Source organism: Natator depressus, chromosome 3 (assembly GCF_965152275.1).
Source record: "Natator depressus isolate rNatDep1 chromosome 3, rNatDep2.hap1, whole genome shotgun sequence".
In the NCBI taxonomy this organism is placed as follows: Eukaryota; Metazoa; Chordata; order Testudines; family Cheloniidae; genus Natator; species Natator depressus.
In genome coordinates, this window is record NC_134236.1 from 161802294 (window position 1) to 161874382 (window position 72089).

The 72089-nt window shown below is 42.6% G+C and overlaps 1 protein-coding gene across 1 annotated transcript; it reads left to right on the forward strand.

Moving 5' to 3' along the window:
* The first annotated feature begins 18519 nt into the window (after positions 1–18519).
* Positions 18520–55505, forward strand: DUSP10 (dual specificity phosphatase 10). The gene is made up of 4 exons (XM_074947110.1): positions 18520–18624; positions 20530–21378; positions 49782–50153; positions 55182–55505. The coding sequence occupies exons 2-4, from the start codon at positions 20574–20576 to the stop codon at positions 55445–55447; spliced, it is 1443 nt and encodes a 480-aa protein (XP_074803211.1). The 5' UTR covers positions 18520–18624; positions 20530–20573; the 3' UTR covers positions 55448–55505.
* Positions 55506–72089: the final 16584 nt, after the last annotated feature.

Sequence of the window (72089 nt, forward strand, 5' to 3'; positions counted from 1 at the left end):
CATCAAAAGAAGTAGGAGGAGAATACTGCTTTTCCCCCACAGAGAAGAGCAGTAGCCTGAGTTTTAGCTGGCAATGAAAATTATTTTCCTGTTTTAAATTACCGTATAAGTGCAGAGATGGACCAAGGTCTAGCATAATGAGCATAGGTCTGAGCACTAGGCATCTAGGAGCTCTAATCCAACCTTTGACTCACAAGGTTGCCTATGTAATGTAGTGGACCTCTTTTCCTCAGTTTCCCCATCTGGAGAATGGAGATCATGCAGTATTTGCCTGCCCCACAGGAGTGTTGTGAGCATTCGTTAATTAGAGTTCGTAAAGAGAGAAACTTTCACTTCATTTAAAAAAAAAATCCCTTGTTAATTTTATCCTCATTTGGTCAAAAACCCTGTATAATAATTCAGTCACTGGCTAGAGAAAAGAGGCCTATCTTTCTGACTGAAAGACAAGAAAAAGAGCTGAGAGAAGACCCTTTAATCATAGCAATACTGGGCAATAAGGTGTTCTATGGGGAAAGTCATTCATTTTTTTTTTTTTTTTTTTGTAAATGGCCAGATCAGATTTACTGTATTTGGAAGCAATATTTTAATCAGCAAATTTTACATGTAAATAGAAAATCTACTATTTGTTTTTTATATTCACCTCCTGCAGCAGGAATGATTGGCACCACAAGTGTCAGAAGCATCTGCACAATGGTCTGTCATGGTTTATAACTGATTGTTCTACTTGACTTTTCTATAGGAGCCTTTCTTCTCTGTTAAGTTAGTTACTTATACTGGCGCTTGCAACAGTTTAAGGCTGAGTCATGCCTTTATTAATAAGATAAAAAGACCCAGCAAATTTACTGTATTTTTATTATTAGGTCTTAGTAATGAAAAGCTTTTTTTCAAGAGGAGAAGGGGAAGCAGCATTCCTTGGCCATATACCATCAAAATTTGGACTGCATAGTTCACCGCTGTTCAGAGCGGGGTTTGCTAACATGGTGGCAGATATGACCAAGTCCTGTTTCTACTGTCATTCTCGATCTGTCTTAGAGTTTTGCTTCTAGTGGTGGAACTACCTGGGTACTGAACGATGGGTCTAATGTTTGCTAGCGTGGACATGCCCTTACTGGTCTGAGGTTGGGGCTAGGAAGTGAGAAGCCCTGGGTTGTAATCCTACCTCTACCCCTGATTTCACTATGTGGCCTGGTGTAAATCACTGAAATGCTCTAGGCCAGATTCTGATACCCTTCTCCAAGGTGACTAGGTGCCATTGAAGTGGCCCCATTAAAACCCATGGGACCACTTGTGGAGTGAGGTGCTACCTCAACCGGTTTGCTGCATCTCAGTTTCTCCACTGTATATGCACATCATGAGAGTGTTTGGAGGACTGACTAGTTAATCTTTTGACAGTGCTTTGAAGATGTACAGTGCTATACAAGACTATTCTGAAATTACTCTTCTGTGATGAGGAAACAGGGGTGATCCTGGTTGTCTAGTGTCAGTGTTCCCATATGGGGAAACTGGGCCCACAGGGTTTGGCCGCATTGACTCAGCCATTGAGAAGGAGGAGGGCCACAACTTGATCTGCAGCAACTCCCTCGGGCCAGTGCTTGGCAGTCCCTGGAGGTCATCCTTTGTCTTCCATCTGCAGGAAGGAAGGTTGCCATGATTTGTGATGGGAATGACAGGCGAATACATTCCTTTCCCGTGCTGAGTTTTCACCAAACGGTATATAGTCTTTGATATGTAGAAATGCCATTTCTCGCATCCCTGAATACACAGGACACCCCCTCTCCCCACCACCCCCCGGTTCATATTCAGCTTTGCAGAAAGAAAGTAGAACTACAACTAGAACCCAGATCTCCAGTTTCCCACCAGTGTGGTTTGCCTCTTAACTTAGGAAGCAATGATGGTAGATAACCAAAGCCACCAGCAGAGATACTTTGTGCTAGAGCTGCAATTCTGTTCCTTGCAATGAGCATTACAAATTAAAGAAAACAATGGGTTTCAGGGCCCTGAGACCCTGAAATGAACACTTCAAGTATATAATTAAATGTCTTCCTGGTACCACATCTTTGTAATAGGGCGGTCTGCCCCTTTAAGGTCCAATAGGCCAGCCAGCCCTGTTCTGATGCTCAGACCCTTTAAGAACAGGATTTTGGGCCTAGTAGAGGGGATGATCTGACCCAGCTGAGAAGGGATCAGCACCCGAAGAGCACCTGATTCCTATAAGGGCTAAAAGAGCTCAGCTAGGTCACACCTTGAGAAAGTGGGTTGGTTTTTATGGCCAGCCCTGGAACAGGGGCATCCTAGGCAGATGGTCTGTAGGACAGGGGAAGAGCTGCTAGAAGCAGGGAAGCTCTCTCAAGGAACCCTCTGGGTCAAGGGAGAGGTAGCTGTTGGATTTATGTTGAGCTGCATTATTCTGGGGGTTCCTGAAAGCTATTCGTGTAACCAATAGATAGTTCTGTGATGTTGTACTCTATATGATTTTATGAAAATATACTAATGAGTGTGAATATAATGTGAGTGGAATATGCTTCATGCAAAAGGTCTCTTGTAAGGTATCATTACAAAGCTTATAATCTACTGAGTGTGGTCATCCAATTTGTATAAATGTATCATTCTTGTATCTGAAACTAGAAATCTGAAATATAACTCTGAGGTCCTATTGCAATTATGCAAAGTGTGGGCCATTAATGGTGGCTTGGAATCTTGATGGCTCCCATTAACCAGGACAATTGGTTGTAAATGGCTCTGTTTACTTGTAAGTCTTCCTGTATACCTGTGTGCTGGCAAGTGGGTAATGAAGCCTTACAGTGACTTGTGATTATGTCACCTGAACTGGAATTATCTTTAACCTGGTGCTTTTCCATTTAGAAGGAGGGGTGGGAACCCAGAGAGGAAAAAAGGATTCCCACCTTGATCAAAAGATATATAAGAGGGTGGAATAGAACAAAGGGGGCTGCAGTCATGAGAAATCCCCTGATTTACCACCTGAGCTGGAATAAGGACTGTACCCGGGGAAAGGATTGGGCACAGACTAGAAAGGAGTCTAGTCTTTTTGAAAGAAGCTTATTGGAACATCTCTGAGGGTGAGATTTACCTACATTTAGTTTCCTACTGTATTAGGCTTAGACTTGTGTGTGTTTTTGTTTTATTTTGCTTGGTAACTTACTTTGTTCTGTCTTTTATTACTTGGAACCACTTAAATCCTATTTTTTATGTTTAATAAAATCACTGTTTGCTTATTAATTAATCCAGAGCAAGTATTAATACCTGGGGGAGCAAACAGCTGTGCATATCTCTCTATCAGTGTTATACAGGGTGAATAATTTAGGAGTTTACCCTGTATAAGCATTATACAGAGTAAAACAGATTTATTTGGGGTTTGGACCCCATTAGGAACTGGGTATCTGGGTGCTGGAGACAAAAGCACTTCTTAAGCTGTTTTCAGTTAAGCCTGCAGCTTTTGGGGGACGTGGATCAGGCCTGGGTTTGCAGCAGGCTAGCGTGTCTGGCTTCACAAGACAGTGTACTGAAGACCCAAGCTGCCAGGGAAAATGGGCTCAGAGGTAGTCTCAGCGTGTCAGGTGGCAGTCCCAAGGGGGCCTCTGTGACTGAACCCGTCACAAGTTCCCTGAAGAAAGGGCCTGAATAGATTCTGGGTGTGGTGTCTGTTACTCCTTCCTGAACCAAGGAGTTAAGCTAGTAGCTTCCAATCAATGTTCCTGAGATCAGCTGCGAGTCCTTCTGCTTGGACTTCTACAGTCAATCATAGAATTATTACCTTGAGAGAGCAGAAGTAATAAGAAGCAATTAATGTGGTGTCCATGCTAACCATAAAACTTAAGCTAGTTTTTTACTAATACACGATTAAAAGAAGGAAAGCTTCTGCTTTTGTTGTACAGTGAAAACCACCACTATGATCAGTGGGTGGGGAATTGTGTAAAAACTCAGCTGAGATGTATCAAGAATAAGTATTTTATAATCAGAAGGGTTACCAAACCCTGCTCACATAAATATAACTGTTTGACCCTGATTCTCTTCTCACCTAGGTTAGCTTTGCTGTAGTGTCGGTTTCATTGAAGTTACCACCGAGTAGCGTAAGTGACAGGCAAATGAAGCCCATGGGACTAATGGTGAGAAGGATTGGCATACGCCCCCAAATGCTGGATTAATTAGCCTGCCTATCTCTAGAAAGGAGCCATCACAGTTGAAAATTCCATCAGCACTATATTTTTAAGGAGATTTTGCACCAACACACACACGGCCAGATTTTGTTCTCATGGAAATCAATAGGGGTGCGTGGGTGTAATTGAGAGTTTAATTTGGCCCATACATCTATCAGTTACTGTGCATTGCTTTCTCCGTTCATGTTTATTAGTGGTAGCCATAACTATACATTCACTTATTTTCTTAGAGTTGATATAGCGATTCAGCTATAAAGCCTGGGAAAATATAGTCTTTATGAAACCAAAGTGTTAAGTGAAGACATAAAGATAACTCTCTAATTGGACTTGTTCCTTTCTACTTGTGTTCTGTTTCTATTCTCCATTACATCACAATCTGCTTCCGCTCCAGCTACACCAAAAAGTGAGAGAGAGCACTCACCCCCTCGCTAATAAAACAGAATAGAGACAATATAAATGGCTAGAACTTGGGTTATAAAGCTCTTTTGAAGAGCAGTTTCCTCTTTCTTCTGACTTTCCATTGTATCCCCTCCTCTCCTGTCTATAATGGTCTGTTGTTTGTTGTTCCCTTTATAACTTAGATTGTAACACTCGCTGAAGTGAGGACCTTGGGTCCAAAACATTTTTGCTCCGTAGCCCCTTTGTCCTGGCTATTCCCAGTCATGATGAAACCTAGTATCTGCTGAGTCTCCGGAGGTCAAGTTAAGGCCCTCTGGACCCCCTTTTCTCTCTCCAGGCTCTATAGACCAGTTTGCAGAGTGGATAAAAATAGATATGTGCCCATCCTCCACAGCAGTTGCTTAAAAGAAGAAATTTCAAGCGCCTGAAAGAAAAAAAAAACTACATTGTTACTGCTGTGGTTATTGGACAAGAAAGTTTGGCCTTCTTTAAAAAGAGAAGTTGCTCTAATTTAACTTAAATAACTTTAAAAACAAGCTTAATTAAACTGGAGCAAACCCCTACATGGACATTCTTGTGGATCTTTATTTTTTTAATTGGCTTATACTGTACTAAGCTCCACTGTTATAAGCCAGTATTAAACCAATACAGGAGTGTCTATACAGAGATTTAAAGTGGGAAGTGTCAACACACAGTTGCCTCAGTTTAACAAAATAGGTTTAAAACTGTAGTTAACTTATAGATAAATTGGTGCAAGCAGGCATGTAAACAAATCCTTTATCTGTGCACCTATGGTATTTAAATTGTGCCATTCACCATAATATTTAGAGAGTTTATTCTGACATGAAAAGGGACCATAATACAATAGGAAAGAATGGATATGAAGTGTCTTCCATAGCACTGAAAAGTTCCCCAGTTCAGGCTTTGAAGTTAACACCACACTGAGGTGAATTGGGTCAGCTACATCCCTTTGTTACTATTGTTTGGTTGGGGAGAGGTTTCTAAAAGGCAGACAGAACCCTGTCCATTGTATGGTGTGACTGAGGTCCCAGGGGAGCCAACTGAGGTCACTCAATTAGGGTGAACTGCAAAGAATGGGGCAAGCAATCCCCAAAGCTGGTGGTTATTCCAATACTTAGATTTACCAAGCCAGCACAATACAGCTTCTATAATAACTCACTGGTTACCCAAAAGCCAACAACAGTGTTCCCTTGAAGTAACCCAGCCTTAGGCATCCACCCAGATACCCAAGTCAACTATGATGAAGATTACTGAAAATCTTATTCATCATATAAAAAAATTCTACCAATCCCAAAGGATTGGACACATTGCCTCCCAGGTTAATGAATATTCCAGATCTTGCCCAAATACACACTTATAGCCAATTCTTATGAACTAAACTTAAAATTTATTTAAAAACAAAAGATAGAGAGCGTTGGTTAAAAGATCAGTATACATACAGACAAGTACAATTCTTGAGATTCAGATTCATAGCAGAGATGGTGAGCTTTGCAGTTACAAAGAGTTCTTTCAGAAATACTTCATAGGTTATAGTCCAATGTTTATATTCAGGGTGATCCAGTTAGGACTGGGATCTCAGTCCTTACATTTTAGGCTTCCCCTGCATGAAGCCTCAAGCAGATCTGAGATAAAAAAATGATTGGGACCCTTTTATACAGTTTCAGGCCCTCTTGTGACAGCTCAGAGTCCTTCAGCGAACAATAGGCACTCATGGGGACTTTGAAGTGGATCCATTTCCTAAGCATAACCAGTAGTTATCCACACAGATTAACATAAGGCAATTGCCTGTTTTTCTGCCATTCACAGATGATTTGCTATACATTTTAAAGAGAGATGAATTCAGCGATATCCTATGTTTACAGTTCATCTAAATGTTAAGATGTCCTTTTGATCTCTGAATTAATAGCTATAGTGACAGACAGGAACTGTTTGTTCACGTGGCTAATCATTAAACAAGATATAAGTAAATCATACAATTAGTATCACTTTTAATTTCTAACAATATAGGTTTGCATTTCAAAGTTTTAGCCTATCTAACATGTCTCTAAAGGTTGACTCTGGGTCAACTAGCCTACAAGCTGCTTAACCCTTTCTGGTCAGGCATCATATGGGCTGGGACTAGCCTTTCATTGTAAAGTAAGTTTTAGATACTGTTAGGATATAGATATTCAGGCCTGTCTGTAAAGGCCTGTACTTTAAGAATTTAGGGGTATTCTTATCACTTCGCTAGTTCTAGAAGTATAAAAGAGAGAATCAAAATCACTCTCTGCTGGTGTAAGGGCCTTCTCTTACTGTGACAGTCTGAGGCCCTGTGCTTAGGCTAAGGCCTTTGGCTAAGCAGCAGAGGCAGCCATAAGCTAGGAAGCGACCGGTCACATCCTCACATTCCAAACTAGTCACATTGAAAGAAGGTGCTATTGGGCTGTTAGGAATACAATCCTGTCCTGATAATGCCTATCACCTCCAGAGAAAGGGAAGTGCCTAGAAAATGTAAAAGGAAACAGCATCCTGTCTGGCAAGAACTCACTTATCAATACTGGGATGTGAAATCCTCACTTCTGTATTGTTTTGTCATTATAGTTCCCACTTTGTTATTGTTTGTCTGTATAATCTCTGTCTGGTTCTGTGATTGTTCCTGTCTGCTGTATAATTAATTTTGCTGGGTGTAAACTAATTAAGGTGGTGGGATATAATTGGTTACGTAATCATGTTACAATATGTTAGGATTGGTTAGTTAAATTTCAGGAAAATGATTGGTTAAGGTATAGCTAAGCCGAACTCAAGTTTTACTATATAATCTGTAGTCAATGAGGAAGTGGGGGGGCCTTGGTGTGAGTGTGTGTGTGTGTGTGTGAGGGAGAGATGGGAACAGGGTATGGGGGTGAAGAAATTGGAACCATGTTTTGCTAAAGGGGGAAATGGGAACAGGGAATGGGAGTAAGGAAACTGGAATCCTGTTTGGTTAAAGGGAGAAATGGGAACAGGGACACAGGTGTAAGGCTCTGTGGTGTCAGAGCTGGGAAGGAGGATACTAAGGAAGGAAACTGGAATCATGCTTGCTGGAAGTTCACCCCAATAAACATCGAATTGTTTGCACCTTTGGACTTCGGGTATTGTTGCTCTCTGTTCATGCGAGAAGAACCAGGGAAGTAAGTGGGTGAAGGAATAAGCCCCCTAACAGATACTATTTTAAGATCCAACTTCTGGGTGAACTTGTCACATTTGCTCTCTTACTAGGGGAGTATTTAAGGAGGAGGTTTGGGGGATAACTGATCAAGGTATCTTGTTTTTTTTTTTAAAAGAATGGTATTCTACTTTTGCAAAAGTCTAACTGAAATGTGTAGATGAAGAGATTTCTCAGATTAGTTTTATTCATTTGACCTCACTGAACACCATTTCCTTCATGAATTTGGTGGGACTGTAGATGGCTTTTGAACCTATGAGAGCTCTGTTACTAGCAGATGGAGTTCAAAAACATTGTCCTCTCAACTCCAGGCAAATTTAAAAGGTGCTTGGCTTTCTGCAGGGGGTGACTTTCACACATACACAGAGGTGCCTATTATTTAATCCACCCACTTCCTGACCTGGTACTCAGCTCACTGCAAAATTTAAACATCATTTTGGACTGAGGATTGCGATCTGTCTTCTGACTCCTCAGTCTCCTATTGCCTGCTCTGCCATGGACTTGTCAACCAACTTCTGTGCCTTGCTTTCCTGGTCTGTACAACTGGGATAATTACTTGCTTTGTAAAGTGCTTTGAGCCCCTTGGAAGAAAGGTGCTACATAAAGGCATTATCTGCTCCATGCAGAGCCCTACACAGGAACCCCTTCACTTCCAGGTGTAGGTGTACAATATAAACCATACGAATGTTAATGGTCTCAGAAAGGCAGAAGACTCCTTAAGAGGAAGGAAGGTCTTGTGGTTAAGGCACAGGAGATTGGAATTGAATTCCTGGCTCTTCTACAACTTCCTGTGTATTGGTCTCAGTCAAAGCCAAGCCCTCCTGCCTCAGTTGACCATCTGTAAAAAGGGGACAACGCTTCCTTTCTCCATCTGGTCTGTTTAGATTGTGAGTTCTCTCAGGCAGGAGCTGTGTCTTACTATGTCTATACATTACCTAGCACAATGGAGGCCTAATCTTGGCTGTGGCCTTCAAGTTCTATTGTAATATAAACCATGATCATTGAGGCAAATGTATCTGAGCCCAAGTTTCAGACATTGAAACCTAAGGACCTGACCTTGCAAACATTACTGAGGAGAGCGCTTACTATTGTTTTTACCATGGTGGAAAGCACTTTTCATACTGTTTGCCAGACCAGGCCCAATCAGGCTGCTAATCTTCCTTTACATGTTCCTTGGAAGTAGTTTTGAAAGCTAAGGCCTGCCAACTCTGCAGACTTTAATCTTTCTTTACACACAGGTCAGGTACTGCACATAGCCATTGGCAGACTGGTACTAAAAATATGAACATCCAGGGCAATATTTTAGATAAAATTTCTGTTTCTTTCCAAACAAGGGACAAAGTCACCTATTGTTCAACAGAAGATTAGAATGAGACACACAGAACAAACCCTTCAACAACGAGGGACTTTTCTTAGGGGCCACTTTAAAATGGTATCTACTGGTAAGTTTGACATGGTTATTACTGTGTAAATTGATTATTAGTAAAAACATGTATTGGTGTTTAACTGTTTAATTATGTGTTAACTTTAATGGATGAAATATTTTGCTCAGTTAGTGTGGTGTGAGATGCAAAAATTTTGTGAATGTTTCACTTAAAAAAAAAAAAAAATCATTTGGGCCTCATTCTCCACCCTTCTGTTTTTGCTTTCCAGCAAACATCTAAATAACCACACTTTAATAGTAAACATTTTTTGCCAAAAACAGACTTCAAAATCATGCCCACAGCTACCTGTGGAAACAGAAATTTAAATAAACACATGCAGGTACTTATGCCAGCAGTGCTTATATTCCAGTAGCACACTCATCCACTCGTGATACAGAAACAATACTATGACCTACTTGTCATATCACAATTAAGCAACACAGGTTGAATTTTGAATAAAAGTGGAGTCAGACAGTAAAACATTCGGAAAAGATATTCGTTAAATACATGTGAGGAAATCCCAATTGGGTCATGCATATTCTGTGAGCAGGAAGAAAGGGCTAGCTTTACAGAAGAATCCAATGAAATGTAACAAAGATGAAGTCAATAAGGTTCTGTAGTAAATCCTCTTAAGGCTATATAATGTGACTGAATACAAAGGATATTCTTTGTTTTTCTGTTGTACAAGGACAGAAAGCAATAACAATTACAGTGGAATAAGGAAAAAACACAAAGCTAAGTTCAATAGAAAGTGTACATGTTATAAAACAGTGTGGTACATTTATGCCCTCTTTATCTGGCAAGACTACTCAGCAGAGATACATTCCTGAATTAAATATTATTGGATGGTTCAAAATCTATAGAAAACTTATTTTCCATTTAATTCTATAGAACTTTCCCACAAGGTAAGTTCATCAAAAAATAATTCATAGTGAATCATTTTGCTCAGTTTATGTTAATGTAGAATAGTCTGGTGAGAAAGTAATAAGACAAATGCCTTATTCAATCAGTATCCAAAACATTTATTTTTTAATAAGTGTTTGCTTTGGATACATGTCAGATTTGACCACCGCACAGCAAAGCAGTTCAATGAATCAGTCATTTTTCAGGCGGATGCCCACAATTATATATATATGTTAGAACCCTTATGGTTGAGAGGACAACCTTTTACATGTGAAGGTGTAAACCAATGCAGTGCTGTCTTCCAGAGTTTGCAGACAACCTGAAATAATAGCTTTGGGGGAAGTGTAAACTGACTATCTTTGCCTCAGCAACATCAACATTAACTCTACACTGCTGATTGGAGCAAGCAAGAACAAAGAAGGAAGATCATATTAGGAAAATCTGAGTGGAGTCTCACTTTGGCATTTTCAAGGGGATCAAGCCATATCTGTGCTCAAAATCTGGGAGAACACCACCACTCCCTCTCCACTCCATTCTAGCCTCTTGTTTGGAAAAGGCATTAATAATCAATTTCATATCTGTAAAAATCTTTTATTTGTATTCACTATTGCAAATAACCTATAACTCATAAGGCATCAATAAGTAATCTATCTCCAAATAGGATTGTTGTGTTTTCTGATATAAGAATGAAGCTGTTCTGTTTCCTGGCTTGCTTAATCAAAATATTCACCAGAACATAGAAGCAATTGCTCTCAGTGGAAAGTTGACAGTTCAAGGGGAAGAGACTTCGGGAAGCCAAGTTCTTGTATCTGTGATATATCCACTGGCTTCCCCTACCTCACCGTCAGTGGTCTGGAGTTGCTGCTGCAGAGCTGCAAACAAAAATCTGAGACTGAGTTGAGCTGAGCACAGGCTTGTGTTGAATGGCTCTGTGACTTTCTGGGGAATCTGTCTATGTGCAATTGGTGAGTTCTGGTTGATATTATGAATTCTCTGTGTTTAGGCCCTTACGATTATTTTTACTGTATTCTTATTGCGTACTCCTTGTGACAGGCGTTAAGGACTATCAAGTGAAAGAGCCATGCCTGAACAGAACAATGGGGTGGCTGAAGGTAGGAAAACCAGATCTCCAGAGGAGAAGGTGTGGAATTTCCCAGAAAGGGGATATGTTTCTGGAGTGAAGGGGAACCTTTCTGACCGTCAGACCAGCCACAACCTGAAGCACACTAACTGCAGGAGTAAGATGGAGGGTCTCCATGTCCTGGAGGAAAAGCCACGTGCAGGAGGAAAGCTGGAGAGGAAGGACACTGCACTCATTAGAATGCTTTGACCAGCTCCCAATGAATACTTAAGGGTAGTGAAGAAACAGGCAGACAATGGTATAGAGGTGTCTCTTTGTTTTGCCTACCTCTGTATCTCTCTTGTTTTGTGAAAGTGAAGAGTAATGGTGTTAGAATCCCAAAGCAAAATCAGTGTCTATTTGCTTCAACTATCACATGTTCCTGTGATACCAGAGAAATCCCCAGACTCCATTTTGTATTCCTGGCCTCCATTTTGAATAAACAAGAGTCACTCCACCACTAGATAGAAGCTGCAGGTCACATAGCACTTCAAAGTAGGGGTAAAGTCAGCTAAATTACCAAAGTAGGGGAAAATACAGATGAGGTGATCATAACTCTGAGGTAAACAACGGCAGTGAGCACGCATGGAATGTTGACATGCATTCAAGAATGAGGTAATGTTTGGAAAGTTGGTACTGAGCACATGCGAGCATGTGCAGTAAAGATCTGATGGTGTCATGTCTAAAAATAGAATTGAAAAAACAGTATAAAAGGCAGTGTGCCTATGGGCAGCAGAGAGAGAGAGTTCGAGGAGCAGAAGGACGAGAGAGACTATTGGGAATGGACGGATAGCAAAGGAGGAGCAAGCAGATAGCTGACCTGACTCGGGGGAGCCAATGTGATGTTGAGCTGTGGAGCAGATCAGAGCAAAGCAGATGGTAGAAGAAAGCATGAAGAAGCAGCAGCTGCAGAAATCAGGAGACAGAATAAGCCTGTCAGTTACGATTGTAGTATAGTGCTAGTGTTAGCTTGTGTGTGGATTAATAAAGATGTGTATGCATATTTATGTTAATTGTACAGGGAATCTATATATGTAACACTTAATGATTGTTACCGGTAGCTGTCAGTGACCTGTGATGATGATATTGTATCAGGGATTGTTATTTGCACCAAAAAAGGATGCTTTGTTTTGGAAAGAATACTGCTTGTGTCAATTATTTATTGGAAGACTGTATCCATGTCCTCTGGAGGTAACAGATTCAAGCTGTTCTAGGGAGTTTCTAAAACAGGGAACCTCTGGCAAGCCCAAGATATTCCTTAGCTATTCTGAAGACCCATACCCAATGAGAACAGCTTGATTATAACAGGAGAACACGTGGGCTGTTTTGAGGGAACCCTTGGTAAGCCCAAAAAGGGACAATAGGTGAGCTATTCTGAGGATACTCTGAATCTGTTTTTGGGGTAACACCTGAAGGGACAAACTATACCAGAGTACCCACAATGTTGGAGCTCTGGGAATGGTGTGCTTATGGTATTGCGGAGTCTGGGGGAGCTAGCATAGTCTCAGGGCCTACGCAGCTGGACTGTAAGGTCCCGCTCTGAGAAGGGAGGGATAGATGGAGATTTGTACACTGAGAGTCTGCCTAGAGACCCAAAACCATAGACTATGCCTTGGCTCTGCTCAGACTCTGCAAGTGAAAAGCACACAAGTCCAGTGTTGGGATCCAAACACAGCAGCCTGATGAGTGCCCAGCAGGGGAGCTTGACCAGAGCTGTGACAGAATCCACTAACTTGATAGGCATTCAGGGGGTAGAAGATTTTCTGCAGAGATGGGCCGAAGAGATGGTGCCTGGATCTGGATCTTGATTAGGTTTAGACCAGGTTTGGGTTTGTTGACAGAATCAAGGGATTTGTGTTCAATGCTATTTAAGTCTTGCAACCTGTCCGTTGAGATTTTGGCTCTAAAATGCAGACCTTTGACTTTACTGTCTGTAAAGTTTCCACCATCTTGGAAATGGATCTGGAAAATGGGCCCTTTCCAGCTTTGGATTCAACCAAAGCCCGGGTGCTTTAATTTGGATTCAGTATTTCAAATTCACATAACCCCTTTCCTGTCCAAACCCAGGAAAATCAAAGGGATTTAGATTCAAGTTTGTAGATTAAATTTTACAGACACTTTATTAATCAGTGAAGATACCTTAAGTGACATCATTCTGTCACCTCACCAGATTGCTTGGATTGCAATGAGAGCTGAAGCATTTCTGATGTGACATACTGATGCATTATGAGATATTGTCAGTGATCCAGCAAATACTAAGAGGATTTCACAAAGATCAGGATGGGGGGAAAAAGAATTTTAAAATTTTGTAGCGCTGCTGAATGCCTGCCCACAAGTTGATTAGTGGGCCCCTGCAGCTCAGAAGCCAATTTTCATTTTTGCCTTGCAGTTCACTTGGAAAAAGGGAAGGAACTAAATATTTTATATAATTTTCTGTGTCTAAATATATTGCCAGAAAGTCTGATTCCCTTTCATCTGCGTTCCCCTGGTAATTTGTCTGTGAAACTTTGTGTGTCTCTCTCTTCCCTCCCCACGTCCCCATCCCTACTTTGCTTTCCTTTTCCTTAGGATATTTTACTTTAGGCCAGAAGAACCCAAAGTTTGCCAATCTGAGTATTGCACTGGTTACCTACCAGGAGTCTGGGGGTGGATCCTAATTTGTATAACACGGATCAGGTTGCAGCTGGCCTCATAGTTAATAGGAAGTACAGCATGCAGAGACTTAACAGACTTACCTTGTTAGGCTCTGTGCTCCAGTGGGACCTTATGCTGCATTCTGAGTGATTTACAGCTTCCATTCACAGAAGCTATTGTGTTTTTTCACTTGATGCTGCTCTCACTAGCACATGATTATTTTTGAGGGAACAGGATTATTAGGAAACTTATATCTAAAAATGGAAATTCCAGAGGTTAGTCATCACTGTACCACGGGAATTATTTTTCAATTGAATGTTGATTCTTTTTGGTGCTGGAGCCTCCGCAGGTGACCTCCTCCCTCTGTCAGTACTGACAGAGTGCCTTGGCATGAAATTTGGGAGTCCTGGGTTGATGAATGTGTGGTCTGTTGCATGAGATGCACGACCAATTCTCTGACAACTTGTGGGGCATTAAATGGTCTCGTAGCACCTTTTCCAATGCACACTGTGTCTTATCCATCCCCTGCACTATTGCAATGCATAGTAGTGTGGATATCTGTCTCACAGTTAACAGCATTGACCTCACCCACTGTATTGTCTCATTTTCTATGTGTAAAATTATAAGTAGAGCTGAGCGGAAGCTTAACTAAATAGTTTTTCATTGGAAAATGCTGTTTGGTAGAAATCAAATTTTTTCCCTGAATCATATAATTTTTTCACTAAACTTTCTCAAGGCCAATATATGAGTGAGAGAGAGAGAGACAGACCCCCAGACCCAGCTTGGAATAGCCAATAGTCCGGTAATTAGGGCATTTACTTGGGATGTCAGAGAGACAGTTTTAAGTCACTGCTCTTCCTGATTCAAAGGAGGGACTTGACCCTTGTTCTAACCACTAGGGTACTGAGTGTTCTAGGGTGGGATCTCTCTTTGTGGGTTTTTTCCCCCAAAACTGAAAGGTCCTGGTTTTGTGCTGCCTTGGGCTGGAAACAAATGATATCTTCATTGTTGGAAATGGAATTCTTGTTTTCCTGACAGCCCTATACATAAGCGCTTGGCTCTTATGGGTAGATGATCCCGATCGTCTCTTCTGGCCTTAAAGTCTGAGTCTAAATATAATCTGGACCATACAAATTATCCCTATAACATTTTATACGGATGGAAAATATACTCCTAACACTTGTAAATAGAATGGTTGTGCCATTTCTAGGTACAGAAATGAAACATGCAATCGTTTATAAGCATGTACATTATTTGCTGGCTGTATCCAAAGCAGGAAAATTCAGACTTATTCCCCACCAGTTAGCTCCAATGGTGACAGCAGAAGTGGTGACTGTATTTCAGAGATAACTTACGCATTTTCATCACCCTCTTGCCTAAAACTACTCAGTGTCGAGTAATATGACACCATGATAAAGGGACCTGAGTCTTGTCTAAATGATAACTTCCATGGGTGGAGCTGCACTAGTGATTGAATTATGGGGTTTAATGCTTCCTAAATAAGTTCACTCACAGCAAGTGCAATTGGAGAGATGCTGGTGGGGCTGACGTTAGTTTGTAACCTACATAGGCAACCTTTAAGGCACCTAATATTTGGGAGTAGCTCCTGCCCAGGTGTTCCTTTAAGCATTCCCACACCACTGGCTGACAGTGGCCTAGGGCACTAAAGTGTCTAGTGCTGCCTGGTTCTGTTTGTATGCTGTGGCAAATGTTTTTTGTGTCAGGCAATAGGGTGTGTTGCAAGCATTGCTGATGCTCTCAATGGTAGAATTCTCTGCTATGGGGAATTCTCTCTCGTGTCCTAGTCAAATTCCAGTCCTGCTCATTACTTTCCAGTTACCTGAATTCCCCCTGGTTTCAGAGGGGTAGCCATGTTAGTCTGTATCAGCAAAAATAACGAGGAGTCCTTGTGGCACCTTAGACTAACAAATTTATCTGGGCATAAGCTTTCATGGGCTATAACCCACTTCATCAGGTGCATGGAGTGAAAAATACAGTAGGCAGCTATAAATATACAACACATGAAAAGATGGGAGTTGCCTTACCAAGTGTGTGTGTGGGTGGGGTGGGGTGGGGTGGGGGGTCAGTGCTAACGAGACCAATTCAATCAGGGTGGATGTGGCCCATTCCCAACTATTGACAAGAAGGTGTGAGTATCAACAGAGGGAAAATTACTTTTTGTAGTGACCCAGCCACTCCCAGTCTTTATTCAGGCCTAATTTGATGGTATCAAGTTTGCAAATTAATTCCAGTTCGCAGTTGCTCATTGAAGTCTGTTTTTGAAGTTTTTTTTGTTGAAGAATGGCCACTTTTATTGAGTGTTCAGGAAGATTGAAGTGCTCTCCTACTAGTTTTTGAATGTCACAGTTCTTGATATCTGATTTGTGTCCATTTATTCCTTTGTGTAGAGATTGTATGGTTTGGCCAATGTACATGGCAGAGGGGCATTGCTGGCACATGATGGCATATATCACATTGGTAGATGTGCAGGTGAACGAGCCCCTGATGGTGTGGCTGATGTGGTTAGGTCCTATGGTGGTGTCCCTTAAATGGATATGCAGACAGAGCTGGCAACAGGGTTTGTTGCAGGGATTGGTTCCTGTGTTAGTGCTTCTGTTGTGTGGTGTGTAGTTGCTGGTGAGTATTTGGTAAGGCAACTCCCATCTTTTGATGTGCTGTATATTTATACCTACCTACTGTATTTTTCACTCCATGCATCTGATGAAGTGGGTTATAGCCCATGAAAGCTTATGCCCAGATAAATTTGTTAGTCTCTAAGGTGCCACAAGGACTCTTTGTTGTTTTTGCTGAATTCCTCCTGTATCTTCAGTTAGATACAGCATCTAAAACGATTGTGTAGTGTTGCTGAGCACTGTTAAACATTTACCACGCTTTTGCTCTAGCAGTGGCTGCTTTCCCGTGGTGGGAGAAGTGATTCCTTGTATATATGTAATGTTTATAAAATAGTTTTGGATCAGACTGACTGAAAATCAGAACAGCTGTGACAGTCCCATCATGTCTGTATCAAACTCTATAACAAATAATGGGACTTATATAACCAAGGAGAGGGAAAATGGCAAAAGCAAGGCACATGAAATCATAGCTTTTTACAAGTAATTGACACAGACAAGTTTTGAAAAAAGAGGCTCATTGACACAGCATTTTACAAAGATTTATTAAATGGGAAGTCCTCCCTCCTCCTCATGTTACAGTCTCGCCGCAGGCACACTAGTTTACCGTTCTGAGCCCCTGCTGGAAGGCGGCTATGGTAGTAGGCAGAACTGCTGCAATCCATGATCCCTTCACTCCTTATTATCCTTTTAACAACACAATAACAGCAGAGACTGTGGGTCCTGGTTCATACCCAAGGTCACGGTGCTCCCTGCCTCTCAAAGAGAGGTAGGTGAGTGTGAGGGAGAGAGATACTCTGTGAGACCCTGCACCTCCTAATCGCGCGGCCAGAGCTCTGCTCTTGCTCCAGCTATCTGATTCCGCACTGGGAAGGGCTCCAGAGTTGCATGGGGGCTGAACGGCGGCAGCACGAGGTGCTGAAGCCTGGTACTGAGCTGGGATTGTCTCTCCCCAACATGCAGCCGTTTGGCAGCAGACGCCAACAGCGCTCTTTAAAAGGCAGCTTCCAGCCTTAAAGGGCAGGGCTGACTCGCGCTGTGACAATTACAATGAGGGAGATTTAAAAAAAAATTAAGCGAGAGTGTGATTTTTTTTTTTTTTTTTGGCCCATGCCTCTTGCATCCCAGGAGGGGCGTGCTGGGGGGAATAATACTTTCGCCCTTCCCGGAAACGGGGGGGCTGCAGCCAGGGAAGCGGCGGAGGGGAGAAGGCAGCCAGCCAGCAGAGCAGCACCTGCGAACGTGGCTGGTGGTGACTCTGCCGCACCTTGGCGCTCGTTCTCCGCTGCCTTGGGCTTATCACCCTCCGCTCCGCCCCTGCCTCTCACAGCGTCCCTCCTGCGGCCGGAGAGCCCCCCGGGGCTGGGGGGAGCAGCTCGGGCTGCGGCTGGATCGGCTCCTTCACCAAGTCTTCTTGCCAAGTGCCGCCTGCGTTGTCAGCCCCTTGCTGGGGGGGAGGGGGGGGTTAACATGAACAAATCCATCTCGCGGCGCGGCGCCCGTGGCTGCTGCGGGAGGGTTCATTCACAGAAAGCGAGCCCGTGTGGCGCGGGGCGGGGAGAAGGACTCCAGAGACGGGGGAGTGAGGGGGACAGGCAGGAGACAGAAGCGGGAGAGACGCGAAAGCGGGAGGGAAGGGGCGAGCGAGCGCCCCATTGACAACCCAGCCCCGGAACGGGTGAAGCACATGCCCGCTGGGCCAGTTGACATGTAAATACAGAGCAGCTGCTCCTCTCCGGCTCCGGCCGGCTCTTCCCAGCTTCTGATTGGCTGCCAATGACATCACCCCCTGCCCCCCTGTGTTATACCACAACGGACTCAAAGCTACGTCGGATAAACTATCCCCAAGCGGCTGGGAGCCCAGCCCCCGGCTCCTCCCACTCCCTCACCTCCAGCCATTGGCACCCCGGCCCTCGGAGCCCGCCCGCTTGCAGGGGAGAGCCCCCATTGGGCGGGGGCGCCGTCCGTCCCCGCCCGCTCCGCCCCTTTCGAACCTTACATTTACAGTGTAGCAAAAGAGAAAGTAACTCTGTTGCAGCGGGAGATCAATGAAGCCCAGTGAATGGGGGTTTAACGTGTAACTCCGTAGCCGCAGACGAGCGCCGGATGCTGAAGGGATCTACTTATTTATGAAGTAAGTGGAAGGCTCTGATCATAATGTTAGGGGAGGGCAGCGTTTATATAGTTACACAGAGGTACAGCACCTATAACATGCATAGTATGAGAGAAGGGCATAGTTTCATCTGTATGCAATGCTACTTTTGGAGGGGTGGTGTAGAAAGCTCGGCCAACAGCGTTGGGCTTGTACTGCTTCTGATTACTGACCTCTGCTCTTTCTAGTGAGTGTTGGTGGGATGGGAGAAGCGGCTTTTCTTGTTTGGGATTGCTGCAGTGTGGTTGGTGGGTGGGTGAGAGACTAGAGTGCTCCCAGGGCTCTCCTTGCATCTTCTCCCTTGGCTTTATCTTCCCCCACCCCAGACACACACACGAGAGGGTGGTGGTTCGTGGTGCTAAATAGGGCTGCGTTAGCTCGGTTCCCTGACTTCGTGGTTTTGCTGGAAATATACGACCCTCTGCTGCAGAGATGCAGCTCTTCCAAAACTGCATATATATCCTTGGGAAAACAGCCCTCTGTACCTGGGATCAAATCCTGTGAAGTGTTTTTGTAATCTTACTGATTTTTATGTATACTTTAAAATAAAATTAGTTGCATTTTATTTTTAATTGTGCTGCTGTTTTTTTCCCTCTTTACTAGCTGGAGGAGATTGCTTTTTAGTTTTCCCTTATGTTTGACTGTCAGGCTCTTTTTTTTTTTTTTTTTTTTTTTTTTTTTTTTAAGAGGAAAGGAGGAGGGATAGGCTAGACAATTTACTGGGGTCATTTTGTAAAGGTTGATGATTGGTCTCTACCCTGAGATTTCATTTTCTGTCATGTTAGAGCTGACGTTCATCTGTAAATGATAAATATTTTCCCCATTGTAAAAATGTTTTCAAATTCATCTCGCAAAGAGATTTTTAGAGAAAAGAAGGAAGTGGAGGGACTTGTTATCCCAAGGCAGGCCAGAGAATACAACTCACTGATATAAAAAGGGGATGTTATAGGTATTGGAGACATGGACAGTATAATGTTGGAAGCATGAGGGGAAACTGATATTAGAAGTGCTCAGTCACTTTTATTTTGTTAGATTTATTTAATTTGTTAGCTGGTTGATGGAATGAATGTATTTTGAGGAGGGGAGTACCAGATGCTCTGAAAGTTGTTGGATATCTTTTTGGGGTGTGTGTGTGTGTAAATAACTTTCTGGTGTCTCTTAGTAGATGAGACAATAAAGCTTGTAAAGATCATGACCTAGGGGCTGCAGAGGGACCCTTATTCCTGGAGTCTCTAAAACTGTTCTGTGGGGTGAGGGTGCTTCTGCCTCTAGGATTGCTCGAGGTGCTAGAATTTCCAGGCTGATACATTTTTATTAGAATTGTACTAGGATCTAAAAAGGAGAGATGGAATGCAGGCTTGTCCCTTTCAATTACATAATGATCTCTGGCATCTTCTGTTTCTTGTTATGCCTTTGTTTCTGTATGGGTTCAAGCTTTCAAATGGCTTTCTCAAGAGTTTATTCCAAGGCTAGTTTTATTCAAGCTTGCTAGAAAAGTTGCACATCTGCCTCTGATGTATTTAGCTGCTGTGCATTCCAATGAGTTGTCGAGCCACGCCAGTAGTTCTGTCCCTTGCTGTGAGCAGAGGAAATGAGAGAACATGCCTTTTTATTATCTCTCCGTTGCATGCTTTGCAGCCTTAAGGCTTCAGGGTAGCTCAGCATCTGCATGTAAATGAATGTCGACTAGTTGCATGGTAGGCCAATTGCATGTTCTGCATTCTCTTTGGGTAAAGATTTGAAGTTTTTGCTGCAGGAGTGGGAGAGGTTCCTTCATTAACTGCACTGAGCTGATCACTCTTAGTCAGCGATGAGTATCAGAAACAGCTTTTAGAAATCTCTGACCCTGTATGTTTCATGTGATCCTTTTTCTTTTTCCCTTTGCAGACAGATCTTGAGTTCTTCTTGACTTGCCAATTCTCAGCCTCCTCATGCCTCCATCTCCTTTAGACGACAGGGTAGTAGTGGCACTTTCAAGGCCAGTAAGACCTCAGGATCTCAACCTTTGTTTAGACTCTAGCTACCTTGAATCTGCTTCTTCTGCCAGTGAGAGTCACACAAGTCTCCTTGGCACAGCTGTTGTGTCCCTAAAGGCTGCTAATCTCACGTATATGCCCTCATCCAACAGCTCTGCACGCTCTCTGAGTTGTGGATGCAGCAGCGCCAGTTGCTGCACTGTGGCAACTTACGACAAGGACAATCAGGCCCAAACTCAAGCAAGCACCAGCAGCACTACCAACGTAGGAACCTCTACCGCCTGCCCTGCTAACCAAATGGTCAACAACAATGAGAACACGGGCACATTGAGTCCATCGGGTGGAGTGGGGAGCCCGGCCTCAGGCACAACCAAGCAACTAGCTAGCATAAAAGTAATCTACCCTAATGACCTGGCTAAAAAGATGACCAAATGCAACAAGAGCCACCAACAGAACCAAGGGCCTGTCATCATTGACTGCAGGCCATTCATGGAGTACAATAAGAGTCACATTCAAGGGGCTGTTCACATTAACTGTTCTGACAAGATCAGCAGGAGAAGGCTCCAGCAGGGCAAGATCACGGTCTTGGACTTGATCTCCTGCCGGGAAGGCAAGGACTCCTTCAAGAGGATCTTTTCCAAAGAAATTATAGTTTATGATGAGAATACCAATGAGCCAAGCCGAGTAATGCCTTCCCAGCCACTCCACATAGTGCTGGAGTCACTCAAGCGAGAAGGCAAGGAACCTCTAGTTCTGAAAGGTACTTCTACCCACTACCCCCAAAATAATCTGCTGGTTTCTTGTGTCTTTTCTCTATAAATATCCAGGTTTTTTTGCTTGGTTGAAAGATGTACACTTAAAATCTATTTGGGAATCCTATATGTATAGAGTCCTCAATAGCAAAAGGAACATTCGATGACATTACTATAACCAGGGTGCACAGCTGTTGAAGGACCATCGTCAGAGTAGTTCTCAATGGTTTGCTATCAAACTTGGTGGGGGAGGGAGGGATGTAGCTGGTGGGATCCCACAGGGGTTGTCCTGGTTCTGGTACTAGTCAATGTTTTCATTAATGACTTGGATAATGGATCTGGAGAGCATTCTTATAAAATTCACAGGTGACACCAAGCTGGGAAGGGTTGCAAGCAGTATGGAGAACAAGATTAGAATTAAAATCAACCTTGAAAAATTGGAGAACTTGTCTGAAATCAACACTATGAAATTCAATAAAGACAAGTGCAAAGTACTACACTTAAGAAAGAGAAAAATTAAATGCACAGCTGCAAAAAGAGGGGAATAAGTGGCTAGGCAGTAGTACTGGTGAAAAGTACCTGGAGGGTACAGTGGATCAGAAACCAAATGAGGCAACAACATGATGCAGCTGCTAAAAAGGCTAATATCGTTCTGGGTTTTTTTTAACAGGAGTGTCGTATGTAAGACATGGGAGGTAATTGTCCTGCTCTACTTGGCACTGATGAGGCCTCAGCTGGAGTGCTGTCTCTAGTGTTGGACGCCACTCTTCAGAAAGATGTAGACAAACTGGAGAGAATCCAGAGGAGAACAACAGAAATGATAAAAGGATTAGACAACCTGACCTATGAGGAAAGGCTTTAAAAAAAAAAACAAACCTGGGCATGTTTAGACTTGAGAGAAGAGGACTTGGGGAACCTGAACACATTTGAAGACTGTTAGGTGCTCTTATTGAAAGGATGGTGATCAATTGTTTTTCATGTCCACTGAAGGTAGGGCAAGAAGTCATGGGCTCAATCTGCAGCAAGGGAGATTTAGGTTAGATATTTGGAAAAACTTTCTACCTATAAGGGTAATTAAGCTCTGGAATAGGCTTCTAAAGAAGGTTGTGGAATCCCCATAAATGGAGGTTTTTAAAAACAGGTTGTTAGACATAACACCTGTCAGGGATGGTCTAGGTATACTTAGTCCCATAGGGGGCTGTAGGAGATGACCTCTGAAAGTCCCTCCACCTCTCCATTTATTATGAGTCTATGATTAAGAGAGGGGAGGAAGATCTTAGCATGTGTCTTACATATAAAGCATGGAGCTGATAGACCTTGGTGTTTAGGTTTTTTTTGTTTGTTTTTAAATGAATATTGCTGTCTGAGGGTGAAGATAGGTGGGAAGAGAGGGAGGAAACAGACTTCCTAGATTCCTAATGTCTGTGCAGAGTTTTAATTTTTCCTAACTATAAGCATTTGGACTAGAAATACTTATAGTAAAGGGCAAAGACCCAAGAAGATGCAATACTCTACCCAAATATTTTAGATCAAATTGATTTTTGGGGACCTTGGATTTCTAGTAGTCTTGCTGTCTGTTATTTTAGTCTTCATAAAACTTAGCTCATAGAAGTTGGAGATGGGCAATAGGGGTTGGGTAAAAGAAGAGGAAGAGGTATTAACCTAACTAGTCTGAGTTCTCAGATTAGTCTGTGGACTACCATGGTATACTACCTGTTCTGGTGGCTGATCATTTGGATCTCAGTATATTTTACACTGTGCAGGGCTGGAATGTTGAGGGTCCAGAAAACAATTTCTCTGCTCTGAAGTTGTCTGCAGGAAAACACTTTTTTGAAGAACTACTGTTTTAATGCTTTGTCCAGTCTAATTTTCAGTGTTTCAAGTGATGTTGTCCACCACTTTGAAAAGCTTTCCACAGTCTAATACTGTCTGAAGATATTTACCTTTTTCTTCATTTCATTCTGGTACTTCTGTTGCCATCCAAATTGTCTTCCCTTTCCTTGTTATTTAGACCCTTCAAATACTTGGTTGACAGTTTGACCCTTCCCTCTCCCTTTAGCCATGGTTTACCCAAACTGTACATATTGAACTCCCTTAATCTTCCTCAGAGGTAATTTCTTCTAGCCTTGCAATCATATCCCAAAGAATATGGCAGTTAACCTTGCTGTTCTGAGAGTTGCTAGAGGACTCTGTGGAAGTAGATGGGTCAAAGAATGGAGCTGAGTTAAAGGTTTTGTGGCAACCTTCACAATTTTGTTTAAACCTTAAAATCATGTTTTGGCTTTCTTGTGCATTAACTGCAACTCACAGTGACACTGATTTGATTTTGACAATTGCAACTGGTTCCCAATGGACTTTCACTGAAATCATTAGGCCATCATGATTCTTATGCATGCAAAAGGAACAGAGAGACACATTGTGCAGTGAAGCTTCCTTTTAAATTCAGTGCTACTATTGACCATAGTTCTGTCTTAACAAAGCTTTCCTTCCCTCGTCCCTGTCTTGACGTTCATACCTTTTTCAGCAAAGAAAATGTTTATAGAAAAAGATCTTTTTCTGTATTTCTTTGTAAGAAAGATATGGGTAAATGACATCGCATCATGACAATTCCAGGATACTGATATACTGTGTGGTAGCTATGCTTTATCTGCATAGATATTTGGTATCAGTGAGATGTTCGGCAATTGTAACAGTAGCGAGCAAGTCCACCCAGGTGTCATGCTTGAAACATGGCTTTTATACCCTCCTTTACTGATGCTAACTGCTGGGTGCTCTGCTGAGATTTCGTAAAATGCTTGCAAAATCACCCAGTACACACTACTTTGGTCCTGCTCTGAAGCAGACCATTTTAAAATTGGTGAGAAGCATTTAGTGGTTGGCTCAGAAGATTCTCTTAGAGTTTGGATCTCTTTCTCCCCCTCCCTCTCCACCCCCCTCGGCAATCAGATGTTCCCTCTGAACTATTTTTTGCCAAGGTGTGTGTGTGGGGGGCGGGGAGGATGAAACAGGTAAAGGACAAGGGAAGAAAAACCTCTGTGTTAACTGTGGTTTAAAGGGAATGGAACTAGCTTGGGAAAGCGCATCAAGCGGAGGAGGGCCAAGAGCTCTCCCATTTTAAACAGGTTATCTTGCATTTTTAAACCCGCTTCTTCCCCCCCCCCCTCCCAAATTTGAAATGGGGTCTGAGTAGGGGCCTCTTGGAGTTGGGATTATTATAGAGTAACTAATAAGGCTCTGCTTAGGCTTCCATGCCTGGAAAGTAGCAGTAGAAGTGCTTGTTATTTAGTTCCAGTTGTCAGATAGGATTTTTCCATCATGCTTCAATAGCGCGCGCGCGCGTGTGTGTGTGTGTGTGTTTAGGGATTGAACTAAAATTGAAGAGAGGATATAAAGCCTCATTGCTTTTTATTTTAGAAGATTTCTCTTGCTCACCACAATCCAGTCATAATTTATTGCTGGCCCATCTGATCCTCTGTTTTATGTTTGTAAACATTGGTTGCTAACCTTGCCGTCCAAATTTATGTCCCCCTGATCTGGTGCCATGTTCTCCATGTATGGTGCTGCCTGTCAACCAAGCAGCCTTGTTGCCGTTTTAGTGTTGCAGTGTCACATTGAGGAGAAATTGATCAGAGAACCTCCGGGCCCTTGGCCTTGGGGATTAAATTACTGCTTTAATTTACAATTCTTCTGGTTGGTGACTTCAGTCCAAGATGTATCTTGTTCTAGATGTCTGAATCTTTATTTAATTATTTTTTAAAGCAGTGAGGGACGTATTGTGTGCTTTCCTAAAACCAGACTGATCTATTGGTTAAAATACACTTTAAATTTCTCCATTGGCATGAACACTTAAGCAATCTGGTTTAATTTAACACTAAAAATAAGTTATTAATTTCAGCAGGACCACGTGTTGTACTGGGGCTGCAACAAGAAGACACATCTGGGCAGTGTTGAATGTGATTGGGCTTGCCTTTGTTTTATGAAGGGATTTTTAATCTCTCTAATGTTCCTCCCCCTCCCCTGCCTTCTCTGCACTATTTCTTTGCCACTTCCTCTAGTTATGGGGTACATTTTTTTTTTCTTTAAAAATTAAGGTAAGATTTGCATTTGATTTAAGCACTTCAAAAGCCAAGTTTGAAATGCTGCTATGCTTTTTGAATAACAAATACAAGAACTTCTATATCTACAGAAGTATATATCAGATTATATTTTTAGCAGTATTGTCAAATTGTGTATAAACTTAAACTGCTTTTTATTTTATCCTGACGAAATCCAAAGCTTTGGTTTGGTTGCATACAGTATGTCACATAGCTTTCTCCCCCCACTCCCTCCTCCCAACTTCCCCTTTTTTCTTCCCTTTAACAGTAGATGCTAGTGTCAAGTAGTTATCAGAAAGTAAAGGCACTTTCTTTAGTGGCTGGATTTCTTTGCATATCATCATCTCTTTCTCTTAGTGTACCACATACAGAACTGATCGCAGTGGTGTCTTTCACCAGTTCTGCTAAATGACTAGAGGCACTTACACAATTTGCTTTGCCTTTCATTGTTCTTGGGGAGGGAGGGAGTCAATTTTCCCCAGTCAGTGGGTGGGTAAAGTCAGTGATGTGGGCCTACTTCTGCTCTCCTTGAAGCTGATGGAAAAATAGTCACTGCATTCAGTGGAAGTAGACTTGGGAGCCCTGATGGCTTGGTCCTTAGCCTCATCGACCCATGGAACAGGGTGAGAGGGAGAGACCTGGGGTGAAATCCTGGCCCCATTGAAGTTAATAGCAACACTTCCAGGACTTCACCCATGGTGTGGAGGGGCCTCAGTGCCTTATAGGGGGAATTCTTCTCCTATTAGTGACTAATCCATAGGTGAAGCAATATTGCCAACCCTTGCAATTTTATCACAAGTCTTGTGGTACTTGGTGTTTGCTTTTTATGTTTTTGTTTTCCCCCTTAAATCCCCAGCTCTTGGAGTCAGGTAATTACATAAATATCTCTGCTTTAATTATAAATGAAGTGGTGTTGGTTTTGTTTTTCCCCCCTCTGGGATTGAAGGGAAAAATCTGGGGCAGGAAATGAATTGTCCAGGCTCAGAAACCAGAAGATACGTTGCGGGGTGAAGGGAGATCATTTAAAACAAAACATGATTTTTCAAGCCAATCACTTTTTTTTGTTTTTTGATTTTTAAAGGGGACAGGCTGATTTGAGATTTTGAATGTGTGAGATTGGCAGATTGTCAATCCTGCAGATTGTCAAGGGGGGGCTTCCTTCTAAAGAAAGTCTTGATGCTTTTCACAGTATTGTGCACAATTAAGTTCTATGAACCCAAAGAAGTGTGGCTAAAGCTCAGTTAGTTCCTTGTAACTCCTTTTGTTTTCCTCTTGGCGTGAGGAGCTTATTTCTGTTCTGCTGTTCTATCTTTGCACTGTTCATCTAACGGGGGAATAAATGAAGTGAAGTGTTTTAGGTCTTGTTATAGTGATGAGTGTAAAACCTGCCACCAAGCTGTTTGGTGTGTGTTGTCATGATCTAAGAATAATTTCCAGACTCCTAACTTCAACAGGTATCAAGAAAGTTAAAATAATTCCTAAAGAATGCAGAGCTTTGTAGATCTTTAAATAAATGTCCATCTAATGTCATACACTAAGCTCACTGTGAAATACAGTTATCTGCTTGCTTCTCTGTACCTGATGTTAGTTTTCTTTTCAGAAATAAACATGGTTATGTTTTGTTGTAATTCTAGAGTAACTCTGATGTCAGAGTTACTCTAAATTTGCAGATGTGTAATTATGGATCAAATTCTGCTTTGAGTGACTGACCAAAACTACTGGCCAATAGAATATATGAAAATTTAGCATATATTTCTGCCAGGGATCTCAACGCACTGAAGTCAATTAGACCAGTGGCTCTCAACCTTTCCCGACTACTGTACCTCTTTCAGGGGTATGATTTTTCTTCCATGCCCTCCAAATTTCACCTCACTTAAAAACTACTTGCTTAAAAAATGAGACCTAAAAATACAAAAGTGACAGAGCACACTAGTACTGAAAATTTGCTTACTTTCTCATTTTTACCATGTAATTATATTCCAATCAATTTATTTTATAAACATTGTACTTAAATTTCAGTGTATATATAGAGCAGTAAAAACAGGTCCTAGTCTATATGAAATTTTAGTTTGTATTGACTTCATGAGTGCTTTTTAGGTAGCCTGTTGTCAAAGTAGGCAAATATCTGGATGAGTTGAGGTACCCCCTGGGAGATCTCTGTGTACTCCCAATGAATAAGACCATAACTACACTTGGAAAAAGTTGTAATTTTAAATCCTAGTGTGATTCAAAATAAAACTTGCCTTGTAAAATTCTGGCCCCACTGAGATCAATGACCACTCCCAATGACTTTGCTAGGGCCAAGATTTCACCCTAAGATTTTAATATATACTACCTAATGTGTTAAAACTACCACTCTTTTTTTTTTTTTTTTTTTCTGTGATTGACAACACTAAGGCCTTGTCTACATTCTCTCTCCACTCCAGTTATGTACATGGGTTTATACAAGGTAAACTGAAGCACAAATATTATTGAAAAATTTAACATTCTCAATCCCTTAAACCGCATTAAAGGGACATTGCTGCATAAGAAACTGAAAACTGCTTTCTCTTTGCAGCTACATGACATGCTGTCCTTGCCTCCAAAATAAATGGTATCTATTGTGTGGTGTCCCAGCATGCACTATGCTGCTGGTTATGTCACACTCAGCCTTGAAGAAAGCAGGAGACTACCTCTGTGTAGGGGTAAGAAGTCCTGTTTTCCTTCCAATGTTGCATTTTTCTCTTTCAAGGGTTTTCCCTGGGGATCCTTCCTTATACCTTGGGGATCCACAATAAGAATATTAAAAAGCAAACTGTTTTAAAGACCCATCCCTGCAACATTTGGGAGGAACAATCTGGATTTACCATCCCTTTTTTGGAGGCTGGCTCCGTCTCTAATGCTGGGTGTGACATCACCTGCAATGTGAATGGCAGGTTTAGCACTCGATAAAAGCTGGCATTTGGGTGAAGGGGATTAGCAGTGCATAGATCTGCAAAAGACTATGGAGTTGGGTTTTGGGTACCTAAATTTACTGATATGGCCATTCATTCTCTTCACCCTGTTTGGTAAGGGACATTCAGTACCTACTACTAAAGTTCCATTGTTCTTGGTAATATTGCATATTTAAAATCTCCCTTCAGTGTAAGTTTAATGCTGTTAAGTACTGGATTGACGGCCCTGGCAGCAGTCCCTGCTGAACTACAGAACCAGGTACAGCGCTGGCCTTGTCTTCACTGCTAAAAAAGGTGTGTTCTTCTTAACTTGGGGTAACTAACCTGCGTGAACTGTCCAGAGGTAAAAACGCAATGTAGTTAAAGCACTTCAATTTTACTTCAAGTACATTTGCCCAGGTGAGCTCCTGGAAGGGGTATAGGGCTGTTTAGTTTTACCGTGAGATAAGCAGCCCTATTCCAGTGCCTTATCCTCATGTGTGTGTTTTTTTTTTTTGTTTTTTTTTAACCTTGGGGATAGTTCATGTGTTTTCCTGAGGTAAAAGAAAAAAAAACCAAGCCTCTTTTTAAGCAATGCACATGAGACACCTTGCACTACTGCTGGTTGTGGCTTTGACACACTGACCCCAAAATGGACCTCAACCCTTGCTTGGAGAAACCTTCCTTAAGGCTGCAAGGCAGATCAGTCTCTTCACCTGTTGGCTCATTGGTCACCACTGAGACTTCCAGCATGAGTGTTACTGTTAGTTGTCATGTGGATGTACAAAGCTAACCTACTGTACAAACAAAACACCAAAACCACATTTATGTTCTAGGCTTGAGTGGTAACCTGGACACTGCTTAATGCAAATATGTCTGCATAATGCCTTTTAAGTTTGCGCACAGGGTGGGTTTTTTCCTTCAAAGTAGCAGCTGACATTGTTACTGTGCTTAATACTCAAAGATTCTTAAGATTACTGTGGGTTTATAATAAATCTGAAATGTGCTGTGGGGGATCAACCACCGGGCTTCAAGCTGTGACTTTTTAACATGTGTTTTTTGATGGAATAAGTAAGAGAATGTTAAGGTTGCATATTTTAGGACTCAAAAGCCAAGAAATGCCCAGAGTAGGACCACACATGCAACTTTAACTGTGTGTGGGTGTCTGTACGTGGTTTTTATTCTCATGATCACACACTGTTTCTCGGTAATATAGTGAAGCATTCAACTTCGCTACAATTTTTAGATACAGAAATGTAGCACTTCCTACCGCCACTCTGTGTATGCAGATAACCCCAGGCAGGTTATTTCACATAGACTTGCAGTTGCAGTTGACCACATGTGGGGGGGGAGGGGAAATGCATGGCCTTGTATTTAAGGAAATATGCAATCATCTAGTATAAAAATTGTCATGCATATAGAATCCTAGAAATTTAGGGCTGGAAGGGATCTCAAGGGTCATCTAGTTCATCACTCCCATGCTGAGCCTGTGGTAGTATACCCAGATTATTTGACAAGTGTTCTATGTAGCCTGTTCTTAAAATCCACCAAGATTCCACAATCTTCATAGGTAACTTGTTCCAGTGCTTAACAATGGTTATAATGAGATTCCCTTATGCCTCCCTCCCGCCATATCTAAATCTCCCTTTCTACAAACTAAGCCTATTACTACTTGTCTACCCTTAGTGGACATGGAGAACAACTGATCATTGTCCTCTTTACAACAATCTTTTAGGTATATATGCACAAGAGAGCAGAGCTAAGATTGAACATACAGCTTGAACTGTGCAACTGTACTGTTCTCTTAACTTTGTGACTGATCCCCACATAGAATCTTCTAGAATGTATTCACAGGTTCCAAAACAATCTTGAGTTTTTGGCTTAAATACCATAAGGTTAAAAAAACCCCCAACACTTGGAGTTATTTTTATTTGCTGCCTTGTTTCTGAGCCTTTAGGGTGCACTCAGTGATGTATTCAAGCTTTTGTCTGCAACCATAAGGGCTAGAAACTTTTTTTTTAAAATTTTTATTTATTTATTTATTTATTTATTTTTTAAATGAAAGCTGAGCTTCTCAGTTAGTCCCAGAGTGCCAACATCTGGGCTCTCTCTTTTTTTTTTTTTTTTTAAAAAAAAAAAAAAGCCAAGCCAAATATTGCAAATCTCACGATTGAAATTGCAAGAGTTGGCAATACTGCTGGAGGGAATACTGAAGAAAAGTGAGAGAATAGTTCCTTCCATATCACTGAATTTCTGTTTGGGTTAATGCAATTTGTATGTCTCTTGCAGACCTGTGCCTCGCTCACTGCACACTAAAGTACTGATCCTATGAACGTGCATGCAATAGCTTTACTCATGTGGCTAGTCCCACTAAGTCCCAAAATTACTGTGGACACAACTGTCTGTGGGATCAGGCCAGGTTGCCAGCCCCTCCGCTCTCACTGCCCAAATAAATACAAGTAGACCACTATGCAGTTGTACCCTGCCTCTGCTTATAACATTATTGACACATAAAAATTATGTCCATGTGTACAATGCTAACTTTCAAAGTCTTGCAGCTTGGCCACTTTTGCCCATGAAACATTCCAGAACAGTCAGTGAAGGGCACTTCTCTACCACATTGATACTTTCTCCCCAAGATGCTTCATCATTAGAGCTGCTGTGTTTTGTTTTGTTAAATCTTTAGAACTGTTTTGTACTGGGGATTATTTTTGCTCAAATTAAAATTCGCCTTCAGGGCAACAACAAACCTGGAAAAATCTGTCTGGGAGGGAAAGTTTCAGCATTGATTTCCAACACCCCACCCATAAGCTCTGTTGTTCTCTAGGGAGAACATGTCTTCCTACCCTGCTGCAGATCCTGGGCCTGTAGAATGTCCTCTGTGGGATTTGGGGTGGGGGAGGGATAGCATAGTGGAGGTAGCATCCTCTTCTGTGGAGAAGATGGGAGATCTGCATGTGCAGGGTATATCTGTGCACCCATGATTTGTGCACCATCTGGGAGAATGATTATAACTGTCAAGTCACTGCAATGATAACTTTAGCCCAGTGTGATTAAACCTACATAATGGACTTGCTGGGAGGCCTTGGGCAAGTCATTTTAATCTGTCTGGGTTTTCTTTTTAATCTTTCCCAACTCGTGATTTATAAAATAGAGCTAATACTTTGCCTATCGTGGTTAACATTATATGTAATTGACCCAGAATTATCAACAATAATTTTCCTATGCTTTAGTACTATGTCATTTGCAGCCTTGCCAAACCCAAGCTTTGAAATATCATGAGTCAGTCTCCCTCCCCTCCCCAATCATAACATTATAAATACGTGATAAACGTTGGGTTCTTATGTACTGTGATTTCTTCCCCCCCACCCCATTTTTCTTTCTGCAACAATGAAGGATAGAAACTTTATTTTAAAAATGTGAAAGTTGAGCTTTCCATATAGTGTTCTGTCTTCAGGAACTGGGCCTTAAAGTGAAACGTGGAATTGCCATGAGTTGGCAAAATGACCTCTGAGCTACCACTGTTCATTGACTGGGGGTAAATGGCAACCTCTGTCCCAGTTACTATTAGTGAGCACTTTGAAGATATAAAACACTGTGTTAGTGCTAATAATAGTAGACTGGTTGGGATCCAAGAAGGAAATAAAATTTTAAGTGATCTCAACACATTTGTTTCAAATCTGTATTACTACAGTAAAGTTTTTGAAAATCTTTAGAATATTTGAGTTAGCCCCCTTTTGATTCACTGAAAGGGAGAAAAGATGACTTGAAAGATGCCTGTTATAAAAGGAAACATGTCATCCCTTGCCCTTGCAAGAATTATGCACATGAATTATTATTTGTTAAAATGCCTTGGGAAATTCATAAAACCAGAGGATTGGGCGTAACTTGCAAGCGTCTGTCACATTAGTTGAATGCGATGGTTTTGTCAGTTTACTATGCTAAAGCCTGAAACTGGCTCTTATATAAGTGACTGGCCAATAATGTTATAAAACAAAAGCTATTGTTAAGCAATTGACCTGTTCTGAGACCATGACAGCTTCTAGCTCCTCTGAAATAATAGAGTACTCTTGGCTTTGGTCTCTGCAAAGATCGTGTAAGTGTTTCCTATGCTCTCTACTGAAGCTGTTAAAATTCACTGGCAGTTTTAAGACTAAATATATTTGATATTTTAATTTTCAGCTTTTCATAATCACATCAGTAGCAGAATATATACATACACATTTAAATTCCAAATGGCAATTTTAAAATAAAATGAGCTATGTAGAGTATTGCATTACTCCTCACAACACACTTGTGAGGCATTATGACCTATTTACAAACAGAGAAACTGAGAGCCAGACTGAGTTTAGACCAAGGCCACTCAGTGAGTCAGTGGCAGATATTAGAATTTTGGGTTTCGTTGTTCCCAGTCCCATGCTCTAATCACTGAAAATGTAGACTCATTTCCTTCCACCCTTACCTGCCAAGGCTTGTGTTCAGGGTTCTGTTTCTACTGGAAGTCCATGATGTTGGATGTATTTAAAGCAATGTGACGGATCATGCCTTCTCTTATTGTTGTCTTTCTCCTATTACTTTGCATTTCTCTTTCCCATTTCTCTCCTCCCTCTCTCCTGTGTGTATATCACCTTTATGATTCAGGCCTAGGGAACCAGCTTCACAGGAAGAGTAGCATCAGTTTCCCACAGAAAAGCTCTTCCTTCAGCAACAGTCATGACTGACTGTATCATTTCTATCTACTTGATTAAACTGAAGTTTCCACAAGAATTGTGTGGAAAACCTCTCCATACAGGAGCATGGGGCTACTTGCTCATTATGGCTACCTGCTGGCCTCTTGGATGTCAAGTATGGGGAAGAGAAGGCTTTGCCCAGCGTTCAATCATTCTTTAGTTAATGTTTTTTTTTGTAGACTCCTTAAATATTAGAGGGAAGCATCTTAAAGAGACTCTCTCTCTCTCTCTCTCTCTCCCTCCCTCTCTGTACAAATTCTGTTTAGAGCGACTCTTGTATAAAGTTGTAAATGGAGCCAATGTTTCCCAATTATGTGGAGATCTAAGGTCTGTTACTTAGTTACTGTTAGAATTCTTTTCCTTGTTCCTTTTTTGATTGCTCTAGGAGATGCAGTGCGGGAGGTGGGAATGAGTGCAGAACTCAGATTAAGTTCGTCTACAACCTTGGTCCTTTGAGATGCTCAGTGATCTAGGGTGGCCTAGTGCCTGTAGTGGCAAAGCACTCCTACTTTCCATCTGGAGCTGGTCAAAAGAACGCACCCATCCTGTCAACCACGGACCTGGCCATGGTGATTGATGCATTTATGAGCTCCAGGGTGGATTGCTGTTGTTTTTTGATGTATAGGAATGATACACACCACATGCCCTAAAAAAGTTCTGGGCAGAAAGAGTTCCAAGGGATGAGGGGAGGAAAGGTGTGACAATGTGGGTTAACACCTTTTGTGTTCTTTCAGTTCTGGGCTGGTGAGGGCCAGTGTGGCTATTGGCATAAGTTGGGCATCTCAGGGAGATGCCCTAGGTCTTGTTTTGTCTGGGTTGCCCAAAGGCAACCCAGTGCTGTGGCTCTACCCTGGGGGATTGGGTGTCGTCTTGAGACTGCAGCAGGCTGACCTATGCACTGCCTTGCACCATGGCAATTCTCCTCTGAACAACTATGGATTGTTATTGCCCTAATGGCGACAGGGAGCCCCCTTCCCTAACTGGTACAAGAGAGTAACCAATCTACTGAGTAACAAGCCAGCGTGAACCCTGTCACTGTGGTGCTCCAGTCGCTCTGCAGTGACTTCCTATCAAATGCAAGTTTTGTATAGTAATTGTTCAGCATCCTTTGGGAAAGGATTGGCATGGGCTGCCTGAGGGGTCTTGCTTCCCTCCCTGAGCTCCCACAACGTTTATATCCACTGGCACAATGAAACTGCTGGTCAGTACGGGGAGGCTTGTGAGTGCTGCAGGCAGAACTCTTTGAAGGAGCTGGACCTAGGCTAGGGACATATCTCCCATAAGAGAGAAGCAACTGCTGATCTACCTGCTCTGAGAACTCCATAGAAGACGCTTCTCTTTCACTTTGCTTTCCTTCATTAAGTTCTCTGCATACCTGTGCCCTATAAACTAATCTAGTTTAGTTTTTGTTGAGATGTAAATGGCCATCATCAGGGTCCAGCATTAAAACAATACTTGGAGGGGACAGCTCATGCCTCTGAACCATTGCTCCAGGCTGACTGCTGAATCTGTAAGATAATGCTGCACTAAACCACATTATGAAGGTTTTCTTTACTACCAAAAGTTTTTCTTTACTTCACTTAAGGGGGGTGTGGGTTTTTTTTTTTTTTTTTTTAAGTTCTTCAGTAATGAATTGGCTACTAAGGAAGTGCCAGTATGGGTTATCAGTGTGTAATGAGTCAATCTAACACCGGCTGTATGTGGGGCTGATAGAATTGTAGTTCCCTTTGCAACAGCATTTTGGATGAGAGGTGGTCACCCTTGTCCTCTGAAGAAACAAGTTGCAGTATCTCCTATAGAGCTTATGGCAAAGTTTGTCCTTAAGAAAATGTTTCCCTTAAAAGCATAAAATGAGTAAGTGGATAAACGAGTTGTGGAAACAGTAGGTTTAGAGAAAGCCACTGTTTAAGCAGAAGTGTTTTAATCTTACCCTTCCAGAATTACAGACTTACTTTTTTTTAAACTTCACCCCTTCCCTCTTCATATATGCTGAGCCAGTACCCTTTTGCATTGCTTTAACGTGCATGTAATCCACCACATGATCACACCAGCTGCTGATTGTGTCAATGTGAAGGCTGCCTTGAAGGGCAAATGGGCATTATTGCTTTAGATATAAATATGGTGATGGCTAGATGTAGGAGAGAATCAGCAACAGAACCCCAAATGGACAGGTTTTTTTTCAGACAGCTTTTTTCCTCAGTCCTATTTCACTCACTCTCCTTTCAAGGCTGATACAGCAGGGGGTGAGGTCATAGTGTCAATACAAAGTTGTTAGTTTTTATGTCTCTTACAACATACATGGCCAATGATTCTCCTTGGCCATGCTGTTTTGGAATAGAATGAGCACCTTAATCAGCCTTTTCAGTTCAGATTGTTAGATGCTCAAGAAGACAAATGTAAAAGCACGCTGACAGGTAGTCTAGGTCCAAAACTTAGGGTTGGGGAAAAATAGTCATAAATCAGACACTGAATATTTTATAGAGTATCATAACTCTGCATTGTACTTTATGGAGACTGAAAAGAAGATAGAATTCCTGAAGGCTTTCTAGTGAAAATTAGACAAGGGGTGGGGTATGAAAGTGTAAAATGTCACTGGGTCTTGGAGCCCATGCACACAATCCAGTGTGCCCATTACAGCTCTTGGGGCCCCTTCAAAACTAGGAGCTATAGTTGCAGGGCATGTGACTAGGAGCAAGAGATACAAGGCTTCCTGATTCTTAGTCAGGACCAGCAGATAGGAGACCTAAGGAGGGGGAAGCCCTAGTGTGGGGGCATAGTATCCTGGAAGATATTATATGGGGGAGGATATGTCCTTACCCTTTCCCACTGTCCAAAGTGGGAAAGATCTCAGTTTGCCAAGTATTTTGAGTCTCTTTCGCCTCTTTTGGTTTCATCAGTATGCCTGTCCTGAGGAAATGGACGTAGAACTAAACTTGAACATTTGGGCTCTCCTGGCTGGTGAATCTACCCACCAAAGTAGCTTGAACCCTTATCCCCTAAGAAGTGAATTGCATGGTCTGATGCTACCTATCCAGGGAGAGCAAACGGAGTAGATGGTACAAGTGTAGAAGTTAATGGTGGGAAGAAGAAAGATCTGGAGGAAGGTTGGTGGGCAGAGGGATGTAGTTTCAGGTGTAGGGAACAGTATAGGAAAAGCCATGAATGAAGAGACAAGACAGGAAGAGCGGTCGGAGAAAAGGGATTGAGGTGGAGGGTGACAAAAAAGGGAGATAAAATACAGGCAAGGGAAGAGCTGTGCAGAGTCTTAGAAGTAAGAATGAAGAGCCTGACCTCAGTGTCAAGGCATGGTGCCAGAGAAAGGACTTGAGACATGAGCGATGTCATGACGAGAGATGGGAAGTGAAGCTTGTTTCAGCAGATGAAGAAGGAAGGCTACGGGGCTTTGTCTACCAGCTGTGCCACTGCTGGCAAAATAGTACAAAATCTCTCTAGTGTAGACAGGGTCAAAGAGCTTGGGGAGGAGATTATAGTGGGTCAGAAAGAGAATGTCCTGTGAACTGGAGGTCTGGCAGTGAGGAGTTGGCAGGAGTTAGAAGGGTTAGAAATAATCTAAAATGTGTGTTAATATACATCTGAGAATTTTACCCTAGGTTCCTCTTTAGAAACCAAAAAGGACCTCAAAGCAACTGCTGTCGCTCACGAAAGCTTATGCTCAAATAAATTTTGTTGGTCTAAGGTGCCACAAGTCCTCCTGTTCTTCTTGTCAAGGATGTGCTTGCAAATCTTTTACTTCCTTTAGGGCCAGGGTTTGTTTATAAACTAGCCTCTCTAGGTAAAAAGAAAAGGAGTACTTGTGGCTGTTACTCTGAAACCTCTCTAGGTAGTTCACATGGCGAGGGGGGGAACCTCACCTTACAGGTTCTCTGGAATGTGAAGAGCTTTTTGCTTTTGTCAGACTTTTTTTGGTTGGTTGGTTGTTAGATTTAGGATTTCTTTTTTTTGTGTTGTGAAGCTTTCACCTTGGTAGCTTGATTAGAGGGAGTGACTCGATTAGATTGGGTGTATCAAGGTGGAAGTTTTTTGTAGCCACCTGTTTAGTTTTACATTTTTTTTAAGCTTAATCTCTTACGGCAAGGCTGACACTTAGTGCTGTGTGTGTGTGGAGGGGGCAAAAAACCTGCTGTCAACTTTTAAAGGTGCTGCAGGCAGACCCTGGCAGGTGAGAAAAGTGCTTGCAGCACTAGAGAGCAAGACTCCTCTAATCTGTTAGTAACCAACATAAATAGAAAGGTGTAAGTCTCTCTCTCTCTCTTTTTTTTTTTTTTTAAATTCTCCTTCAAAGACTGGATAGATTTCAGAGGCAAATGTGATCCAGCAAAGTCTACTTGTATTCTGAAACTGAGGTAAACCATTTCATCTTGAAGAGCACTTGCTACGCAATGGATTTTCTTCCCCCTTCTTTAACAGGGTAAACAGAAATGCTAAAAATTAGCAGAAGTCTTGTATCTGTGTTTCCCATCAACATGGAATATGGTGGGTTCCTCCCACCTGTACACGCTGTCAGTTGTGCCCAGTTTATCTTTCTTGGGCAAAACCTGGTGTAACTCCATGGAAAGTGAAGGAGCGACTCTGATTCTCACCAGTGTAAGTGAGATCAGAACTGGTCCCTCTTTCTTTAGCTGAGGAGAATTGCTCCTTTTTCTTCTCTTGTCACGTGCTCCCCATGGCACGAGATAGTTAGTTATATTAATAGTAGTACCACTTTTGGAGACTGCCTTTCTGGGGCAGTAGTTACAAGCCCTGACCTAAACTGTGACCCTCAATGACGTTTGTGGTAAGACGAAGAACTTGTATTTGATGGCAGGAAATCCTGCCCTTAATCTGAAGAGTTTTTGAATCAGCCTTGTCAATATGGGATAATTGTGGGAGGCAGAGCTACCTACTGCTTCCCCTGAAGCCTCAGGGACAGCTTTGATGTAAGCCAGAAGCACTCTGAGGAGCTGCTGTCCTATCCTTGCTACAGCTGCTCAGCACCTCCGAGAGTGGCTGCCTGCTGTATTGCCCGGGAGGGTGGAGAGAGTAGCTCTGCCTGGTCCATTGCCTTTTTACTTGCATGGCTGAGAGCCTCAGACAGAGCAGGATAGGTGTTTGCTTGGCTTTGCTGGAACCTAGTGGAGCAACTAACAAAGGATGGCTGCCTTCCCAGCATCACTCCCTAGGACAGCCCAGGAGGGGAGAAGGGAGGAGAACCTGAGGAGAACAACCAGTTACATGTTCCTGATTCTCTGCCCCAGGGGTTCTCCTTCCCTGTTCTCAACCTACTCCTTGCACAAGGGGCTGTGGTAGGGGAGCAAGGTGGGGAGGCTGACTGCTAGCTCTGTGCCTGATGGAGGAATTGAGGGCAGTTTCCACTCTTGCACCACCCAGAGTGCTGTGAAGGGAGTGGAACAGGACCAAGAATAAGCCTCCAAGTATTGATTGTGGCCCCAGTGTGAAATGTTTGACCCTCTGACTGAAAAGGGTGGGGTGTCAATGACAGTAGAGCCATGTTCCCACTATGGCTGAAACTGTGGTAGCAGCAACAATATTTAAACCTGGTGGCCAACTGTGAGATCAAGGATTGCCAAGTGCAGCTGGGGGGTGAGTAAATTAATGCCACTGCCAAATGCATGAGGACTTAAGGATCACAAGGGTGTAAATAAACCCTCACCACATCCCCCTTACCAGCAACAGGGATAGGGACTGCTGTCTAGCTGTATGCCACTGTAGAATCCCCTGTGCTGGGGTAATTGTCTTGTGGCTGCTGATGCTGGCATTGGGTCTGCTCTTGTACCAGCAGCCCAGTGGAAAGGGGCTGCATTGCAGCTCAGGTGTTGCTAGCGTAAGGGGGCCTGTCAAAGTTCCTTCCCCACTCTGAACTCTAGGGTACAAATGTGGGGACCTGCATGAAAGACCCCCTAAGCTTATTCTTACCAGCTTAGGTTAAAAACTTCCTCAAGGTACAAACTTTGCCTTGTTCTTGAACCCTATGCTGCCACCACCAAGCGTGTTAAACAAAGAACAGGGAAAGAGCCCACTTGGAGACGTCTTCCCTCCCCCCCCCCCCAAATATCCCTCAAGCCCTACACCACCTTTGCTGGGGAAGGCTTGATTAAAAATCCTCACCAGTTTGCATAGGTGCACACAGACCCAAACCCTTGGATCTTAAGCACAATGAAAAAGGAATCAGGTTCTTAAAAGGAGAATTTTAATTAAAGAAAAAGTAAAAGAATCACCTCTGTAAAATCAGGATGGTAAATACCTTACAGGGTAATCAGATTCCAAACATAGAGAATCCCTCTAGGCAAAACCTTCAGTTACAAAAAGACACAAAAACAGGAATATAAATTCCATTCAGCACAGCTTATTTACCAGCCGTTTAAACAAAAGAAAATCTATTGCATTTCTAGCTAGACTGCTTACTAACTTTTTACAGGAGTTCTGAAGAGCATTCCTGATCTGTTCCCAGCAAAAGCATCACACAGACAGACAGACCCTTGTAGGGAAGGAACCTTGACATGGTGGCAGTGGTGGGATCATTTTGAACCAGAAGCACAGTAGGATTTTAAAAGGACATTTTTTTTCCTTTGGGCTGGTTGAAAGCAGGTTTTAAGCTGAAAGCAGTTAGAGTTTTTCTTTTGTCTCTGCCTGGGGGCCAAAGCAGCAAGCATAACAAAGGGATTTGTCTTTTTTGAGCTGGAGTTTTCTCTACCTCAAGGCAGGGTAGTTAACCTCCTGCAGGGAAATTCACAAGTTTTTCACAGACCTGAAGAAGTGTGTTTTGTGTTTTTGTTTTTGTTTGTTTTTAAGCTAAGAGTAGCTAGAGGATTTTTCTGTAGGCTGAGAATAGCTATCAGAGAACATAGGTATCACATTACAGTACAAAAATTTACAAGCCAGTTTTTTTTTTCTTTCTAACTCTTGGGTGTAAAGTTAGTTTTAAAATAGAGAGGCTAAGATGACAGAATCCAAGGCGGAAAAAGCCAAAGAGGCTGCCCATAGGAGAGCTATGGAGGTAAAGGAAAAAGAATGGAAGTATGCTGAGGAGGAAAGGGGGCTGCCCACAGGAGAGAACTGGAGGCAGTGAAAGAGGCAGAAAAAACCCAAGAGGCTGCCCACAGGAGAGCAGCTATGGAGGCAGAAATAAATTGGTTAGTCTCTAAGGTGCCACAAGTACTCCTTTTCTTTTTGCGAATACAGACTAACACGGCTGTTACTCTGAAACCTATGGAGGCAGAGAAAACCCAAGAGGCTGCCCACAGGAGAGCTATGGAGGCAAGGGAAAAAGAAATGGAGGCAAAGGAAAAAGAGGAAACATGCACTGAAGATGGAGAAGGCAAAGGCTCAGCAGGGGAAGGAACCTTGACGGGGACTGTTGCCCCCTTACTAACATTCAGTGGGGGTGTTTTAGTTGCTAGCTCCCAGTGCTCAAAGGGGAAGGGTCGATGGGGAATCGGGACACTGAGACTGACAGTCCCCAGGAACAATGGAGAGAGGCCAATGCTCCAGGTCAGCCTGAATGACAGGGCAGGCAGGCTGATCAGGGAGTCAGGAAGCCAGGGAGGTCCCATCCTCTGTGTGAGCTGGAATTGCCTGGGTCAGACAGAGTGGGGCCGAGCTAAGGAGAAAGCAGGGACCCAAGCTAAGCTGGGGAGCGGAGCTGTGCCAGATCCAGAGGGACCAGAAAAGCAGCCCAGAGAGAGCAGATCCTGTCCTGGGAGCAGAGCTGCAGCCCCAAAGTCAGAGGCACAGCCCAGAGAGAGTAGATCCTCCCTGGGAGGAGAGCTGCAGCAACCAGAGCCAGAGGGGCCAGAAAAGCAGCCCATGAAGCAAGTCAGTGCTGGGAGCAGAGTCACAGAAGCAGCCTGTAGAGCAGACCTGTCCTGGGAGGAGAGCTGTAGCAACCAGAGCCAGAGGGGCCAGAGAAGCTGGAGACAGAGCAGCAGCCATTCTGAGGTAGAGTGGAGCTGGAGCTAAGACAGAGTGGAGCTGGGGCTGGAGCAGTCCGAAGCCGGGTGTCGTGAGCAGCTGGGGAGAACGAGTGGGGACTCTGGGCAGTGGGCCCAGCACAGGGAGATGCCTCAGCCAGGAGGCTCTGCAGGCCAGACTCGAAGGGGGACTGGTAACCCCGACAGGGCGGGGGCAATGCTGGGAAAAAGGGCCCTGCCACCTAGAACCTGTGGCCACCACCAGAGGGAGGGTCCAACCCACAGCATCCCTGCAGCACAGCCAGGGCCTGAGAAGGAGGCCTGGGACTTACAAGGAACAGACTGTGAACTGCCCTGACATTCCAGAGACACTGTTTGTGATGTTCCCTGCCACAGAGTAGGCTGATGTTTCCTTTAACCTTTCCCATTTCCGCTTATTCTTTTTAAAATTAATTGTTGATTAAATAACTTGCATTTGCTTCAAATTGTATGTAATAATCCGTGGGTCAGAGAAGTGCCCAGTGCAGAGAGAGTACCCTGGAGTGGGGACACCCTAGCCCCTGTCCTAGGTGACTGCAGCAGGGTTGGGGGTCGAGCCCCCCAGGAATCCTGGGCCCAGCCTAGTTGGGGTTACGAGGACCCTGCCAGACAGGAGAGTGGAAGGGGGGCCTTCAAGGGCAGGGAGGCCTCTGGGTAAAGGAAGTGGGAGCGAGGACTCAGATCCTTTCGCTAGCCTATTTCACCGGGTTAGTGCAGAAGCCAGGAAAGTTCCCCACAATAGCGGGACTATTCCCCCACTTACACTAGTATATTTGTAACCACTTCCCTGGCAGTGGTGTCAAACTCTAGCCTTGTGGGCTGGATCTGACTAGTCTGTATCATGCAAGATATGGACACAGCAGATTCTGTAGAATCTAAGCTTTCGTTTTTAAAAAAAATTCCCTTCCAATTTCTGCCCCTGGGCCTGTGAAGATTACATTTGATTCATGTGTGGAAGGTTATCTGCAGCCGTGTTTTTGTCTGTCTGCAAACAGTCTGGGGGAAAAGACTTGGAGAGGCCTGAACTCCCACAGCCTCCATTCATCTTACTGGAGGTGTCAGTTCTTTAAATGTCAGTATTAACTACTTCATTGCTGAAGGGATTGGGAGGGAAGCTCCGGACATTCGTGGGGGAGGAGGAGGAGGAGAACTGAGAATTGTTACAGGGGAGGGAAAATGCAGAAAGGTGAATGGATGAGAGAGACAAAAGATTGGTCTACATGTAGGAAGAAACTGTTCTACTCCCTTGCATAGTCAATGCAATCCTATCCTTAAATTGGTTTAAGTGGCTAAAATCAATTGAACTTGTTTTGGTTTCTTACCCAATTAAGCTGAATCAATTTTAGCTGTTCTTAAACCAATTTTAAGGATGCCCACACAAAGGAGATGAGCCAATTTAGTTAAATCAAAGCACTTCCTGCATGTGGACTATGCCAAAGAGAAAGGAATCAAGACCAGAAGGAAGAGGAACAAAGGTCAGGAATAGCAGTGGTCATAAGATGAGCATGTTTTCTCCATTGAGTGATGCTCTGTGACACAACAGGGCACTTACTAAATTTTAGTTCCCTATTTATTATTTGTTATTACATAGAGACGTATCTTTGATATACAAATCTTAGTGGCTCTGGGGCCAATCCTTTGTGAACTCCAGTCCTAAACTTGTGCCCCAGATCATAATTAAAACCAGAATTCAGCCCTCCCCACAGAATGACTCTGACTCCCCGGGCATACAGATAATTATGAAAACAGTCCTAGAACTGTCATAAATGACCTTGGAAGCCAGTCTCAAGCATTATTTTGCTAGTGTGGTTCTTGGGATGGAGGAAGGTAAAGACTTTTCCAACAGGTCTGGGACATTGTTGATGCTAGTGTAGTTTTAGATATAGTGTGGACAGACTAAAATTAAACAGTGCAATACATATCCCACTGTGTGTGTGTGTGTGAGAGAAAGTCAGATTGACTTTCTCTTGAATCATCCTGCACTTTGAATCAGCTTGACATAAAATCACCTGTTCATTAATAACAACACACAAGCAGTTTAATGGTTGTATTAGTGGAAAAATATATGAGACTGTCATCAGCTGTTGTTTCTGGCTTTTCTGCAGTAATACAAATAAATGAGGTCACAGGTTTAAAGGAGCAGGCTGTACTTGCACAAATCCAAAGTGTCCTTGGTGCATGTTGCAATACAGCCATATTATTGCTCCTGGCATGCCCAAAATGTTACCTGCTGAAAACTCTTATTTAATTTTAAACAGTACAGAATTTTGGTTAAAAGTCCAGATTTGGTGTGTGTTCTTAAGTGGGCTGCTTTTTTTTTTTTTTTTTTTAAACCATTAAAGTCTTTAGTGAATTACTCAGTACTACTTTATTCTGCTCTGCTGTAATCTTTCAGTTAGATACTTTCAGTTAGTTACTTTGGCTGGAGCAAATCTGAAAAGAAGATATAGACAGAATGTGGCCTTAGCCAATATTTTCCTATAGCCTTCGCTTTTATCTAATGAAGTTTTGTTGTCTTATTATAATCTAGGGTAGATATGTAAAAGGTCTGTTTGTCACTAGAGGGTCACATGTTCTGTCTAAATGAGGACATCACATCTACAGTCTGTGTGATGCATTACAAAACAGGAACGTATTTTTGACACAACAGGAACATACGGTGCCTGTTAAAATTAGAACTTAAAGATATGCATCAACTGTAGGTCAGCAAAAATATTCTTTAGTTTTTCTTTAGAGAGTACAGATGTCGCATGGGGGTAGCTGCATATCCTAGCTCTTTAAGATAGACTGTTTAGTGATTTTTCATAGAATGAAGTCACTCTTAATTCTTGATCTTGCAGATGATTCTGCCAATGAAGATTTCATAGCTCCTGCTAAAAGCTGATTAGCAGATCTCTGCTATATGAGATCATTTTGTGTCTGCTGCATACAATATAATAATCACCCCTGTGGTGATTACAGAATAGACCCACTGAATGTCTGTAACATTGTTACAACTCAAGCTAGTCTATTTTTTTTTTCTTGTTTAAAAACTGCTGTGGCTCAAGTCTCCATGGATCTACCTGTCCCTGTTTTTTCGCCAACTAGGTGATCCTCAGTGGTTTCAATAAGTTGAAACTGGTATGCAGCTGATCTCCAGAGACTACAACCTAGCGACAAGGACTTTGTTACTATTAGATTAAAGTAATCTAGACACTTACAAACAGATCTTCCATATGCAGAATGGAACAAATTGTCATTGGTAGCTGGAGGGTATGGTGCTGACTTAGTATGACTTGCACTGTTCAGCTTCATAAAAGTTTTGATCTCTCAGGACATGGTTTGTGGTCTGTCTCTATTTACTAGCAGGTGTGGCAGAGCAGGACAGTGGAACTTGTCATACAGTGGGGGAAGTATTTCAGATGTAGTCATAATGGCACAAATCTCTGGCTGCTTGCATCAGTGACTACAAGAATACTCTGGCTTCTGAATTATCTTGCTTTATAGATGACAGGCCAGCCTGCCTGTCATTAAGAGTATTGCTTCCTTGATTCCAGTCTTCATTAAATAAATACCTGGGTTTTCCAGATGCCCTGCACACCCACAGAACCTATTGACTTCAGTTAGATTTGGGTGTGCTCAGACCCTTGTAAATCTGCTCGTCGGCACTTTAGAGTGAAAGTGCAAGCAGTTTCATACACTTATCTCTGCATAAATGCTTGCAGTGTAGCATCTGACTGCAATAGGCTGAAGTTATACTTTCCATTATCGGCAGCTAAGTGGACACAATCTGCAACATGGTGTTTGCAGCTACATAATACTCAGCCTAGGAGATCCACAGTCTTATCAAAATGGGCCATAGTTGCTATTATAGGGGTGTGTGTGTGTGTTTTCTACCAGAATATTTCACTGACTTCAATCAGACCTCTCATGGAACAAGGTACTCTAGATCTACAGTCTCTAGATCTTTATAGCTATCTCTTCAGCGGTGCCTCAGAAATGGACTCCCATGCCAACAAACCTGTTTTGTTTTTGTTCTTAGATTTGAGGATTGCGCATCTGGACTTGTGTATGTTGTATAATGCTACTATTAGCTGTTTTAAACTTTCTTTTAATGTGCAGCTTACTTTTTGTATAATGATGCATTTCCTTTTGTGATTCTTCTCAACCTTCACCTCCCTCTTCAGGGCACTTCTCATTCTTGTGCCATGACCTGGGAAGTTTGGAAGTACAGTGTAACAGAACACATTAGTGTCACCCATAGATCCTCCTACAGCTAAAAAAGTGAGCCTTTGGAATGTCCCTCCCTCCCACCATCCAGTTTTCCTGAGGCTCTTTCCCTGATAGGAGTGACATGGTGAAGTCCTTGTCACCACTAAGTTTGGAACATCCAGTCTAGACAGACCCGCTGTAGGTCAGTATTGACCTTTTCTTTTCTTGGGGTTGTGGTTATGTATATATATTTTTTTCCTTCTCTCCCAAGAGCATAGACTTTAAATTCTGGGATAACAGCCATCCTCTGAAGGAATACTAATCCACTAAAAGCTCTAGTGGTTATACGTACACACAGGCAGATGGGGACCCCATCTTGACTCTGGACCTCAGGAAATTCATTTGTGATATATATATTTTATTATTCCAGCAAGCGAGTGGAATAAATTGCATTCTGATGTATTCACAAAGTACATGTTTAAATTACATGTAGTGTCAAACAACCCACTTGGATCAAGGCCTCCTTGTGCTAAGTGCTGTAGAAAAACATAGTAAGAGATTGCAAATTCATTTTATATTGAGTTACCTTTTACTTTTTATGAAGGGGAGCCTTCTCTTTAACTGCTTCTCCCTAAAATGCTTGTTAGGGTGCTTGTTAGGGTGTCTGATGTGGGGACTGCAAAGTTAATGTCTCTAGTAAAGAGAGCCTAACTAATCTCATATAAAATTCCCTCCTCTCTCCTCTCAATTCACCTCACTGCATGGTTCATAAGCATTTGCATTATCATCTACTGCCTCTTTGTTCCTGTCTCCAAGTGTGCATATTTTAAAAATGTCTATTAATGTGCACACTGCATTCAGTGCTGCATATGCTTAGGGCACATGCACTCTGAAATGTGCTTTGGATAGCTATTGTGCTTGGATAATTTCTTTTAAACCCCCTCCCCCCCCCCCCAAAAAAAAAAAAAAGCCAGCCAAGGAGGAGATGTGCACCTAATCAGTGAGGTGGCTACTGTCATTTTGTTTGTATGTTATGTTTCTCTTTCCCCCGCTGGAAGAGATAATAAGCTTCAGGCTTCTTGGATGCCATTGGTCTATCCAGCAGCCCTACCCCACTGCCTGGCAGCCTTGTTGGAATGTTTGTCTGGGGGTTGCCCTGCAGTTTCTGCTCCTAGCCATCAGGTGCTGCTCTTGCGGAGGAATTTCAGACATTCATATTGTCTCTCACTCTCCACTCTCTGCTTCCACCTGCTCCTTTCAAACTCGCAAGAAGTGCTGAGGAGGAGGGGGTGGTTGCTGCAGTTGGGTGGCCTGGTGTCTCCCTCCACCAAGGGAGGCAAGGAGCCAAGAAGGAAGGAACAGAGACTGGGGAACAGGATGGGTGAGGTGGCGGGGGCGGGAGGGGGAGGCAGAGTTGGGGAGGTTGCTCTGGACTCTCCAGTCCTCTTTCTCCTCCCCCCCCCCCCCCCCCAGGTCTCACCGGCCTGCTCTGCCATTACCCTAACCTCCTCCACCCCCAGAAACATCCCTGCTTCTAAGAGATGAAGAGGCTAGGATCAGCCTACAGCTTCTTACTCCCACCCCTCTTCCATTGCAATTAAATGGGGATGGGGGATAGGGAATGCCACATGCAAAGGTGTGGCGAGTCTGGCAGCGTTGTTGAGAATGCATGTTCTTTGGGGCGGGGCAGTGTTTGGAGAGTGCTAGCACATTTTGGTTGCTACTGCAACATAAAACAATATTTAGAATGTAATTACTCACTTGTCCATACTGTGTAAAGCAGCCTCCAAATTCGAGGCGCTGAGGTGACCAGAATTCACATTTGGTTTTAGGCTACGTTAAAGGCTGCATCAGGACGGGGTTACGGTTTGATGGAGGTGTCCTCTTGAGAGCTATCGCAGGAGTAGGGCCCTACCAAATTCATGGCTGTGAAAAACACGTTGTGGACCGTGAAATTGGATCTTCCCCGTAAAAGCTAGCTATTTGTAAGGGAGGGGAGGGGCGGGGCGGGAGGAGGGCTGGAGGTATGCCAGCAGGGGGCTCCTGCTATGCACCAGACTCAAGTTGCTAGTCCCAGCTGGGCTGGGGAGGGATGGGACTTCCTCTTCCCCTGCAGAGCTGCTCTTGGTGGTGGAGATCAGACCCATCTCCAGGAATCTCCCCTGGGCGCAGGAGGCTCTGCAGCTGCTGCCTTCAGAGCAGAAGTGAGGGTGGCAATCCCATGACAACCCCCTCTTTGGGTCAGGACCCCCACAGTGACAATATTGTGAAATTTCTAGATGTAAACATCTGACAACATGAAATTCACTATTTTAAAAATCCTGTGGCTGAAATTGACCAAAATTGACTGAATTTGGTAGGGTCCTACTCATGAGACTTTACCATCTTGAGCCAAAGTAGCTCAAAAAGAGCTGTTCTCTTGTGCGGACTGAGGATTTTGGATCTTATCAGAACCAAAATCTTGGGAGTGAGTTTGGATCCAGGTATATGGATTCAAACACTTAACCCTCTTGCTTAACCCTCACTCCCAATCTCTTCTGAAATTGAAAGTCATTTAGAGAAAGTTTCTGATATCTGTTCCATCTTTACCTTTACTTTTAAAAATCCATGTTCCTTTATCAGAAGAGTAAAAAATGTGTTTGAGCCACAACTCCTTAAAGCTCTCTCTCTTCACTGGACAGTTTAAACCAGGTTTGCATTCCCCCCTCCCCCCCTTCCTTCATCCACTTCCCCTCTCAAATAACCTCCTGAGCAGAGATCTTATCTGAGGTTTGCTTTGCACATTTGTTTTGTCCTGGAACTGTTGAGAGAAGTGTTTAATACCCCTGAAGATAATGTGTGAGTTTGCGGGGGGGGGGGGGGGGGGGGGGGGGGGGGAAGGGGGGAGGACTTAGGGGTAGGAGGAGTGTATTACAGTTTGCTAACTCTGTTGGGGGTCCTAGACAAAATAAGAAACTTATCAGCAAATGAAGAACAAAGCCTGTCAATATGATAGTATGTTTAGGTTTCCATATTTTTAAAATCTTCTCCTAGCAGCGAATTACCAAAGTATTTTATGTGTATTAAGCAGCCACATACTTTCTTCTTTTTAAGCTTAATAAAGTTAGCAAGATGATAACTCTTAAGCATTTATTTTGGTCAGTGCAGCTCTTTCTGGTAACCTTTTTATATCTTTCTCCCGATTTTTTTTGGGGGGGGGGGGGGCTTAGATTTAACTACGTGCATTTGAATCCATACATTTTGACGGTTTCAAAATATTGGCTGCATGGTACTCCATATGGCTTCAGTAAAACATTAAACACATAATCTTACAAAGATATCCCTTCTGTATACATATCTCCTTTTTGTCTTCCTCCCCTCTCCTCCCTCCAGTGAGGCAAAGGCAGTCCCAAGCCACCTGTTAGCATTACATCATTGACTCCCAAGAACACAGTTGTACCAAAGGTCTTAAACAAAGTAGTTCTTCTAGTATTGTTTGCACTCAAAGAGCTAATGTCATGCCAACTGATGTCATTGTATGTCTTTGTGTAATTGCTATGGAAACCAGGCAGGTGGGGAGCCTGGAGCTGATGTCATCGTGGAATGAGGTGTAGAAAGAATTTTAAAAACGATTCTGCTTTTCATCTAGTGTGTTGTGGTGCCACCCACTTGAAAAGAAAACGCTGCTTTAAAATCCCACAGCATAATAGGATACACAGGGGAAGTGTAACTTAAACTGGTTTTCCCCCTGGTCCACTTCCTCACAGTTATTAATGTCCTAAAAATAATAAATGTTGCATATTTGCAGCTACTCTAGGTAGAAAAAGTGGGGCTGCTGTTTGCCACATGTTAAGTGAGCTCCTCGACTGTGATCATTTTTATGAGGAATACAGTCTTTTAAAAAAACAAAACTTCGCTACTCTATTGCCTGGTATGAAGTATTAATGGATTATGTTTCCCTCCATTTGTTGATATTTTTCCTCATGAAAATGTCATGCTGTGCCGGGCTATCTCTGCTGCACAGATCAGTGAAGGACTTGAACAGATAAAGTTAAGACTTGTATATTATAGTTCAAATGTTTAACCCTCCCACCCTACAATTTAAAGCAAAGTGATTCAACCTGTTGTACAGCTTTGTTCAGATAACTACTTTCTCTCACCCCACAAAATTAGAAGCCCCAGCCATATGGGGTGCAACTGTGTACTGATGTGTTGCGTGGAAACACATTTGACTATTAACTTCTTCCCTGATATATCTTGTCTATACTAAAAAATAAAAATAAGTCATATTTGGGATGTATTGCAGCAGCTGTTACCAATGGTACAGCTGCACTGGTGGTAGCAAAAACGTAAGCAATGGCATTGATGGGGGATCAGGCACTTTTATCACTGTGTTCTGAAAACCTGCTCTGAGGAAGCAAACCCTCAGGCATAGTGCAGAGTTGAAGAAATGTACGTATGTGAGTAGTTCTCTCATGTGAGCGGTAGATTCCTCATAAATCTCCAGCTGAAATCTCTGCCCTTACACTCTCTCTCAGGTGGACTCAGCAGTTTTAAACAGAACCACGAAAACCTCTGTGATAACTCCCTCCAACTTCAGGAGTGCCCAGAAGGCGGAGGAGGTGCATCTGCGGTGCCGGCCACACTACCTCAGTCCATCCCCACCACTCCGGACATAGAGAATGCCGAGCTGACCCCCATCTTGCCGTTCCTCTTCCTTGGAAATGAGCATGATGCTCAGGACTTGGAGAAGATGCAGAGGATGAACATAGGATACGTAATCAACGTGACCACCCACCTCCCCCTCTACCATTATGAGAAAGGCTTGTTCAACTACAAGCGGCTCCCTGCCACTGACAGCAACAAGCAGAATCTCAGGCAGTACTTCGAAGAGGCTTTTGAATTCATTGGTAACTATCCTTGCCTGGCAATTACTCTTGTTATAACCCTTGATATCTGTTTGAAAACCTTGAATGAACTTAGTGCTATGCTGACAGCTCAGAAAGCTTGTTAAGACCGGATTTGTTTTTGTGAGAAATGCAGAGCCCATTGACTTCAGAATTGTGGCACCTCTTATTAAAGTCAGACTTCAAGTCCTCTTTATACGTACACAGTGGCAATACTGCCAAACCCCAAGTGTTCAAAAATCATGAGACTTTATTTTAAAAAATAAAGGTCTTTAGCGTGGTCACATTTTCCAGCTTTTCTCAATAACCAGGAGGGCTAAAGGCTTACCCCCTTCTAAAAACCTGAGAGTCTTTCTAATCCTGTAACTCCAGGAGCAGAGGCATTAAACATATCAAGGCTTGTGATGATGCAGACTTAAAAGGTGGCAACATTGCGGTGCTGGTGTAAGCTTTCCAAATATACTGTCATGCCAACCTGACTCAGTGCTGACTGGGAGGGTAGACAGAGTAGCTCCATTTTCTCTCTACTTAGTGCCCTGTCCCCTCCACTTAAAAATGATTGAAGATACTACACTTTGCAGTAGTGTTTTGGAGCCCTGCAATGATAAGTTTGTTCGTTTGAGGCCCATACGCGTTAGGAATGAATGGTATTTTTAAGCAGTTAATCACTTTAACCTAACCATAGGTACAATCTTGAAGTCGTCTGTTCAAAGTAATTCACTAAGGTTTTTCTTCTATTATTTTTATTGCTGCCTAAACCATGAAAAATTAATACTCTTTTTTATACAGTCTTCATTCAAAGCATGCTTGCTAGGTGTACTCACTTAGGATGACCAGTCCATATTTTTTGTTTTAAAGGCAAATATTTACCACTTTTCTGCTCTGTCCCATTAAAAATCTTGCTCCTGGTCTCTTGTCTCCATGATAAAAAGATGTCCCTTTCCTTTCCCTTTTTCCCTTCTTAAAAAAAGTCTGTGTCCTCAACCTCCCTATCATGGCAGACTTGCTCCAAGTGCTTTACCAATGCTCATTCCGCTTCACCGCACTTTTGTAGCCTGTGGGTAGAGGTTAGAGCCCAAGTGCTGCTTTCAGGAAGGGTAAGTCTGCCCATGCTGCTGTGGGTGTGCTGCTTAGCTCGGGTAGACAGAGACTTGCTAGCTCTGCTTGAGTTAGCATGCTAGAAATAAGTGTTGCTAGCTGCCTGAGTATGTACCCAGAGGGTCTGGGCAGGTTTTTACTCCCGGCAGATAGCCCAGGCTACCACAGGCAACGTTCCTATTTATACTGTGCTAGCTCGAGTAGAGCTAGGTCATGTCCGTCTAATGGAGCTGAGAAGCATGCTCCCAACTGCAATGTAAATGCACCCTAAGGCCAGTAAATGTACCCAAAGGCCCACCCATTTTGTGGTCAGGATACGGGCTCAATCCCTTCAGGGCTGATAATCTTCCAGTCCCCACCCACAATTCCTTCACATGTGCCTAGGACAGACCAGTTCACCTGCAATTCACTGGTAAAGAATCCTAGAATGACTCTGCTTACTGTAGCACAAAGAGCCATGGGATATGCCTCCAGAAGCCCAGATGTGACACAGGAGGGAGTGTAGCACTAGTGAGCATACAGTGACTGCGGTAGGGCTTTTCAGTGCGGATGCTTGCACCTGGGCTAGGCTAATCCACGTGCCAGTCCCCTGGGCTCAATATGCAGTGAATGAAGACATATCCTTTAGGAGCATGCAGCAGCATTGTGTTTATAGTTGACGTTCCCAGTCCCACCGTTGGATCTGCTAGCTCACCCCCCTCTGCTTGTGAGTTTCAGAAGAGATGAATATCCATAGCTTCAATTGACTTGAATTGGAGTTGGGCGCTCAGCACCTCTGACATCCAACCCTGGCACAGTCCTAATGGAGCCAACAGGGACCTGGAACTAGTGGATCCAATTTCAGGATTGGGGTCTAATGCAGGAAACTAAGGGCTTGTCTGCATGGCCCTACAGTGCAGACTATAGGCATGTGTGTTGCATTGTAATGGTCCTGTGTAGACCCTGCTTGTGCGAACTAAAAGATACCTAGTTTGAGTTAACGTACTGTAGAGTCCTGTTTGAAACGGGTCTACGTTAACACAAACTAGGTACCTTTTTAGTTCTCACGAGCAGGGTCTACACGGGACCGTTACAACGCAACACTGTAGTGCAGGCTGCAACTCGTACCCTGTAGTGTGTGCTGCGGGGCCATGTAGACAAGCCCTTAGAATAGCACATTCTACTGAAACTATCTAATGTTGCTTTCCTTCATGGCAGTGCTAAGAGTAGTGTCAGCTTGGAGAGTGTGTGTGGAGAATGTCTCAGACTCTCTGCCCAGTCTAGCTGTATTTTTTTTTAATTGTCTAATTGTGTCAATGCACTAGAGTCTCATAGAATCATAGAACTGGAAGGGAACTTGAGAGGTCATCTAGTCCAGTTCCCTGCACTCAAGGTAGGGCTAAGTATTATCTAGACCATCCCTGACAGGTGTTTGGAGATTTTTAAGAGCAGGTTAGACAATGATGGAGATTCCACAACCTCCCTAGGCAATTTATTCCAGTGCTTAACCACCCTGACAGGAAGTTTTTCCTAATGTCGAACCTAAACCTCCCTTGCTTCAATTTAAGCCCATTGCTTCTTGTCCTATCCTCGGAGGTTAAAGTAATGGTTACATCATTGTGACTATTCATATAAATAAGTAGACAGAAGGTAATTATAACTGTGTTGGAATTCAGCTGGGAGACGCTAAGGTTACCATCTTGGCTCTTATTAAAAGTTTCATGAGATCTCTCACTAGAAGTGCTCAGGATTGCTGTTCTACCACATTTCACTGGTTTATTTGCCAAATGCTTCCTACAGTTGCTGCCCCACACCCAGCTCCGCCGGGGTAGCAGTAGTGTTGTGATTTGAGGATATTGAAGTATAGCCATCTACTTGCCTGCACAGCAATAATCTGTAATTGGTCATATGTAACCAATTACGCTCCTATATGCTCCAGTTTGTACTAAATTAGTTTCACTAAACCTGGATTACAGCAGGAGTGGAAAAGTTAAAATGGCCTCTCTGGAGAAGGTGAGGAGGTGAACACAAGGCGGGGAGGAAGTCTTGTTTTATATTGAGTAAAAAAGAGAAGCTGGGTCATGAACTCAGGCAAACCCTAAACTTCTAATTCATGAGAACAGGAAGATGCAGTCAGGCCTGGCTTACATTAAGACATTACTAAATTTTGCAACCATTCTTGAGAAGAAAAGGTTCTCTATTCAGCATTCATAACAACTGCACGATTAGATCCCATTGAAACCATTCATAAATAATGCATGGTCTACTACCTGATCCGAGTGCAGAGAAAACTACAAGAAGGCCTCTCACAGGCCAGGCTAGAAAGTATGTGTTTCCTAAATCGGTTTTACTTTCCTTTTTAATAACTGCAGCTTGAGGGCCTGCTTGTGTGTTTAATAAACAGCTATATCTTATCAGTTGGCTACATTTGCTGTTAAGTAACCTGTCAAAGCTTTTTTTTTCTTTTTCTTGCCTTGGGGGAAATTTAAATTGCATTTGAAAAGATCTGGAAACATCTTAAACTGTGTGTTTTTAAAATAAATAATCCATCTGGGGTTTTGAAGACTGAAGTCATAGAATGTGAAGGCAGAATCTTGCTGGAAAGAGATACCGAAAGTTCATGCAGTTACAAAACTCCAGCTTTTACTTCCTCAAATGCTAACTGGCAAAAATATCCTGGGGGAACTTAGCCTGATTTATACTGTCAGAGTAGACCTGTTCTTGATCTAATGTGTTCTTTTATCCACACTTGTTAGCTGTTGTTTCCTTTTGCTCTAACCCATGTGAAGAGCATGGAACGTGGTTTGTGGATTTTTGTGCAAAATACAACCTGCCTAGAGTTAGGAGCATCCTTTAAGGTTCCCTTGCTTTTGCTTTAGGGATCTGTCATTCTAAAAATGTTCATGGGTTGGGGGTGGGGGGGGAAGACGATTGGTGTTGTAATTTATTTTTCCAGATACTGCTGAGGTACAATTCCTGGAGATACCCTTTCCCCAAACCCTGCCCACGTTGTTGGTGAGCTTACATCAAGGGGGACAAGTTAATGCTTAGAGTTGTGCTCAGATTGGGTATAGGATTTGTCATAACCACCTTTCTTCACACTGCTAAAGGTGATTAAAACTGGGCTGGGAGCAGAGGGGAAGTTGGAGCATACCACTCTTTCCTCTTTTCATATACAGGAAAGAAGTGGGAGTCAGAATTTCTGGGTTCTTTTCCCAACTCTGCCAGACTTGCTGAGTGCCCTGGGCAAATTATTTAACTTCTCTACAGCTTTCTCTTTTGCAATATGGGTATAATACGTGCTGCTTTTGCAAAGACATTGTGAAAGAATGTCAGGCTAAAGTTCATCCAAAGTGCGGATCAGTGGAAATCGTTCCAAGAGTAGAATGTTTCCAAGTATCTTACAATGAGTAGTGACTGTGAGCTTTCTAACACCCTTATGGGAGGTGGTATTAACCTCTGGACTGAATTTCCTCCTCATTTAAATGGGGATAAATCACATGCCCAAAATTGTTATAGAATATTTATGCTTGAAAGGGAGTAGAACTCAACTCTCCTGCTTCCTAGTCCTGTGCCTTGACTAAAGATCACGCTATTCCTAAACAAGTATTCCCCTGCAGTGCCTGCAACACAACCATTGCAATATTGTGCTCATGTAAGAGCAATTGAGATGAGATAAATGGATTTAACTAAGTCTGAAACTGGCTACTTTCTGCTGCATTTTGGCTCAGGTAAAGGATTTTTTTTTTTTAACAGTCCAATTGATTTTCCACTTCTTTTTTTTAATTATCTTGCTGTGTGTATAACCTAAGTGAGGGGGTTTTCACTGACAGTTCCCTTCCAATTAATTGGAAATTGCATTGAGATTATCTGATTTTAATTTAAAAACAAAATCCCGCCCTGCCCTTCTTTCCAGCAACAAGTGTTACCTCTGTCTTTTGTTTCTGTTTCCAGAGGAAGCTCACCAGTGTGGAAAAGGCCTCCTTATTCACTGTCAAGCCGGTGTGTCGCGCTCTGCCACCATCGTCATCGCTTACTTAATGAAGCACACGCGGATGACCATGACGGATGCCTATAAATTTGTCAAAGGCAAACGACCCATCATTTCTCCTAATCTTAACTTTATGGGGCAGTTACTGGAGTTTGAAGAAGATCTAAATAATGGCGTTACCCCACGAATTCTGACACCAAAGCTGATTGGGGTGGAGACTGTTGTGTGATAGTGAAGCTAAGAGGTGCCATAAAATAAAGGGATTATCGTATTCTTCACTTGATATGGGGGGGAGGGGAAGGGTTGTGCTTTTTTTTTTTTTTTTTTCCTCGCAAACTTGGTGACAAAAAACCTTTTTTTGGTGAGGAAAGGTTTTTAAAACAAATCCAAGAACTTCACTACGTTTGATGAAATGCCACTGAGATTCCCTTCCTAGAAACTGACAAAGCAGGGAGGCTTCCAAACAAAATGCATAATTTTTAAAAGCAACACAACAGGGGGAAAAAAACCTGTGCTTCTTTGTTTATTTTATTATTATTTTTTTAGCCACTTGTAGAGTTTATGGTTAAGTAGTCTGTGCAGGTTCATAGACCGAAGAAAACGATGTTTAAAACAACATGCAAACAGCCAAAACAAAGCAGAAAAGATTCTTTCTGAAGCATATGGGCCTTGATTCTGCAAAGGCTTTGCTAAAGATAAAGCAAAATGCTCACTGGTGCAAAGGAAATCCGAGCAGCTTAGAACTTTTCACACTCCTGATAGAAACGAAAGAAAAAAACAACAACATTTATTTGGTGTGTTTCATGTTCTGGTTCTATTTTTCTATTTTTGGGTGTAAAGAGGTTTTAACAGCAAGGGACTTTGACCATTCTATGCCATATGCCTTCACTGGCTTCTTGTGCAATAATAATAATTTGGGGTTTATTTTGAGTGTGCAAACTGATTACAGCTGACTGCCCAATAATAATAATACAAAAATAATTTTTAAAGTGTGACAGCAGCCAGCTTGATTTAGAAGGAATAAACAAAAGCAATTATATTTTCCTTTTTATTCGTTTCCTTTGATTCTGGTTACAGTGCCATAAACCTTGTTACATATGTATATCAGAATGTAAAAAATCAAGAACAAGCAAAGTTTATTTAAGATATTTTTCGCACAAAATATTGGTGTGTTTCTGTCTATGTAAAAAAAAATTTGATTATAAAAATGAAAAATTCTTTTGGAAAGCGTGAGTCTTTTATTTCTTTAGTAATTACATATTTCATTTGCTTTATATGGGCTGGGCTTTTCTTTTTTTTTCTTTCTCAGTATAGAACTGCATTTGATGAAACAGGTATCCCTAGCCTTCCCTCTTTTATTCCCTTCCCTCCCACACACACACACACTTTTTTAAGAATTCATCAAATTGCTGGGCAGGCTATATGAACTAGTTCAATCAGTGAGGGCTTTTTGTGGAGGAGCTGTTGTCTCTGCAGTCTGGTAGCAAAGCACTCATTTGGGAAACTGCAGAATCAAGTATTCCCACTAATTTCTTCCCTCCCCACCCCCCCATGTTTAGTTTTATCATCATCTATGTTATGCCCTTCAGTACCATGTACTGTCCTCGGTTAAGAGAGAATGGGATCTAATTTCACAATTTAAAATCCATGTTGGGTTTACTTCCCACTTCGCTGCATTTATTCCCTCCACCCCCACCAGTCCTCTCATTTCGGGGCCACGTCACAGTGTAAAAGTGTGGTGTGTATTGCAGGTTCAGTGTTTAGCACTGATTTCTTTCAATAGATAGGTTAACCCTTTTTAAAAAGTCGGGGTGTGGGGTTCCCCCCCCCCCCAGTGTAACCTGGTCTCCTTGTGGACTGTTGCCAACCCAAAGTGTATTTGTATTAATGTGAAATGATTAGAAAAACTGTCTGACTTTTTTTTTTTTTTTTTTTTTTTGGTGAAAATTGAAATATCCCAGGAAGTCTGATAGCAGTGATGGTGCCTTGTGAATCAAAATCTACATGGACTGAACTAAATTAAAACAGGGCATGTCAGCAAAACTTATGTATAAACACATTACACGTGTATATTTTTGTGGACTTTTTGCTTAAAAAAATGTTGTTACTATACAAATATTTTCTTGACACTTTTATCCCTTTATTAAATTATTTTTCTACTAGAATTGATTTTTTTTCCTTTTGCTAAACACTGTTAGTCTTCTTTCCACTTCATCCTTAATGAATGTTTTTGTGTGCAGTGAAACACATCAGCAGTGACCACTCCTGGGACCACCAAAATGTAGTTGTTTAACAGAGAGCACTCCACTGAAAGTGAAACTGTGCATTTGCGTTTGGGTGCTATTGAGAAAAGGAGATTCACTTTCAATGATGCATTTTTTGGTTGGTTTTTTTTATGGATGCATTTTTGAGCCCACAGTGAATCTCTGGTGCAAACAACTGCTGTCGTACTACAGATTTGCAGGCACAAATCAGTTGGTGTTAAAATCTGCTTGTGCCTGCAGTTCACCCTGAGCCAGAAAATTTGAGACATCTTGCAAAATCACAGGAGAGTTGAAAGCCAGCTCAAAATCGGCCCATGTAACAGGTGAGTGAACATCCAAATAGATTATTCAACACATTCAGTATGTGAACATACTATACATGGTGGCCTGTATGTGTTATGGCTAATATAGTTACTCATCCTTCCCTACCGGTATGGGTAAGATTCAAAATTGCTATTTACTTCCACTGTAGCTTTCTGGCTCTGAATACTGAATAACTTAATTCAAATCTGTACAAGTAAGACAAGGGTCAGCTTGTTTGGTATAACCTTCCTCAACCTTGTATCAAGTTTCATGCTAACCAATCTCTGCTGTTTTAGACAAGATTCAAATTTATATCATGTGTGCGCTTTTCAAAAAGCCATTTAAAAAAAAAAAAATAAATCTCTCTGCAGCCCAGAATTTTGTGTTTAGTAGAATAAATGCATTATTTTACAATGTATATTTCAGATTTTTCTGGGGATAGCTGATTGATTTTTTCCCCTGCCATTGTTGCACCCAGAGATGTTTTAGTTTTGGGACTGGCTTGCATTTTGCTGTATGCTCTTAGTGACTGTTGCAGAAAGAAACTTTAAATGTTTTCAGCGCTGCAGTTTTTGTGGTAGAAAGCTCAGTAATGACTAGAAGGTTAAGACTTGCCTGCCTTTCATGAACATCTCCACTTGGAGATGTAAGATAGGAACTGCACTAGGTCGCAAGTGAACAGAGTTTGGTGGTCTCTGCTTGGTCCTGCGTAACTGATGTCATCCAAGTCAAACTGTTCTCTTTCCCAGTATGTTCTTTCTCTGTGTAGCAGCTTGTCAACAGTGACTGCCATGTGTTACTACACACACAGATGTCTTTGGAGGCTTGGAGGGGGGAAATTGGGAGAGGAGGGCATTAAGAGTAAATACAGTGGGAAAAGGCAACTCGAGCCCTGCAGTGGGTGGAATCTTGAAGGACCAACACTGGTTCACTTGGTTGGAATCTTTTGACACTAGAGAGCATCCCCTGTGCAACTGTCTGGAAGGGAGAATAAGGAGGTCGGTCTTGGATTCCTTATCTGTTTGTATTGCTGTAGTGTCTGGGGACCCCAGCTAGCCTCCCCTACCCCCAACACACTTGCTACGTGCCACTGTCCTAGGTGTTGTCCCTACACCTAGTAAGAAGAAAAGGAGTACTTGTGGCACCTTAGAGACTAACCAGCTTAGAGACTAACTAGCTGTAGCTCACGAAAGCTTATGCTCAAATAAATTGGTTAGTCTCTAAGGTGCCACAAGTACTCCTTTTCTTTTTGCGAATACAGACTAACACGGCTGCTACTCTGAAACCTACACCTAGTAAGAGAATTCCTGACCTGATAAGTTTGCAACCTTAACTGGGAAGAAGGAAGTGAGATCAGGGGAGACTAGGGCCCAGATTTTCAAAGCTGCTTCAGCATGCTTCTGAAAATCCCACTGGACACCTATCTGAATTTTAGGTGGCTAAATACCTGTGAAAATCTGGCCTTAAGGGATTTGTTTGAGGTCATACAGGAAGATCACAGCAGAGCTGGGAATTAAACACTGATTTCCTGTGTTCTAGTCCAATGTCTGAATGATAAGACTGACCATCCTTCTGTCCTGCTCCTATTTGTAGTTAAAAGAAACAAGCACGTGTAATAGTCTATGGTGCAAATCCCCAGAAAACTTTAAACTCTTCAGCCATGTAAAAGACATTCAGTTAGCGTTTTGTGTGTTTTGAATGGAACAAAAAATCCCCTCCCCAGTCCTATTTTAGTTTCATATTTGTATCCAAGGTGTGCTAAACTAATTAGCAGCTGGCAAAATGGTTCTCATCTGCTCAGTTACTTGAACTCTTAAGCAAATGTCTAATAACTTGTTTCTATTTTCTCTTTCTGCTTGAGGCGTCAGTTAGATCTTTAGTGTTTCGTGTTCCCGAGTGCACTCCTCTCAAGACCTGTATAGTGGAAATGGGACCTTCAAACTTTCTCTTCTTTTGACATATCAAGTTTTTAGCACTAAACGCCATTTCAAATTGCGAACTTTTCTTTTAAAAAATGAAGTCCCCGTGAGACCTATTTAAATGCAGAGTATTAGTTTTAATTAGTGGATGACAAATGTGCTGGATAACTGTAGAATAATTTAAAGAACTAGATATAAATATCTACTCATGCTGAGATGACTTAACTCATTTCAGTAGTGATCTACCCCACATTTAAACTTGGACTTTCCAAGGTGAAAGACAGATGTTATCCTATAGCACTAATTAGTCCACACGTCGCTTTTTTGGCCACACCAGAAATAAAGCTAAATCTTCCGTAAATATAGTAGATGGTTTTCAGTGGGTCTCTGACATGGCAGTGAGTGCTCACATGGCTTGTAAAAAAGAGGAGAATTATGGTTAAAGGTTTCCTTCATATTAAAGTGACAGATACAGGCTAGAAATACTTCAGCATGAAACAGCTGCAGGAAGTGTGGTGAAGAAGACCCCTAGTGCATGACTCAAAGGTTGTTGTGCCTACAACCAGATAGACACAGGAGGGTACTGTCAAAAATACTCTTGGGTAATCCAGTCAAGCTAAGACATTTGTGGGGAGGAAGAGGGTGGGTATCAAAGAAACACCCTGTAAATGCTTTGGAGTAAGTCTTATCACCTTTTGCATGATCTGCTACAAATTATAAGGAAATATTCCTGGTAATTCAAGAAAAGAACTCCAGAGTCATGAGAAGTAAAAACGTCCTTTTTCTTGATTATTGATCTAAGGAAGGAATCCAAGAAAGCGAGCCTGAGGTAGCCATTAGCTGTTTAACAGGTAGCTTCCTTCCTGTGAGATGCCTGTCTGTGGTGCAGTTGCTGCTAACGTTGTGGTTTCCACTACTTTAGGCATCCAGGGGGAAGTCGCTGATAAACAAGTTTCAAGTGTTGTGTGCACAGCATGATACCAGTAGGTAATAATCAGAGCCCTTTCCCTTCACTGCTGAATATACTTTGCAGTACAGTGCTGGCACTGATGGGAAATGGGTTCTTAACCGAGCTGCGTGGGCTGCCTCTAATGGTGGTCTGATGCTCATGTTGACTCATAATGTTTGTCCCCACTGGGTGTAATTTGTTTTTTCAGCTAGATCAGCCACTTTTTTTTCCTTCCCTGTTTTGCCCCAACCCTCCCTAAACTGGAAAAAAACAAATGTATTGAACTTGATTTTCAATCTTTCCCCTCTCCCCCCCACCCCCCCTTTGTGTTCTGCAGGGAAATTCTTAGCAAGTCCTGCACTATATTCAAGTACAGGTAGGAGCTCATTGTTCAGCTTTGGAAGCACTGTCACTGGCAAATGTCCAGAGAGGGCAGAGCCAGACTCCCTGACTGACAGGCTTGGTGCTGTCTTTTAGTTATAAGTGAAGCAGGGAACATTAGCCTTATCCTCCCAGTGTATTCAAAGCAATCGATGGGCTAGCTCAAATGTCTTTCTATTATCATGCTATCTAGGGTGGGGATGCTTGTGAGATGTCAGAAAAGTAGTGTCAGGGCTTGAATGAGAGACTTCCAAGGAAAAAGCAGGGTGCTGTCAGAAGTCACATTGGAGACTCAGCAATTGACATTGTTCTCTCAGTCTTTGCAGAACGAATTCCGCTGCCTGTTAGATTGCACTGAGCTGCTTGAGATACAGTAGTTTGCATGAGTAATAAACTGGGCTTCTACGTTTGGTCTTTAAAGATGCCATGAATTTTTCAGCAAGAGCTGGAGTGTTCTCTCCAAGTCATGGCTAAATTCTAAATTGGATAATTGCAATCTGCTCTGCTAACTCCTCCCCCCGGCAGCCTTAACTTTAGGAGAACAGAAAGAATATCACCTAAATTATTGTTTTGTTTGTATGATGCATGTATGATTAAATAGTTGCTTTATTCTGCCCAAGCATTGGATGCATTTCATTGCTGGGAGAAATTAATCCTGTTTTTAAATATGTTTAGGGACAAAAGTTTCTATATATAATGTAAGATACTGATGTGGGGAAGAGACTAAGAGATCATGAATTTATTAAGTCCTATTTGCAATGGATGAAATACTCCTAACTGAAAAGACTATCTGCTACTCAGGAATTCAATGTGGAATTAAACTAATGCAAAATGTAAGTAGTGAATTTAAATAAACAACACCCCTTTTTAGGGGGGTTTACAGTAATAACTTTCTAGGACAGGCAGAGGTTTCCTTAAAATACAAGAACTTTTGAATAGGGATCTTTTTAGGTTGCAAATGTATTTGGAAAGAAGTTTAAAATACAGTCAGTGTAGCTGGAAAAAATGCTTGAATGAAAAGCAATTGTGCTAAGTTCTCAACCAGACAGCTGTTTGTTGGTGTTCTCCAAGGTAGCTCTGAAAGCTTGAAGTTGCACTTAGTCATCTAATATCCCTGTTCAAGAATTAGAATAGGCTATTGTATCCTGTGTCCGAACTCATTTTTCTCTCCCAATTGGGAAATCTCCCACTCTTGGAGATCAAAACGTTCACCCTCTTGTTTTTCTAGCCTTTAGTTTCTGGTGGTGGATGATGAGGTGGGGTTGAATAGTATAATTGGATTTCCCAGTTTTTGCTCCCAGTCATCCCAACTCTTCTGTCTTTTAAGCAGTAGAATTCTTTTGCTACCTGGAGCTCCAATCACAATGGCCAGAGCAGCCCATGGAATCATGCTGCTCTAACTCAAGTTTAATTGATAAGCCCGTGAGACTGTGACCTATAAACCCCTTTGGGCTTCACTTTTGTGATTTAGTCCTTTCCCCACCACTTCACATTGTTTGACATGGGAAATTACACACACTAGGTATCCTACAGCAGTCGATTAGGGTCAAATTCTCAAGTGGAATACCAAACACAACACATCACCTGAAAGATTGAAATGGCAGGGCTTAATATACCATGAAAAGAAAAGGAGTACTTGTGGCAGCTTAGAGACTAACAAATTTATTTGAGCATTTGTTAGTCTCTAAGGTGCCACAAGTACTACTTTTCTTTTTGCGAATACAGACTAACACGGCTGCTAGTCTGAACCTGTTAATATACCATGCTGTCTTACGTAGGCACCTTTATAAAACCCACTAGATTTGCTTTGAGAGAGCTAGGTTTCTTTAAGAGTAATAATACTTTGCAATTATATGCCAACTTTCATCTAAGTATCTTTAAGTACTTTATAAATAAAACCTCATGTCATCTTTGTAAGGTATATAAGTTGTATTCTTCCCATTTTACAGAGCAGTAAACTGAGTGACTCAGACAATGTCACACCACAAATCAATGGCAGAGCGAGGGAAAGAACCCAGCAGTCCTCACTCCCAGTTATTTAATCATTACATTAGACCTCCAGCTTTTTCCTGCAGCTGGTTGCTGACTAATATATTGATGGTCTAATAAAGACCCATAAAGTGAGCCCTTCAGCTTGATGGCCATGGTGAATTAAGGCCTGAATTGCATCCTGCTGCCCTCTAGGCAGCTAAAATGCCAGAGCAATTTTCGCTTCAATTAAGTGACAACAAAATCCTGTTAGTACCTCTCACTAATCTCCTTTTTACTGCTGTACGAATGTTACCAAGCAGTCCTTTAGCTCTAAAACAGGCCCAGCACATAGGATGTTGCCACTGGTTTCTCATCCTATATTTAACATAACCTTGATTACACAGAGATCTACAAGTGGGTAGGGTCTGATAAGCAGTTCAAGTTCTCTGCATAGAAATAGCACCAAAATAGTTTGTGTTGTTTCTAATTGCAACGGATGAGCAGCCTGGCTTATTAATCCTCCCCTATCAGCAGTACATAACTTGTCTGCACCAGAATAGCCCTGATCTCAGCAATCCTGCATTCAGCTTTGGGGTTGTGTTTTTGACGTATTTGGAAAAGGCAAGCTCCTATAGCAGGCCCAAAGGGATTTCCACCCCACTGAGCTGGCTTTATATGGCTGAGACAACACAGAACCCAGTGAGGTTTGTGTCCCTTCATAAAAATACACCAGTGCAGCGGGGTGTATAATTCTGGTGAACTTTACACTGCATTAGCAAGCAACAGCAGTGTGTGCTCTTTGGCACAGTGTCACAGAACGGGCATGGTAGTGGCTGCAGTAAGGCTAGCTGGCTGTCACGCTGCCTCACCTCTAGGAGTGAGCAAGTAGTTCAGTCTCTCTAATCATTCAGTCTTTGGCCAGTCAGGTTGTGACGATGTGGACATCTGTCCACTAGGAACTAGACTGAGTCCCTCAATGCTATTTTGTGAAACTATGCAAAATGATAGGGGGGGCAAATTCTGAGCAATAATTATTTTGTTGGCTTGAGATGCCCCTGGGAATGGGCGGGGGGCCGGGGGGGTGGGGTGGGGTGTGCTGTTCAAAACTTTTGTGAAGTAACAGCTTATATGAAGGGAATAATTTAGTACAGTTAATGGGTGAAGCTCTCAACCCTTCCCCCCACAGTGACTTAGGAACCTAAGTCCTGTTTATCAAAGAGACAACCCTGGATACACAAAAGGGATGAGGTGCCTACATTCCTGTTTGGGGACCACTGTGATCCACAAAACTTCTGCTGAACCCTGCGGGCACGTAAACTCATTTGGTGCTGAAGGTTTTCTTTTGCAGTCGAAGTTCTTTATGTGCCCAAGTTCCTGCTTCTAAGCAAGCGCACTGCAGCCTCACTCTAGGCCCCTGGACACCTGTCTCCTGCCTGAGGAGTGTGACTCATGAATCAGAGGAAGGTAAGTATTGGGCTGCTCAGAGGGCACCTACCACATCAGGCTCCTCATGCAAGTTCACACAGACGAGCAGGACAGGACCCCTTAATAACTTTTAGCCCTCAGGTTAGGATACTTACTGGGAGAGACACCCCTCCCTCCCCCCCACACACACAGACAAGGGGAAGAAGGGATTTGAACAGGGATCTGCCACCTCAGGTGACCACTCTAACCATTGGAGTGAGGGACCCCTGCCTGAGAATATCCCATAGTCTCTCCTGTTGTACTCTGGATAAATAATTAGTCATTAAGCAGGGGGACTGGGTGAGAGAGAGCAAGCCCACAAGCCTGGGAATGACTCTATTACGGGGTGGGTAGGGCACTCCCCTGAGAGATGGTGGATACCTGTTCAAATCCCTTCTCCCCCTCAGGCAGATGGGAGACTCGAATTGGGGTCTCCCACATCCTAGGTGAGTGACCTAATCCCAGGGAGAGAAGTTATGAGAGAAGTCTGCTGCCACTACTGGCAGCCCTCCTCGTGGGCTTCTGTTAAAATGGTGTAGGCACCTAATGCAAAGAGAGAGTTTGCAGCTGAGAATCCCCAGGCCTTTCCCTGAATCCCAGACTTAGGCCCCTGTGTCTGAGACGGGCAGGGTTCACCAGGCACACCTCTGGCCAGTAACTCCCATTGGCTAGCCTAGGCAGCTTTCTGTCTAGCATGCTGGTTTTTGTGAATCACTGTAAGGCTCCTCTCCCCATTCGCTGTTTAAGAGCTCAGTCTCCTAACTCGGGCTTTGTGAATCAGTGATTTTTCTAGGCACCTGAAAGTTAGGCCTTGTGATGCTCACCGCCTGACCTTAATCAATAGGACTTCATCGACTAAGTCAGGCCCTTTTTGAAAACATTACCCAATATGATAAGAATCCTTTTAGTGCTTAGGGCTTTTTGCACTGAGATCTTGAAGCAATTAAAAAAGTAGGAGATATTAGCCCCCTAGTAAAGATGAGGAAACTGAGGCACAGAGCCCAAATGATGTACCCAAGTCCATATAGTGCTATTATAAATTCCCAGAGGATATATAATGTTACTGTATATTCTGAGTTAGTTGAAAGAGGATAGTTAATCAAATATAAGGATAACTCTGGCAGGAAAAGAATAGATAAATGATACCACTATCCTGGCTTCTGAATGGCTAAATAAGAGTTTGGATACAATAACATCCATTGACTGTGGCCTGGAGTGGGTTAATTCCTCCTGAGGACTTGGAATATTTTTTCCTTCTCTATTTTCTTCATATTATGTACACCGCTCCTTTTCACCTCAAAATCAGAAGGGTCAGACAGCAAAAGCCATAGCATGGCTTCTATACAGCCATAGCACGGCTAAACAGCTGTACACCCTCAGCCAGCCCCAGCAGTTGTGTGCTCTGGGCCCAATTTATCACAGTCCTTTGCCCCAGCTAGGGTTCCTCCCCTCCCTGGCTTACCCCCAACCCCATTTTGTGAAAAGAGCCACTTTTGTTTAACATAAAAAGATTTAATTCTCTGCCCCTGCAAACATGTAAGTACCCCATCCTGAGCTGAATGCCCTTCACAGGGCTGGCTATGGCTGCAATATCTAGCCCAGATCCTCAATCACATAAATCATTGGAATAAAATATCAGCTTCCTTTTCTTACCATCTTTGTCTTTATGTTTATGAAAATCATAAATTTTTTACAAGGAAATCCAGGAATCATTACTGCAATGTAGCACTGAAAAGGTTTAGTATGGGAAAATCCGATTAAGGGACCTCTGGAACCTCATCAAATCGAGACGTGAATATTTGTAAAGCATTTTCCTCTTCTTAGCCACTCGTATGCCACTTCAAGGCTACTGAACACTTTCAGCAGAACTCGAGGCATACGGCCCACTGATTACATTCTACCTACTTAAAATTCCTCTTGCTCTTTCAATTGGATATGGTATTCTCCTTCACTTCCTATCTTATACAATGATTTTGTTTGGTATGCATTGTTAAACAGCTGCTATTTTCTACTCCAGAGGTGGTTGAATTGCTTCCTATATATTAGGGCTGTCAAGTGATTAAAAAAATTAATCGCAATTAATTGCACTGTTAAGCAATAATAGAATACCATTTATTTAAATATTTTTGGATGTTTTCTACATTTTCAAATATATTGATTTCAATTACAACACAGAATACAAAGTGTACAGTGCTCACTTTATATTTATTTTTTATGACAAGTGTTTTCACTGTAAAAAAACAAAAGAAATAGTATTTTTCAATTCACCTAATACAAGTACCGTAATGCAATCTTTTTATCATGAAAGTTGAACTTACAAATATAGAATTATGTACAAAAACACTTCAATCAAAAATAAAACAATCTAAAATTTTTTAGATCTTGAAAGTCCACTCAGTCCTACTTCTTGTTCAGCCAGTTGCTCAGACAAACCAGTTTTTTCTACATTTGCTGCCCGCTTCTTGTTTACAGTGTCACCTGAAAGTGAGTTAATCGCATGAGTTAACTGCGATTAATCAACAGCCCTACTACATATACTTTTCATGAAGTACTTTGGCAAGAAAGGTGCTATATAAAGGTAAGATACTATAAAGGCTTTGTGCAACTAGTGTTTAATGGCCATTGGCATTTCTGAGCCTAGTACCAGAAGTGGCCATCTTGCTGAAAAATGATAGTCAGTGTATCTCTCTTGCCAGTTTGTGGGCCTTCAAAGAAGGCCCTCTCAAAGAGAGCAACACAAACTGGAACTTGCAAACTGGAACTGCAATTGCCTGCAAACCTGTGCTTGAACAAGAGAGACAGCCTGTGGGGTCTGGATGAGGAACCTGACTGGTATACCTGGGTGACACACGCCAGGCCCTCAAGAGCTGATACGTGGCTGGGCCACATGCACTGAGTCTGGCAGGGACTGTGGAAACACAGAGAAAGCTGGCTGCAGGCCGTCAAGTTAGAGAAGCCAGAGGAGAAACAACCTCCAAGATTGTTCTCTGCAGCAGCAGGAGGCAGAAAATTTGTCTTTTCCTGTCAGAAGGCCTGAGACTGACCAAGCACCAGCACCTCCACTATGGAGAGACCAAGCCCTAATATTATGCTGCACTCATGAGGACTGAAAGCTAGCTGAGCCTGGTAGGCCTTCCCTGAGCAGAAGCCAGAAGATGAACAGGGTTTGAAGCCACCACAGACTCCATGCAGCCAAAAGCAGGAGCGGTCCGCCTCCCAGCAAAGGATACTAGCTCTTCACATCAAGCTAAAGTGAGGAAACTGAGGACTTTCTCATTATTATAGGTGGGGCTGGTAGTGCTGCCTGCTATTAAGGCTGCCTGACATTTCCCTATTTTCAGTTGCTTATAACTTTGCCTAATTGTAACTATTTGGCAGGACAGCTTGCGTGCTCTAATGATCCCCAGAGTCTGTGTCAGCGAGGGCTTTTTGTTCCTGGTAGGTTCAACCATGCCAGATTGGTCTGTTAGGGAGAAGCCAGACAAAACAGACACCCTGGTCCTCCAGGTTGGGGGTTAGGCACAGGGCTAACAACGCTGTCCCGTAAAAAACAAAATCTTATGGGAACAGCGACGGAAAAATCTACCATTACTGTGGGTGATGGCCTTCAGGAGTTAATGACCCGTATGGCTGCCAGAGGTGAAAGCCAAAATGAAGCCACTGGCTTGAAGATTGACACGCTCAACACCAAGACAAAAAACAAACTTGGTTTTTGGAATGTACGGACAATGTACGAAGCAGGGAAGCTAGCTCAGGTCACAGCAGAGAGGAGCTGCTACAGCTTACACCTCCTGGGTGTCAGCGAGAGCAGATGGACGGGATCAGGAAGATTAACAACAGCCTCAGGAGAAACTTTGCTCTTTTCTGGATGGGATGATGGACAACACCATGAGCGTGTTACCATCCTTTTGAAGAAGGGAGTGGAGCATTCCCTGCTTGAATGGAAATCCATCAGCACCAGACTTATGAGAGCCAGACTGAAAGGGAAACAAAATATCATCCTGATTCAGTGTTATGCTCCAACAAATGACAGCGATGAAAAAATAAAGGACAAATTCTACCTTATGCTACAGGCAGAGTTAGAGAAAGTGACCTAACTATCATCATTGGAGACCTGAATGCCAAGGTCAGTAACGCAACACAAACAATGACAGAGCAATGGAAATACATGGGTGTGGCACTATGAATGAAAACGGAGAAAGGCTTGTTGATTTCTGTAATATGACTGACCTAGTCATCGGCAGAACCCTATTTGAACATCGTGAAATTCACAAGCTGAAATGGTGTTCTCCAAATGGCAGAGATAAGAACTAGATTGACCATATCATGATCAATGGCAAATGGCAACGGTCACTGACAGATGTGAAAGTGAGAAGGAGTGCAGATGTTAGCAGCGACCACCACCTTGTGATAGCCTCCCTGAAGCTAAAATTGAGAAGTGTGGGTCCACCAAACAAGGGACATAGACGTCATGATATTGACAAGCTAAAGTCCCTTGAAATACAGAGAGCCTTCATTCTGCAGTTAAATAACAGGTTTCAAGCACTTGCAGATCTTGATGAAGAGGAGGGGAATGCAGACAAGGAGATCAACAAGAAGTGGGACAAAGTAACAACAATTTATAAACAGAGCAGTGACGCCTGTCTAGGCTACAGGCAGAAGAGAAGGAAGGAGTGGATTATACCCAGCATATGGAACGCCATAGAAACCAGATGAGCCCTGAAGAAAAGTTTTAGACACAAAATCCCAGAATCTAAAGGACAAATACTGCTCGTGATATAGCAAGGCAAGGTAAAACGCCTTGTGAGAGTGGACAAATGGCATTATACTGATAACCTGCAACATAAGCAGAGGATGCAGCTGCTTATGGTGAGCAAGGAATCTACAAAATGACGCCCCTTATCATTGGTAAACGGCAGGCACCAACAAACACTCTCATCAGGAACAAACAAGGACACCTACTAACACTAAAAAAGAAATGCACTGGACAGAGCATTTCAAAGAATTGCTGAACAGGGAGCCACCTAAAGAGGAAGCAAACATCCAGGAGGCAGAAGAAGATCTTGATATCAACACAGACACCCCAACTAAGGAAGAGATCATTCAAGCCATTAAATCCTTAAAAAAATGGGAAAGCTCCTGGCAAGGATAACTTGAATGCAGAATTGTTGAAGGTAAATCCTAAATTAGCAGCATCTATCCTGGCTCCTCTATTACATCAGTCCGGAAAAGGGAAAAAGTGCCAATGGGTGGACCAATGGGGTTATAGTAAAGATTCCAAAGAAAGGAACTCTGTGATTTGTAGTAACTGGTGTGGTATCACACTTTTATCTGTGCCAAGCAAAATACTGTGTAAGATCATAGTCCAGCATATATCAGAGACAGTTGATAGCATTCTCAGAAAAGAGCAAGCTGGTTTTCGGAAAGGGCATGGATGCACAGACCAGATCTTCGCTCTACAAAACATAATAGAACAGTGCTTAGAATGGCAATGACTACTCTACATAAATTTCATAGACTTTTGAGAAGGCTTTTGATAGCATTCACAGGAACAACCTATGGCACACTCTGAGGGCATATGGAATTTCTTTCCTTATAATCGACATCATCAAAAAGCTTCTATTTCAACTTTATATGCAGCGTTGATCACAGTGAGCTCAGTTTTGAAGTCAAAACAGGAGTACATCAGGGGTGTGTCATGTCTGCAATCCTCTTCAACATTGCCATTGACCGGGTAATGCAGCGTACAACAGAAGACATGCCAAGAGGCATTAAATGGACACTCTTCTCATCCCTTGAAGACCTGGACTTTGCAGATGATGTCGCTCTCCTATCACATATCCTCAAAAAGAAAAGGAGGGCTTGTGGCACCTTAGAGCTGTAGCTCACGAAAGCTTATGCTCAAATACATTTGTTACTCTAAGGTGCCACAAGTCCTCCTTTTCTTTTTGCGGATACAGACTAACACTGCTGCTACTCTGAAACCTATCACATATCCAACACCATATACAAGAAAAAACAACTCTACTCAATGCATTCACAACAAATTGGACTGAAAATCAACCGCAATAAGACAGATATCATGACCTTTAATATTTCCTCACCATCACCAGTATGGATAGAGGATTATGTTCTCACCAATGTTGAAACATTCACATACTTGGGTAGCACCATCAGCCAGGATGGTGGAACAAGCCAGGATATCCAGAACAAAGTCAGTAAAGCCAGGAACACCTTCAGGAGCTTAAATACAGTCTGGAAATCATCAAAATACAACACCAAAACCAAACTGAAGATTTATCAGAGCTGTGTACTTTCAAAACTACTTTATAGTGCAGAATGCTGGGGAATGAGAAAGTATGACATGTCCAAACTGTCTTCATTCCATACAGCCTGCCTCAGAAAAATCCTCCATATCTTTTGGCCCAGAACAATCTCAAACCAAGATCTATTCACACAGTGCAGCCAAGAGGATCTGAGCACCATCATTGCCAGGAGGCATTGGAGATGGATCGGTCATGTGCTTCAGATAGAAACTGATTCCGTCACCAGAGTAGCAATTAGATGGACACCTGAAGGCAAGCGAAAACAAGGCTGCCCAAAAACAACATGGTGAAGAGCTGTGGAAGCCGAGCTGAAAAACCTGGGGCATAGCTGGGGAACCATTGAAAGACTTGCCAGAAACAGACAGGATGGAGGAGCTTCATCACTGCCCTAAATGCCAGAGGCGTAATGGGAACATGATGATGATTGATGATGACTAGCACCTCCTGCAGTTTTGAGTATCTAGCCCTTTGTTTCCTTTTACTTTATTTTAAAAAGGGTTAAAATGTCTGGAAATAAAATATTTCATCTTGGGTCAAACAAAATGAATTTTTTGTTGACTTTTTCAATTTTGCTGTAAAATACGTGGTTTGTCAAGTTGAACTGTTCCCCCACGCCCAACCCCTGAACTGCCAGCGAACCGAAAAATGAGTTATTTGCCCATCTCTCTGTGTGGAATTTAGAAGGGCTGTGTGACCTCATTTAGGTTTTTGTGTGACATCCCCCCCACCCCATCATGTGATAAGCACAGAGCTGGAGTGAATCTGGCATCCTTGTTTAATCTATTGATGGTACAGGGAAGGCATGTGGTAACACCTTTTGGTACTGGCAAGTAACGGAGGAATCAAAAAAGTGTCCCTGCTGGGACTCCCCAGGGATGAGAAGTCGTACATTAAACATGTTAGAGGTACGACTATCAGCCACATCAAATATTCAAGAGAAGGAGCCTTTTGTATTTGGGGGATACATGAATAATTTAATGTACTGCTGAGAGTTATGAAAGGAATTCATTGTCACTAATAAATAAAACAGAGCCCCTGTGAACTGGAGGGTGGCTGACGCTCCTCCAAGTGAATCGGTAAATTCATTCCCTTCAGAAATTATACAGGAAAACAGGCTCCAGCCCAAGGTGGTCTTATACCAACACCATTGTGTAGAAGTGCGGAGAAGATAGTGGGGTTTTTTTGTTTGTTTTAAGGGTCTAATTTTAGAAGTAGTCTTTAATTGTGTGGGTACAAGTGATTAAATGCAGATGTTTAGTGACCTCATTCCACCTGCAACTCTGACTGTTACATG

Bases quoted from the DNA above. Each gene is read 5' to 3' on its own strand.
- DUSP10 (XM_074947110.1), top strand. From the start codon at position 20,574: ATGCCTCCATCTCCTTTAGACGACAGGGTAGTAGTGGCACTTTCAAGG. The intron at 21,379-49,781 runs GTACTTCTACCC...ACTCTCTCTCAG, and splicing joins GGAACCTCTAGTTCTGAAAG to GTGGACTCAGCAGTTTTAAA. The intron at 50,154-55,181 runs GTAACTATCCTT...TTCTGTTTCCAG, and splicing joins AGAGGCTTTTGAATTCATTG to AGGAAGCTCACCAGTGTGGA.